The sequence below is a fragment of the Nuphar pumila genome, chromosome 7 (assembly GCF_984573655.1).
Source record: "Nuphar pumila chromosome 7, dmNupPumi1.hap1.1, whole genome shotgun sequence".
NCBI classification, from domain to species: Eukaryota; Viridiplantae; Streptophyta; class Magnoliopsida; order Nymphaeales; family Nymphaeaceae; genus Nuphar; species Nuphar pumila.
The window spans coordinates 120,397,187-120,469,275 of NC_143255.1; the positions used below are offsets into that span (position 1 = coordinate 120,397,187).

Below are 72,089 nucleotides of genomic sequence, written 5' to 3' on the forward strand. Positions count from 1 at the left end.
TACCCTTCACAAATATAGTACAACCTTCACACATATAGTACGACACTCGTGAACATACTCGCAAACCTCCTTTAAGTAAATACTCTTAAAGGAGGTTTACAAATGTATACCGACATTCATAGGTACAACATTGACACGCATACGCAACACAACAAGTCTGCAAATGTATAATGACATTCACAGTGACATGCCACTTAAGAGTGTTTTCAAGGGAGACACGAGTTTGCAACGTTCACACTATGATTAGACCTCCACAAATACTGTACAACATTCACAAATATGGTACAAACTTTGCAAAAATACCTTGCGAACCTTCTTTAAGTAAATGGTGTTAAGGAGGTCTACAAATTTGTGATGACATTCGCAGGTACAGGTTGTAAATGTTCTCAATGTTCACACTTTGATTCGACCTTTGCAAATATGGTATTACCTTCATGGAGAAATCTTGTGAAACTCCTTTAACTAAATACTCCTCAATATGTTCACAAATGTTTGCTTACATTCACAAATTTTGGTTACGAATGATTATATCATCACATACATGATGATTCATATATAAATATTTCTCACATTTTTTTGTTTGTTAATCGTTAGAACCCTAACCCTTTTCCCTCTAGAACCCTAATCCTTTTATCTCTCTCCTTTGCGGTGATTCGTGTGAAATCATCTTGCAGCATTTCAGCGATGTTGTGACATCCTTTTCATCTTCTAGTTAGGTCAAAAGTGAGTTATATATATACGAAAACTCATATCATCAAGCGGGTTTTTATTAAACTCGGGTTGGACAAGCATCCAAAAATACTTGAGTTTTTGACATTTATTTGCGGTCCAAGACCACGACTAAATGTGCCAAAAGTACACATACAACGTGCGCCGTTGATTGCACACACAATAAGTGACACATGCTGGTTCAACGTTACTTATTACTCTATATATATAGTTTGCAGCCTTGTAGTATTTGTGTTTGGTTGTTATCGTGAATAATTTACGTATGTTTGTGTTATATTTAATATTTGGCACTGATTTTTTTTATTTAAGGTTTTTTTATGAATATGTATATTTGTTGATGTTGTAGATGATTTATATTTGTTTTCATATTTTTTATTTAATATTTGATGATTTTGTCATGTAATGGATCAAGGTTGACTTTGCATATACATTCAATATGACTTAGGGATTTTAGGTAGTTGAAAAGTGGTTGTTGTAAATAGTTTTGTTAATTGAATGCATAATGACATGAATAACTTTTTTGTGACATTATATTTATTAGATGAATGATATGTTGTGTGATTAGTGTCGTCTAGGGAGACCAGTGCATCCCCACCCAACCTCAAGCTCGTCCCCACTGTGTTGCTAAGGCATGACAAGAGGGATCAATTTCCATCTCTTGCATCCGAGGACGCAGGCGCACACATCCTGGGATTCAAACGCACCATGAAGGAGCCTTGCATTGAGATGGAAACACATTTTCATGGGTTGCTAAAATATGATTTTGCCAAAACCGTGGAACTGCAAAAAAGCTCTTGTGAATGGTGCTAAAGTGCGGTGATGAGTGTTTTGGCAAAACCACTGATCCCGAGCAGATCCTAACATTCGCATTGCAGTGCTGTAGAGCATAAGTTCACCTTGCTGAAAAGACAGTCTAAAAAAAAAGAAAACAAAGAAACAAGGGATCAAATGGGATAGCTGGAGGCAGTAAGACCTCACCAAGTCTATCTTAAGAGTCTAAGACTGCACACCGAGCCAAGCAAGCTTGAGCTCAGTTCAAGACCAGCTTGTTTAAGCACGGCGCGAGCTTGTTTGACAATGTAAATATTGCATTTTCTCAATATTATCAGTCTGAAAATATTACCGACTCAAAATATTCGCAATATTTGAGACGTGTACATGCAAGTGTAATTTCTGAAGAATTGAACGTATCCTTCATATTCCATGATCAACACTCCTCCCTAACGAGTAGACTTAATGACACGGACCTCATCTCTCTGTGTGGTGTGCACATGCGGTGGCTTTTCAAATACAAGTATACAAGTTTGGTTAGAGTACGGAGAAGACAATCTCCAGGCAGACATTCGCTATCAGAAAATAATGGCTGTTATCTAAACCAATGATTGTTAGCAACTGGACAAGAAAGGATGTACAAGAAAATTTTCTCCTATCAAAAAGACCATAAACACAGCAAAAGGAGATTGAGACACGAACATACAAATGAAGATGTATGCGCAAATGTAACATGTCATGACTTGCACATACATGGGGTTAGAGGATTTTCATACAGATCGTAGTTCGGAAATGAAGGCTCAGGCAATCCTGTTTTAGTCTCGTGCGCAATGAGGACATCTTCAACAAAGTTGGCCCAACCAAGGTAAGGATCACCCAGTGATTTAGCCATGATATTCTTGTCAGGCTTAATGGATTTGAGCCTGTGTCCCATGTACCTTCGAGCGCCCATTATCAGCTTAGCAAAGTTTCCTCCATGGGTCATTACAAACACATCTGCTTTCAAGCAAACCAGGAAATCAAGTGCAGCCAGACTTGTTACGTGCTTCCTCAGCCCTTCCAATTCCTCCTTGCTTGTTAGCTCCTCTTTCGTTACCTGCAAGTACACGAGTCAACTAATATGCAACAGAAAATTCAACTTCATGTTGAATTAAGGTAAGACCAAATAGAATCCAACCATCTTATCTTAGAGGTCTTGGGTTTGAATCCCACCAGTGCTATACCCAGGTAAAAAAACATTTCACTTTATTTTTCTTATCTTTCCCCCTTTATTCCCTACTAAAATGTGTGAAAACTTTTGTCACAAACAAACTTTTACACACATTAAAAAAATGCACACAAGTTAGAATCAAGATCTTTCTTTTCCTTCTTTCTAAAAACATAAAATAGCACTTCGGTGATAATAAGTCAAAGCCAACTGGGGTTGAATGTGAATATTGAACTGATAACCTCTCTCTCTTTAAGTGAGAGAGGTCTTGCACTCAAATCCACCCTTAACTAGTTTAGCCGTTGAGTAGCTGAATCAAATGGTTTTGGGTGCCTGTACCTGGTCTGTGAAACACACACACACATACATGCAGAAAACCTTAGGCTTCTAAATGGGCTGGATCTGACTATTCCTAATGGCTTCAATATAATGGTTAGTCGACACAATGGATATTATATGGACAATGAACCAAGACAAATTTACCTAGCAGGTTTTTAGAGAGGTTTAAAATAAGGGTGTTTACCTGACCATTAGATCTGGACCCTGCAGTCAGTCCAGATATCAAACCTAGAGCTGACCACATAAAATACAACGAATTCCAGAAGAACCTGGTTAAGTTTCAGCAGAGGGTGGTCCTGGAACCAGAACCACCTAGCCTCTCACCCATTATAGCCCTCACAAGATTCAGCATTAAAAGACTCAAATGACTAGGTGAAGGCAGCTATCATTAACATCAAATTGGTAAGCTTCTTTCTTTATCAAGAATCAGAAAACAGAAAAGCACGGAAAACTCATATGGCCAACTTCAAGTATGCAAAACCTCCAATGTATCTCATCTATACTTTCTTCTATATGATTATATAATTTATATTCGTCTTCATTAAAAACTGGCGATCAGTATAGCAAAGTTAACCTAAAAAATCCTCCAACAATATGAGGTTCTGCGTTTATTTGATGTATCAGCAGAACCCTTACCAAATTTGGGAACATATTCCTGAGGGGAGCCATCCTGTTGTGCCCACCATAAACCTGCCCAGAAGCTACATAAATCTGAGTTTCTTTAGGGTATCCCATAGCCCGGAGGATCACAGCCACTTCACCAGGTTCAAGTGGACAACGACCTTCTTTTCTCTTCTCCAGAGCTGTCTGCCAAAGGTGGGATCCATCCTGTGCACAGATGAGCAACAACAAATTTAGTGCAGTGGAAATTCAATCGGTACAAAGTGACAGCAGTAACTGGAAGTTAAATGTCCTTTTACTTTGTAGCGGCGAGGCCATTCTTTCTTTCTGTATGCTGCCATCATGAGTTTCTCCTCTCTTGTCCCAACAAAATCACAAAAGGACAAACCCACCATACCCTTCTCAAACCTTAGATGCAGAGCCCTGCTAAAAGTGAAGAATCCCAATATGATGAATAGGAATAAAAAGGCCGCAAATTTTTTTTTCTACACGCAAGACTCATTCAGATGAACGGGAAATAGTAAACAGGTGTTACATGTAAGGACTAGGACTGCCAGTTCGATTCCTCATTCTTGTGGATAGCCGTTCAGCCATTTCCTCGATGTCTGGCAAAAACTTTAAAGCATGATAGTTCACCCTGCATCGTAAGCGGTTGATTTCTTGGGGAACACTTTCATACCTGAAACCACCAAGATTGATTAAGATTTCATGCACATTTGCCTCTATCATCCAAACTTGCACAGGTGATTGGATGACAAGAGGTAAATATGAACTAATGCGAGAGATCATGGACCTTTAGAGTAATGCACAATGTCATTTTCTGGAGAATTCAAGATCAGAGAACGTTGGGCATCCAAGGCATGACTAACACTTACCCCAATCTATCAACAAAAGGTTTTAGGGCCATAATTTTTTTCTCCTTGATGCGAGGAAGCACATTGTCAATATAAAACTGTGCTGATGCATATTTAGGAATATTTTTCACTGTACGCCTGTAAAATAATAAACACTGCGATAAGAATAAGTTCCACTTGGATAGAAGAAAAATTACATTAAGATGCCACTACAAGCAAAAGCTAGGCTGGGAAGAATGCATGCAGAGAAATATGTGCAATAGCAGTATTTATTTGGTATTTTTTATTTTCTGAAAGGATTTTGGTGTAAATAGACACATTGTGAATACCAGAACAAAAGATTTATTCAAGAATGAAAGATGTTCGATTACCAAAAGGAAAGAAAAAACAATAGTACCTTCCATTTCTAAGATGGTAAAAAACATGAATTTGACAAAAATCCCATATAATATAAGCAAGATGTAGCATGTATCTTGAAGTTGTTACTGTTAAGATGAAAAACAAAAGAACAACAACAACAACAACAACTACGCCTTCATCCCAAAACAATTGGGGTCAGCGATATGAACCAAAAAAGAAATTCACATGTATCTTGAAGTTGTTACTGTTAAGATGAAAAACAAAAGAAAACATGATAAAATGGCATCTTCAAAACACATTATAAGGATGGCCAAAAGAAACTACAGTTTAGCTTCCTATTAATCCTTGGATAAATTCATAGATGAAAATAAATAAGCATGTGCAGCTAGACAACCAGTAGCCAATCACCAATATCTGTCTTTGCAATATCTCAATGAGGCAATTTCCGAGGATATTTTTGATGTTTATATAGATCTAGAAGAAATTTCAGCATTTTTAAAAATAAAAAAAAGGAGAAAAAGATTTTGAATCTCTGTTGTGGCAATGTAAAGAAAGGTAGTAGAAAAGTTCTCGAAATGAAGAAAAACAAGGAAAACTATATGTATATGATAGAAACAAATAGGAAAAATATGAAAATGTTGACATAATCTTGTGATAATCATGATATTTAAAATTATCAATATTCTAAATATATTGCGGTATTTTCTCCTTTAAATTGTTTTCCCAAATTGTACTGCAATAATATCCAGAGGAAATATCAATACCACAATAGGTCAACCAAAATATCCAGAAAAAATATTGACGACAATCTGAGTTCTAAATAGTAGGAGCATCTGACTTTGTTAGTTTTTGAAAAGTGAAAAAAAAGAACCATTGCTGTCCTACAGCATCATCTGGTTTATCACCACATTTAACTGTTTCTTCAACATGGACCTTGTCATCCCCGAAATTCTACACATGTAATTCTTGTTATTGCTCATTGACATTTAACAAGATCAAGTTCAAAGATTACAAAGTACTCCTTTTACAATTCTATGTCACACCACACCACACAGTTACAAACATTTAAAAAGAGAATGCTAAAGTATTAGCAGTACTATCTGGAAAGTCCTCATTAATCTCTCAAATATATAATCAGCATAATAAAAAGTTATGAACAGCTGGATTGTAGCACAGTATAAGTGCAGTTTGCAAACTAGAAATCAACTTGCATCAATATACACTAGTATCTTCATAAATCCAGAGCCTATAAATAAAAACAACTATAAACAATCCAACTCAGACACCTATGGCATGAACAGACATCATTATGTTGAACATAATATATTGAATACTATTAGTAAGCAAGCCACATGAAATACAAAAGGTAAAAGAACCTTATGCTTGTAAATAGCTCTGATCTATCAGGAAACCAATCAGGGATATCACGTACAATTCGCACATCATCTTTCAAATAATTAATGAAATGATCAACATCAAATATGTCTTCAAATTTCCTGCACAAGCAAAGGCTCATTATGGACATCATGGAAGCAAAGTGAAATATGATAAAAGATCATTACCTCTAAAAGAAGTATCAGAATATATACTGATCTAGTGTTTGGTAAATACAAAATGCTAAACTCCATATAAGTTTGGGACCTCAAACACATCAGAGCATACACGACACTTCTAAAACAAATATGAACAGCAAGGAAGCTTAGCCACATGGAATCTCACGTTTGATCTTTCCAAATCTGGTCCTGCTTTAACAATGGCAAAATAAGGGTGGCATTCATTATTTTAGCGACAGCCACAGCATTACATATCTGCATAAGAAGAAATTGTCACCATATCAAAAATATTACAATTACTTTGGTCTAGAATGTCATTCAAAAGAATTTCACCAGCATGTAAAAAATCAGCAAGATATATTTATTATTTAAAATCCAAATGTCAAAGTTATCAGGTACGATAATACCTACAAAATTGCTTGCCCTAATTCAACTGAGAGAAATTCAAAATCCACCAACCAATTCAAGCTAAAGGAGAAGGCAAGACTCAGAAGACATTCAAAAACTACCAATTGTACTCGAAGCCATGATTACAAGAACATTATGTCACATGGGTGCGGGTACGGGGGTGCGGCAATATATATATATATATATATATATATATATATATATATATATATATATATATATATATAGTCCAAAAGTTGGACATAAATGACCCTGGGTGCGTTGAACGCACCCAGGGTCAGGTTGACCGCACCGGGTGCTGCACCCGCACGCGCACCTGCGTTGCATCGCGTCGACGCGGGTGCGGCACCCAGTTGGCCGAGTCCCTGTGACATAGACATAAAGTTTACCTAGAAAGATAGCCACAGGACTCTTCTTATACAACAATTGAGGAGAGGTAAGCAAGCTCAGTGACTCTTGATAGACAGTTGGAGAAGAGTTGAGACTATGTTACGCATAGAAATTATCCAGTGAAATAAAATGGCAACAGGTATACCTAAATGTATAATTTTTGCATCATGATACTATATTTTGACCCGTCTGCTTAATGAAATGCTTTTGATATTTCGGCATAGAAATAGAGTAGGCTGTGATGCCATATAGTAAAGTTCGAAAGGTTGTGAAGCATAGAACTGACTTGACTTCAACTTCACATATAAAAGATACTTTTCAGTTTGTGGATAAATATGTGCTACTGAATGATCTATTGCTTGACTTTGTGTTTAGCCTAAGCTCACGTACATCTATTTAGTACATAACATGCTTGTTGCACCTAAAATTCAACCAAAAGAGGCTCAGCAATAAGCAGCCAACATATTTTGAATACATCAGTTTGTCACATAGCCAACCACTAGTTTTTAAGGAGGTTCAAAATGCTAGGAACATGACAGCCAGCTATCATGCCCCCTCATAGTCTTGGGATGGCAGCGGACCGGGGGGAAATGGGGCCCCCCTTCCCCCGTTTGGACCGGGGATGGAGGACATGAAACAGGGAATGGACCGGGGATGAAGGTTAAAATCAAAACCCGTGCGGGTATGGAGGCGGGGATGGACTTACTCTTGCCCCCGCCTCGCCCCGTCCCCGATCCCCGTTAAAGAAATTACTATTATACCCTTATACATATTATAAAATCCTATATATATTTCTAACCCTAACATAAAACCCTTTCTCGAATCTCTCCTCTCCTTCCTCTAACGAGCCACGCGAGCTTCCATTTCTCTCCTCTCCTTACTCTCCTTACTCTAACGGGGTGGGAGTGGAGGTCCAAAGTCCCCCCGTCACGTGAATGGAGCAGGGATTAGGGATGGCAATGGACCGGGGGAAAACGGGGCCCCGCCTCGCCCCGTTTGGACTGGGGATGGAGGACGTGAAACGGGAAATGGACCGGAGATGGAGGTTAAAATCAAAATCCGTGTGGGGATGGAGGGCAAAATTTTGAGACGGGACGGGGTTGGAGACCTAGTCCCCCCCCCCCCCCTCGGTCCAATGCCATCCCTATCAGAGTCTGGTGTGGTCCCAGATGGCAATCATAGCCCATGTGACTCTTTAAAGACTTACTATTCAACCTGAGAACTTTCAAGTTTCTGTGCAACTCTCTCGGTTGAATGAATTTATACTTGAAACAATTTGAAATAAGATATCTATTGATTAGCTTCTATTAAGATGTAGTAAAAAGGATTTCTCAAAGTACAGAATAGTTTTCTAGATTGCCGTTGTGCACTTCTGGGTCCAATTGATCCATGAATTCAGATGCAACCCGTTCACAACATCAATATATGCCCCACTCAAGCCTTGTCAAGTGGAGTTGACTGATGGATTAACTACGCTAAGATGGCCCAGGCCCAGCTCAGGATAAACCCTATGCAGATTTCAAGTATATGAATTTCCCCAACAGAATTTCATACAAATCTATGTCCTGAACCATCTGTAAAAATTAAGAGAAAAAAGAAAAGAAAACAGTGTTTCAACCACATAGTAAGACTTGCAGAGTTGCTAATTTTTTGATAGATCTGTATGGTTTCCTCATTACATTACTGGCCTACAGTGATAGCATTTCATAAAGTTTTTCGCACTCTTCCAGGAATTTTATTTTCATATAAATCAAGGCAATAGAATTTTTTGTCAAATTGCACAACCTGTGCTTTTACTTATGCAAATATTTGTGCCTTGAAGAGCCCAGCAGAGCTGAGTCTTTTTCAAGCCCATCTAAGCTCAGACTAGGATAACAAAACAATAATCTAGTAAAAGGTATCGAAACCTACATGAGTTTGCTTATGAGTGAAAATACAATTTTGGACTACTGTAGTACCTCCAAAAACTTATGTTACAAGGAGAGAATGAGGATTCAAATAACTGGAAAAAAAGACTACTGAATTGAATAAGATCGCATAACCATTACTTCCAAAATAAAAACAAACATGTACATCCTTGTGACCACAGGAGAAAGGCAAATTTCATTATCAGCAAATAAGTTTATATACATACTTCCAGAATGGTAAAAGGAGCTTAAAAATGTAATCTATGGCATCGAAATTTTCCCAACTGTACTCATACTTATCCTGTATTAAAATAAAATGTCAATTTTTTTACTGTGAAAAGGCATGAAGTTGAAACTTGGTTTCGAAGAGTCTGTGACATGACGGTTTTAAGTGGCTGTTAATGGTGTTAAGATCACTTGCTGAGGATACACATGTAAGTAATTGTTGTACCATTAGATACCAGAGAGGTAGTTTGGCAATCAATAAGGCAAGAAAAATTGTACCAAGGGTAGCAATGCATCTGAGACTATGCTAACCAAAAGGAAAGCTGAAAAGATTAAAAACCAAAAAAAGCAATGCTTATAAATCATAAAAATAAAGAAAATACATTTTTGGAAAATGAAACAAGTGAAAATAGAAGAAATAGAAAATGTTCATACTGCTACTCTCTGCTGATTTAGTCCACCCTCAGCCTGGATGAGTATATAACCAGTGGTCTCATTTTCAGGTGGGAGATCTGCACCGTAATAAGAACCAAAATCATTGACATGGAAAATTGTAGGAGAAACTCTAATCAAGAAACATTGTGTCAAATGAGTCATACTAAACCATTACAGTGTGCATTGAAAATACATTGTTTCGACATTGGGAGCAATACAACATGGAAACTGAGCAGCCATACATGCTAACATGACCTTGTTTATGTGGGTTTACCTGCACTGGTTAGTAATCATGCTTGCTAACATAAATCATTTATGTGTTTCATAAGTTATGAGTGCTTCTTGGATTTAGATTACCATATCCAAGCAGAGAAGGTTACAAGAGAAACAGATCAAAAAAGAGGAACTTAGGGAGGTTCTTGTTACTTAAATGACAGTGCTCAATGATTCTAACCAAGAATGGGAGGATCACATAAGCAAGAATCAGCAAGAGGAATCTAAGGAAGTTCTGTACAAATTAATGATAATGAGGTTGGACATAAAAAGGCTTTGGTAAGGTAGCCCTTCTCTTCAAACTTATGGTTCTTTGGTCATAAAATGCTGTTTTTCTTTTAAAAAATTCTCTCATACATGATTGCAAATTCATTAATGATCTTGAGTCTTGTCTTGGCATCCTGTAAGATGTTGGGGTCTTAAAACTATATATATATATATATATATATATATATATATATATATATATATATATATATTAAACAGGTCCTTATATCCTGCTTTTTGCTGTTCCCATCACATGTCATGCCATAGCTTCTGTCCAAGTCCATGTCCATGTGAAATAGGGTTTCTCCTTTTTAAGTTTCACTAATAAAATGTACTGGATTTAGCTTTACTGATTGTACAAGCACAAACATATTAAGAATTCCATGTATAAGAGTCAAGACCACTTAGGACAGGGATAGAAAGTAAAACTTCTCAAAGTGTACAGACTTTTCATGTGTGAGATTGAAATTTTCAAAATTGAATAAGTTTAAGATGCCACAGCCTTTCTTGATTCACAAAATATTTGATCACAAATAATTAGACGAACAGTGAAAGGAAAGTAGAAAAAATGAGAGAGAAAGAAAGAGAGAAAGGAGGGAAGCACGCGAGCTTGAATAACTTTTGTCCAAAGTCGGCTCAAGTCAAACTCGAGCTTGGCTCGGCTGGGCTTGAGCTGAGCATTTTTTATTTAAAAAAATATGATGTGTAGGTGAAGACAGCGGGTTTCGAACTACCCACCTCCTCAGCAAGAGGTTAGCACCTTAGCACTTTTAAGCAAAGCCTTTTGATATGTTTATTTTGCAAAGATAAATTATTCATACACATACTGGGTGCATTATATAACTATACAAACCGAGCTTAATCGGGCTAATCGAGCTCAACCAAGCTTGATTGCCTGATCAAGATTGGCTGATTTATGTACACCGAGCTTGAGCCTGTGCTCAAGCTCGGCTCATTTGTCTACTTGAACGAGTTTGAGCCGAGCCCAAGCTAGCTCGTCTCGTTGTGCACCCTAAGCACAATCACCTCTATGCTCTTAGACATTATCAACATAAAAGACAGAGTGGTTATAGATGATGAACATGGTCGTCTACATCAACATGACCCCTCAAGTTGGGAAAAGTTTGTTTAACATTCCCACCTTGAGGGGATGTTAGACCATCACATAACACACACACATATATTGGTACTATACTCAGCCTCTTGCACCTCCTTCATCCTAGCTGTTCCCAAAAATACACAATACCCAGATCTCCCATCAATCAAGGATCCAGCCCAGCTGACACCCTTGTAGGCTTCCAGGGCTATAATATGAGCAAGAGCGTCCCTTTCAGCTTGTGTGGGGGAAAGGCGTACATGCATGTGCGATTCATTACCTACATATGCAACAGCTAGCCTAAGAAAAGGTAGATTGATGATCTCCCCATCTCTCATGCAATTCTAAAACATCATCTTTGGGATACTAAACCTTATATGAAAAAAGAAAGGACTTCCAAGACCTTAATACCAGGCCTCATTAGTAAGTAAGAAAGTTGCCGAAGACCTTAACATCAAATATATACTTTCCCAAACCTTCAAGTTTCAACCCCTTCCACAATGTCTCTAAAACTAATAACATCATATACATCATTGACTGAAATGTATATCCTTTTTCCCAATGCTTCACGTCATGATCTGATATACTTGTCTTGTACACAGTTAATTGAAGGGGTGAGGCAACTTTTTAGACCAAGCTTCAAGCAACTGCTTCAGCCCACAAATAGTATTCTCAAGCTTGCCAATATTGTCCTTGTTCCATTCATTGTCAAATGGCGGGAGTATCATATAAACTACTCAGAGGGACATCCATGGAGGAAAGAATTTCTAACATCAAAATGGTAAAATATTTAAGTAGCAACAGAATGCAAGACTGAATGAACTCCTTGGCCATGAAAGAGAACGGCTCTCTTGGTAATATGGATATTCCAACAGGTCTTGTTTATGCTCAATGGAAACCGATCTTGCTTTACCTTTAGGATTAAACCTTAAAATATAAACCTGTTTGCACCCACTCTAACTCATTTACAATCTCCTCTTTCCACTCTTACACAAATATAAATTACCAATTACCATGTCAAGACTCAAGCAATCATGGATTTGAGTAAAACGTGCTAATGGAAAATTATAAAGGAAAAACAACCAGTAACTCAGCAAGATAAAAGAGAATCACATCACTAATTGCTTGATAGAGCAAATGATCGGTGCATAAGATTGAAGCACAAATTTCTTAAAAATTATCCACAAAGACACCCTGAGTAATTTTTAGAAGTGAGGAACCATGTTTTGGCTTTCCGATAAAAAGCTATGAACTGGGTAAAGCAGTTCTGCAATTGTTGAAAGGACTATTTATTGTTTTCACAACTTGCTTAGATTCATACCACATGCAACAGACTCAAGATCAAGAAAATCTTACCAGATATTTCATCTTTTCGTCTCTCTGCACAGGGCTTCCATGATGTGGTAGCTGAGTGGGGGTTTTCCCAAAGTGAAGGTGGCTCTTTCACCTAGTATGAAGAAGCATATACAAAATGACTACTAAAATAAAGCAAACAATAAACATCGTAAATGACACCCCCCAAAGAAAAAAATGGAAATGAAGTAAAAGATAATCACAGGACAGATTGTTGATTATACAGATATAAGGAAGTTAGAGCAGCAAAAACTCACAGGTGGGCAACGAAGAACAATGTCTTCTCGTGTGCATAAGTATGGGGCATTCTACAAAAAAAAAATAAAACAAGTTAGAGGCAACTGGTGATGTTTTATTAGGTAAATTAATGCCTCAGACAGCGAAAGAATCATCATATGCCCCAGAAGATAGATTATTACGAGCCATAATTGGCATTCAGGTATCCACTGCAAAGGAAACTTGTCTAAAGTGGACTATAGGCTGAAGAGGTCGAGTTATTGACGTGAGATGGGGCTAGTAAAGAACACACATGAACCTTGACTAACAATTACAACAGAACCTACTGTTTAAAAGGAACGGTCATAGAAAAGGAAGATTAGCTTTCTGTCAAGAAAACATCACAATATGGATACTCCAATGAAGAAACACATGATGAAAAAAATACAATTAAACAATGATTAAGTAATACGCTTGTATACTAGCAATCAAAAAACAAAATGAGCGATTATGAATAACATAATCGCTGGAAGAACAAAGATTAAAGTCATCGAATAGCATCCACTTCAGCAGCAAGCCACCTACCAAACATCATACAAACAGTAAAAAAAAAGAAAAAGAAAAGAAAAGAAAAGAATCAAAACAGTGAATAATCACACGAGCATGCAAATATTCAAAAGAATAATGAAACTAATTTTTCTTTTCCCCAAGAATAAAGAGATAAGCATATACATCACCCAACAAGGCGGTGCCCATCATTCATCAATAACAAGAAACCGCTTAACAAGAAAGAAAAAAATCACTCAGATCTCTCACAATTCCGTCGAACAAAACCGCAATGCACCAAGAATCCGATCCCTAAACCTCGAAGACGATAAATCATTACAAGAAAACAACAGCGCCCCCCCCCCCCAAGAATTCACGCCGAAAGAGAGAAGAAACGATCGGATCTGGTCCGATTTTAGATTCCGTGAATCGTGAGAAGCGAGAAAGAAAGGGGGAACGAAGGCGCACGAAGCGGTTCCAGAGGATGAGGACGGAGACGAAAGCGGAGAAGACAACGACGGAGACGATGGGGAGCCACAGCTTGACGAAGAGCTCGGAGTAGTAGAATCGGGCGAGCTGGTCCCTTCCGTAGGGCAGCGAGGCGCGGAGCGAGGAGACAAAGGAGCGGGTCCGCTCCCGGAAGCGGTGTTGGTGGTATGGATCGGCCTCGGGCTTGTCCACCTCCTTGGCCTTGGCGTCGTCGTCGCGTTTCAGTGGGGGGGAATTGGAGGCGCGGACGCTGGAAGACTGGTGGCGGAGCTCCGCCATGGGAGGAGCCACACACACACACTGCTAACCTCTCCACTCTCCCTGTGGGAAGTGAAGTGGCCATGGTGAGGGGCTATATAGTAATGTAAGGGTGATTTATGGGGCGTTTGTTTCATGCCTTTTTCCTATGAAAGAGACTCACTCTTTCACAGGAAATAGAGTCTCTTTATTATAAAGAATCAAACAAGCTTGCCCATGAGAAATATGGTGTGGGACCCACATAATAAATCAAGACCCCTCCATGGGGAAAGACTTTCCTTCGTTTCATTCCCATGGATGGGAAGGGCTTTTCATTGGAAAAGGGTACATATTTCTGGAAAATCTTTAAAAAAAACATTAAAAATAAAAATATTACAATTTTTTATTAGGGGATTCCTTACCCATGAGTGTAGCCCATATTTATCCTAGAAATAAAGAGCTATAAATTTTTTAAAAAAGTTCAAAAAAGGGTTAAAGTTCTATTTTTTAATGAGAAAGCTGGGTACATTTAAAGGGTTAACTAGAGCTCAATAAAAGGAAAAAAAAAATACTTGGAGGGTCATATGGGCCATTTCTTAAAAAGGCAGTGTTTGTCTTAATTTTTTAAAAACTGAGTTGGCTAAATCTAAATTTGTCATGTGTTAAGCATGTATATATAAATTACAAAATATAAATTATATAAAAATATCACATAAACTGTTGATATCCATGAAAAGGTGATATGCTCAAAATAGTGAATATTGTGTTCATTAGTATTATATTGACCTTAAAAGATATCACAATAAAAATCATGATATTCTCAATATATTGGCAATATCTGTGACATAGTTTTCGACCCTCTTAAGTGGAGATTTTTTTCATATGTATGACTGGTAAAACTATGTAAATTTATAAATCTTATATGAAAGTGCACGGAAAGATTCTGCTCTCTTAGTATGAAAATGGGTCATTTTCTTGAGGTGGGTAAAAAAAATACCCCGAAGAAATGAAAAGGTTCCATATGGAGCTCAAGTTTTCTCCATCCTATAGGAAAAACATTTCATAGGAAAAACATTTCATAGGGCCCTAGTGAGGAAGCATTGCAGGAAAAGGTGCCATAAAACAAAGGAGCCCTAATGTATAGCGTGTCAATGTGCTCCCCAGCATCAGTACACCATAAGTTTAGTGAATTTTTATTAAAAAGTAAAAATGGTCTATTCATCTCGATTGAGTCACTAGAACATGAGAACTGAAATATGGGCATTTTTAATGTTTTTTATTTTTGCAAATCCAACCATGTAAATGTGTTCGACATGGTAAATTTGGTAAGAATCAATTATTGGATAGTGTATTTTAGAAGAAAAATGTGATTTTTGAATGCTTGAATATTTTCAAAGATTATGAGTAATTGATTTGAAAGCCTTAAAAAAAACTCATTTATGCATAATAATAGGATGATTCAAGAGCTGGTCCTTATAAAACCAAGCATGTAGATCACATCCATATAGTTATATTTAGGAGAAAAGAACAAATCTATGAAAATCTCCAGTTAACATGGTAGTTCTCATATTCATTCACTTCAGAATCCAAATTGGCTGATTCTCTAAATTGTTTTGAAAAATTATCCAAACCTGATACCATAGGGACAACATTTGGGTACACTCCCTGATAGATAAATGGGACTTCGAAAGTTTTACCGATCTGACCTGGTATTTGAATCCCGAATATGTTTGATTTGAAAATTTAAGGATTAAGGGCTTTGTTTGAATCATCTCCCAATTAAGAGCAAGTGAAGCCCCACAGAGTTTTATGCTGCCAGGACAGTGATTGTAAGTACAACCAGTGTGACAAATATCATGAGATTTTCATAAATCTCACAATAATATCACGAGAAATTGCCTGAAAGTTTAAAATGGTAATTTCTCGAGAGATTTTTAAAATATTACGAGATTTATGAAAAAACATAAATACCACGATTTAAACACGATATTTATGTTTTAAATGGCTATTTATCATGAAAAAATCTTATATTTATATTTTAAAATAATTTTTATTAATATTTTCTTATAAAAATAATTTTTATATTTTTAATTATTTTTTTATTGCTGAGATTTTGCCAAAAAATGCGAGATTTATGAAATGTTTTCAATTTCTCATGAGTTTTTTAAAAATGAGAAATTGCCGATAAAAACTTTTGTCACTATGAATATAACAAGTAGAGCCAACGCAGCTATATCTCTTATCCTGGGGTGGTTTTTGTTGGATGTAGGAAGAAAAGGTGAGATAATTCAAATGAAGAAAACGTGGAATGTTTTTCCTTTTGAAAAAAAAAAGGTTTGAACTTGATGATGTGAAATAGTCTCATATTTAAGAGGTTTGAGTTTGTTGTAGGCTTTATAACCTACATGTAAACTCTTACACTTGTTCCTAAGAACAAGAGGATGGGATGACTACCACACACGTGCGCACACGCGCACCCGTCGTGCCATGCCGAACCGGGCTCGGGTTCGGGTCTCGACTCCTCGGATTTCGTAACAGATCCCTTCCACGTTTTTGTAACCGTTCGTGGGTTATAAAAACGTGGTTAGGGCTGGGGTTACGCATATGATAGACGCATAAAATTCTAAGGAAGAAAGGCTCTGCGTTTTCTCTCTCCCTGCTGCTCTCACTCTCTCTCTTTGCATTTTTTCTGAAGGGGTTGTTTGCAACAGCGGTTCAGAGAGGTTGTCTTCGAACGACGATTTGTCGGAGTGCACCGATCCTGATCGTCGAGGTTATTGTATCTTGGGGGACGGACGTCGAACCCTGTTTGCACTGTATGTGAGAGCAAATCTTCTCTAAGAGAGTACTTTCGTACACCTTAGCCCGTTATACAATATTAACATGTTTTCATTGTTTTTATTGTGTTCTTTGCATCTGTTTGTTTATGTATTGTTGTCTGGATTTTGGTATTATGCGGAAATCAATATGCTTGCTTCCTGTTCTTGTTTCGATCGAGTGTTAATCATGATTTTCATGTTGCTGTATATACTGGTTTATGTCATGATGTTGATTGTGAAACTGCGTGATCTGAAATATGATCCAACAGTTTTTCTGTGTAAATATATAAAAAAAAGGAAGGCCCCATGAGCAACCCAAGGACACTCTTAGTCCGTAACTTTTTATAGATCAACAAAATTGGAGTGCACAAATGAGACATATGGATGGTTACATTGCACTATAACAAGAGAGGGGTCTTAAATTCAAAACCCACATGGATTTATCCCCCAACTTGCCTGTCAAAAAAACAAAAAAAAGAAAGAAAGAAAAAGAAAAAAACTTATTCTTCAGAGGGCATGTTAGTTTGTGTGTTATTGATTGACCCAAGGCCTATATTTCTGGGTCTTTTGGCTAGAAAGAGAAAAAAAAAGGTCTTACTGGATTTTAGAAAGCAAATCCATCATGATTCAGATTGAATGCTAATAGATAGTATTTCTATGAGCTAATTTATTTCGAATTATTGCACGGTACTTCATTGTATACTTGCCTTTGAGATTGGATAGATATGCTCATTGACTGCTGGATGCAGTCCTTGTTATGTTCTCCAACATCAATTATTAGCTACATTTTTTTTTTGAAGATTTTCAAAAACACACAAAGTTTTGGCATTGATTAAAAAACACACCTAGGTTTTGGATTTTTTTTAAAATAATATTTTGGTTAATTAAAAAGGCCCAGAGTTTGCTTCCATCAAGTTTGCCATTAAATGTAGACCTAAGGGGTTTGGCGTAGTGGGATGGGGCCTACACCATTTGACGGGCAGTCTAGGTTCAAATCCCATGGGTGTCACCACCCTGCGTAAGCAAAAGCTTTGTGGCTCCCTGGGGTCGAGAGGTAAGCCTTTGAAGTTTTACGCTGACATGGACAGAGACCGTAAGTACGGTAGGTTGAGCCAGCGTTGCTAGGTCTTTGCGCCTAGAGCGGTTTGTCCAAGTAAAAATAAAAAAAAGTTTGTCATTAAATGTGATGCAGAATTACCATTTTACTCTCACCATCATTTTAACTGATTTGGATATGCATTTCTTTCTGCCCATGTAGGTGCAAATATCTCACATTGGCTACAGGGGGGATTGGAATTTAGTCTTTCATGGCTATTTTGAGAGATATCTTGCACACTTGAAGAAAGGCTTGCCGGCCAAAAAAAAAACAAATTCTACTGGTTTGGTTAGTCAAAAGATCAAAGGAGCTTTCGCTTCTTTCCACAGGTGATGCAACATCTAGATGTCTATCCTTCTAGCGAAATTTAAATCTAGAAATTCAAACACACGTCACTGATGAATCAGAGCCTCCATTGGCATGTTTTAGTTCTATTACAAGCATTTTAGTGTTTAAAGCAACCTGATCGGCTAGATGTAGGGCTTCACAACGAGCCAAGCTAGCTCGAGCTCGGGTCAAGATCGACTTGTTTAAACCTGACTTTGACTCGTTCGAGTAAGTAAAGGACCCGAGCGAGCTTGAATAAGCTCGATTAATAGTCATATGGGTATGAATTTTGTGCTATGCATCAATTTTGTTGAGTACTGATTATAAAACCTGCCTTTAGCCAAAGTGGATAACGTATATGTGTGAGGTCTTGGGTTGAAATCCCTTCTTGAAACAATTAAATTTTATTTTTGAAAGGCAAGTTGGGGTTAGGCAGACCCCCACCAGTTATTATTCAATTGTTCCACTGAGGTTTTGAACCTGCAACGTCCGAGCTTTTTGAGCCTGAGCTCAGCTTGTGTGCACCCCTAGCTAGATCGATGAATTTGGTAGGAAGAGATTGACCCTTTTGAAAACATGATGGTAGTGTGCTTTCTTGGGGAGGGTGGTGTATGTTCGCCCCCGATGATTCACTGAATTCTACGTCTGTGTTCGGGGGGTCGAATGAGCGCCACATATTTACGCACATGGGGCTCGTATTCCCGTGTATGATGACATAACTTTGCATCGGACTCTGGTGTTGTTGCAAAGACTTAATCACCCTTACTTGCTTTTCTTGCCCTGAAATGACGGTTCGAGGAAATGACAAAAATATCCCGCATTCAAAAGTTGGGAAAATACGGTTCGAGCAAAGGACAAAAAACTCCTCCATCCAGAAAGTTTGATGTTAACTATTTAAAGTGGAGATGTTCCCTATTCATGAAACTCCTGCGGCATCTGCTGTAACAGTATCTCCCATTATCAACCCAAACTTTGCCTTCGTCTCCAGTCGAGGTTTCCGCCTTGTTTTTTATCCTCTTTTACAACACATTGTCGCCTTCTCGTGCCTGCCTTGTGTTACAAAACATTCTTGTGTTTTCTCTTCATTTTGTGCTGTCGTTGGGCATTATAGAAGAAAGCAATGATGCACAAACATTCCAGCCAGTGCCATTAAGGCGGCGTGAGTAGCTTTCCATCTCATCATGCTATCGATGAAGAAGGCATGTCGTCTTGTGTGCCATTAAGGCATTGTTTGGTTATTGCAGGTAGCTCTTGTTCTTACGATGGTTGGAAACTTATCGATATTTGTAAGACGCTGGGACCTGTTGACAAGAATGCTTGTTTACAAATGCTAGGAAGGGCCTCTACCCCATCAGGTATCCTATATTCACTCATTATATGCATTGTATCTCAAACCGCTGTAATAGTAACATACTCTCATTTTTGTGAGATATATCTTTGTTAGTTAATATCAATTTGTTTGCTATTTTGTTCGATTTCTTCCGTATTGATTTGTAATTTATTGTGCGATATATTTATCAACCTTTTAGATATTATGGTTTTGTATTGTCGAGTTGTAAGCTATTATGCTGAACTGCCGTATTGATTTTCAATATATTATTCGATATTCATATCACTTTGTAAGATATTATATGTTTTGTAAGATGTATTTCTAAGATATTTGTACATAGACTTTGAAAACGTGTGCGTGCAAAAACACATCGTTACACGATTGCGGGGGTAATTTTTGCATTCATACCGCTGCTCTGTCAGCGATTTCTATTGAACTCGCTTTACAACATCATGGATATAATGAGAGCGTTATCGTCAACACACATGTACGACATGTATCTTTTATTGACATGGTAAGTGACAACTCGATGGTCAGTATAAGCAAATATCAAACTGCACTTGCTTGGATATTGTCATTCATTAAGTCGTTGCTTTGACTTGCTTAACCTTATGGGTATCCGTTGTTATATGCATTCTGATTAAATCGCAATAAACGTATGCGCTTGCTAACGCAAATTGATATATTGCTTACAAAACATTACACTTTCTTCTCTTCTTTTTCGTTGTTGTTAGGCATTATGGAAGAAAGCAATGATGCAGAAACATTTCAACCAGTGCCATTAAGGCGGCGTGAGTAGCTTTCTGTCTCATAATGCTATCGATGAAGAAGGCATGTTGTCTTGTGTGCCATTAAGGCATTGTTTGGTTATTGCAGGTAGATCTTGTTCTTACGATGATTGGAAACTTATCGATATTTGTAAGACGCTGAGACCTGTTGACAAGAATGCTTGTTTACAAATGCTAGGAAGGACCTCTACCCCATCCGGTATCCTACATTCACTCATTATATGCATTGTATCTCAAACCGCTATATTAGTAACAGACTCCCGCTTTTTGTGAGATACATTTTTGTTAGTTAATATCGATTTGTTTGCTATTTTGTTGCAAACAACAATTGATATATTGCTTAAAACTTTGTTGAGCTTATCATCAGGTTGTAATAAAGATGATGTAGCTCAATCAATTAAATAATCTAGAGAATTGAACATCTGTACTAATGACGCAACTGAAGAATTGAACATCTGCGCTAATGATCCACATGAAAAGAAAGGTGCAGGCATTAGACCCACTCTTGACTTGAATGTTCCAGTAGAAGAAATGTAATTCAATAATGAGGTAGATTACCATGACAATACATATAATAAAAGAGTAGGCACCGAGAATTTGAATGGAAGCACACTAGACTTGAATGTTCCAGTAATGGAAATGCAATTAAATAATGAGGTAGATTTTGATGTCAGTACACATAATAAAAGTGTAGGAACTGGGAATGTAAATGGAACTACACTTGACTCTGTTCCTGTAGAAGGAATGCAGTTTAATAATGAGGAAGCTACATATAATTTTTATAATGATTATGCCTTAAAAGTTGGCTTCAGTGTGAGAAGGTTTTCTTGGTCAAAAAATGCACTGGGTGTCTTGGTTAGAAAGACGTATGTTTGTTCCAAGCAAGGTTGGAAGAAATCAATGGGAAATCCAACAAGGAGCATGTCAGAATCAAGATGTGGATGTCAAGCGAGAATGGTTTTGAGAAGACATCCGAATGGAAAATTTGTAGTTCGTACTTTAATCAGTGATCATAATCATGATTTATCTGCATCATTTATGACTTCTATGCTAAGGTCACATCGTAAAGTAACTGTAGTGCATGCTGCAATGGCTGAAATAGCCGATCGCGTCGGCATTGCACCAAGGAAGACATACAATTTGTTTGCCCACATCGACGGTGGTCACGATAATGTGTCATTCACACCTTTGGATCTAAGAAACCACTTGAGAAGGAAGATGACAGATAACATGAAGAAAGGAGAAATATGTTCTTTGGTTGATTACTTACAGAATAAATCAAGTAATGAACATGGTTTCTTTAGTGCAATGCAAGTGGACGAAGATGGATATGCTGTGAATATGTTTTGGGCAGATTCAAAGTCAAGAGTAGATTATGAATGCTTCAATGATGTGCTTGTATTTGATACTACAGTAAAGATTAATACTGAACAGTGGTCATTTGCGCAGTTTGTCGGAGTGAACCATCACGCACAGAGTTATATATTAGGCGGGGCGTTTTTGTATGACCAGACCAAAGAAAGCTTTGAGTGGTTGTTTAGAGTATTTACATAGACAATGAACGGAAAACAACCTGAAGCTGTACTTATAGATGGTGATCACGCAATTGCGGCTGCAGTGCTTCACATATGGCCAGATGCACATCATTGCCTATGTTTGTGGCATATCTTTCAAAATACAGCAAAGAACATAGGACACATATTTAATCAGAAGACAGGGTTTGACAAAAAGTTTACTAGGTGTGTGCTTGAGAGCGTAGACGAGATCACCTTTATGTCTGATTGGGAGAAAATGATTCAGACATACGATCTTCAAGATTGTCTGTGGTTACAAAATTTATATGCAGAAAAAGAGAAGTGGGCATTGGCATATGGAAGACAATACTTTTGTGCTGGTATGATAAGCACACAAAGAGCTGAATCTATGCATGCCACGCTGAAGAAAAACCTGTATTCATGTTTGACAATGTTTTGTTTCATGAAACAATATGAACTATTTGTAGACGGTCTAAGACAGAATGAGCTTGAATAGGACGTGAAATGCTTCAACACACAACCTCTAACTTTTGGCATGAAAATATTGATGTGATCTGCAACTCTGTATACACTAACTGTATTTGAATGGATCAAGAAAGAGGTGTTACATGTCATGAATCGCAAAATAGAAGGACTCGTGCAAACCAAGAATATGCACAAATACCATATTTTATGGCAGAGCGAAAAGCATCACGAAAGGCGAGAAGCACATGTCACGTACAATGTTGACAACGAAAGAGTTGAATGTTCGTGCAAAATGTATGAATTCAAAGGTATTTTATGCGGTCATGCATTAAAGACACTCAATCAAGAGAAGATACAAGAAATACCTGAGTCCTACGTAATCCGAAGATGGAAGAGACATGCAAAGATTGAAACCATTGTTATGGACAATGTGAGTAAATCTGGTGTTGACGAGAAGTGCCACATAGCCTCCCGTTACCAACAACTGTGTAGGTCATTTATGCATGTTGCTGATTTGGCATCGAGAAGTGAAGAAAGCTATTTATGCGTGAGAAAAACTTCAATGCAGTTACTTGAAAACTTAGAGTTAATTCACCTTAAGTCCGTTGCAGCCAATGAATACCAGTCGAAGATAATGAGATCGAACAACGTAGGTGAAAATCATGTTTCGCTCGACACTTTTGAGAAGTTGCGCCGAAGCGTAAACATTATCTTCAACAAGTCAGTAGTAAACGTTGTTGATTATGATGGACATATTTATGAAGCGAAGGGTATAAAAAGAAAATCGGTCTCTGATCACAGTCGTCGGAGGGCAAAGGGTGCACTAGAATTGGTTGGCAAGAAAAGGACTAAGAAACAACCAAGTTGTAATAGAAAACAACAAAACCCTTCGAATGAACAGGTATGTAAGACATTATATTGCTTTCCATTACGTGAAGTTTGTCAATATCTAACTCGTGTAATGTCCAACATGCAACAATACCCTATAGAAGTAGCACTAAACGTTGAAACCTTCATTCCTCCCGACCAGATTTTCGGCAATGATAGCTTCACTTTTACAAGTCTTTTGATGTGTAATCAATGTTGGGAGGAGGTTTGCATTTCGTGTGAAACTTAATGCAGTGTCTTATATTTTCTATTTCATGACAGGCTCTGATGCATTCGATAGATAGGTATGGGACACAAGAATCTCGTGTGGGCTATTAATTTAGCTGTCATGTCTCTTTGCATGACCCGATTTCTACATTGTCAGATTTGTTAAGAGTTTATAGTGATTTTTCAGTGAGGACTTGTGGTCCGTGGTTGAATTTGCTTAAACCGATAGATAGTGATTTGTGGCTTCTGCAGGAAGTTGATTCATGACATCACTGAATGGCGATTTGCGGCATCGCAGCATAGTGATTTGCGGGTATTGTTGGAGTGTCAATCCAAGCGGGTTGAGAAGGGTTGTTCCAGTAAGCCTTTTTGGGGCATTGATCATGGTTGCACTTAATTTTATGATATAAGAAAGCTTTCACCTACGTTTTTCAGCTAAATGGTTGCACAATGTTGGACTTGTGTAATGATAATAAAACGAAATCATTTTATGATCTGAGTTTTTGTGATTGATTTAAACAAGTCCTTTATTTATTGAATTGCGATTTACATCCAATAAATACAATGTGTCCCAACATAGCTGCCAATCTACCTGAATCCAAATCTGATTAGTTGGATTCTGTAGGCAAAATCGGATCTGGTCAACAATCAAATCTGGATTAGCTGTTAAGTATTGCATCTGAAACCGATTAAAATCCAAACTGACTAAAAACCGAATCCAAATGTGTAAATGTGGGATTTAAACTAGTTGGATCAGGATTTTATTTTAGCTGATCTCATTCAACTATGAATCTGATTAGGTCAGATCTGATTAGTGGATCTCTGTATGTGTAGATCTGACCTGAGTCTGACCCATTTACATCGTTATACTGTTCAAAATTGGCAAAACCAAATGTCTAAAGTTTTACTATGTTCAATTCACAGCCATGAAACTAGGCCTACCGTTTCTGCATCCATACCTGGATTCCATCGGACCAAATTTCCGGGAAGGAGCGAATTTTGCGACTGTTGGATCTACGATTCGTCGACAAAATACGAGTTTTAATCAAGGTGGAGCTAGCCCTTTCTCCCTAGACTTCCAGTTAAATCAATTCATCCAGTTCAAACAACGGTGCAATGAATCTTTTCATGATGGTACTTGAATCCTATATTGACATGGTTCCTCAAATGGGTCAGATCCACTATGATCTTTCTGACTTTATGTTGCATTTTAGGATTCTGGTACAAAGATCTACTTCCTCAAATGGACAATTTCACAGACGCTTTGTATATAATTGATATTGGACAGAATGATTTAGGTGCCGGATTCCGAATGATGTCCGCAATGCGATCCCTGAAATTCTTTCTGTATTTTCAAATACTATCCAGGTAGATGATTTTTTTTTCCGGTTTTTTGTTTCGCCTTTAACTAGTCATGCTTGTTCTTGCCACAAGGCTGAAGCTGAGTGTATTCCCTGATGAGGGAGGGGGACCTGGGGTTCACACTAAGGCCTTGTTTGGAATCTAGCAGTCCATGGTAGCTGGGAAAGGAAGTATGAAATCCACAAATTTTGTGGATTTGGTACTTCCCATATATGCAGAAACCATACCCAAGTCCTATAAGGATAACATAAACTAGACAGGGTCTAGATCTATTAAATACTAATTTTATGGCTTTTACATTAAAAAGATTGCATATCTTAATCAGAACTTGTGTCACACCTGGGTCTGAAATGAAATTTCATAAACCATACTCAGCTTCACATGTGAATTGATCCCTATGAGTCTGACCCGAATATTTATTGGGAACTCTTTCTTTGTTACCAACCAAGGATCCTATCGGATCTGATATGTGACATGATCGGGTAAGGTATGACCCATTAACAGGCCTAGTTTGGACGGTCTCTCAATAAGCCATGATCCAGTCAAACTCTTTTCGTCAAAAGGATGGCCCAGCTTGGTTTTAAGTCCGTTCTGGGTCAAGCTGGAGGTAAAACCCTGACCCTGACTGATGCAAATCCGCGACCAGATTTGCGAGAAAATTACCCAAACTATGAATTTATCTAAAAAATATCTAGAACTATCTAATATATATTACCTAGGGAACTCTCTCTCTCTCTCTCTCTATCTATCTATATATATATATATATGATGGCCAATGCCCGAGAACCGCCGCTAAAGGCATTTTCTTGTTAAATCAGCGTATGCCGCTCATCGCACGCACGATGAGTGGCGGGCGGGCATCCATTTATGCCCTATATATATATATATATATATATATATATAGGAAAATGGGTCCGTGCTAAACAAATTTGGTACTAAACCGTGTGTTAAATGGGGTTTTCGTGCTTCTCCGGTGCTTTTTATGAGGTTCCTGCCCCATAAATGTGTTGGGCATGGTCGATTTACTAAGAATCCACACCTCGATCATGTGTTTTAGATGGAAAAAATGATGTTTGAACTTTATAAAAACCCACCAATGTGTTGGAATCAAACGCTTAAGAAGCTGATTCCTCTAAAATATCACATATGAACGGTCAGAATTTAAAAATAAAATGAAAAAGGCCTGAAAAACCCATTTAGTACGAAGTTACGAACCCATTACTCTCTATATATAATGTATCCTAATTCTAAATGAACCTGACTTCTTATTCGGATAACCTTCCGGCCACTAGATTAAACCTGTCTTAAAGGTATGGATCAGACACAATAATCCAATATTCAAATACAAAAGAAAACCCCAAATAATAGATCCAAATAGACCCTTATAGACCTCGATTGTGTCCCGCTCGCACTTTGCATCACAGACCCAGCTTTGACGGACTGGGCCATGGGCTCTCCCCATTGATTTTTTAAGGAGGGCCGGGCCTGGGCTGGTCTTGTAAGGTATCGATGGTGGAAATATTTGACCCGTTTGGTTGTTATGCAGACCTTGTATTGGTACGGGGCGAGGCCATTTTGGATCCACAATACAGGTCCCATTGGGTGCCTGCCTTACTCAGTTATATTTGACCCTTCTAAGGCTGAAGATCTGGATGGGGTTGGGTGCATAAAGTCTCAAAATGAAATTGCTGAGGACTTCAATCAGCAGCTCAAGAAAATGGTCTCACAACTGAGGAACCAGCTCCAACATGCTGCACTCACTTATGTGGATACCTACTCTGCAAAATATGCATTGATCAGCCAAGCCATCAATCTAGGTAATTAGTTTTCTTTTTTCCTATTGATTTTGAGGTTATGTGGGTCAGAATCTTGAATACTTAGCTCCATCAACCCCATAAAAATAGAAATCAGACTAGTCTTGTAGGGCTCAAGGGGGTTGGCCTAGTGGGGTGGGGCCTTGGCTGCTAGAAGAGCAGTAAAGGTTCGATTCTCATGGGTGTCGCCCTCTGCACACGCCCATGCCTAGCATAGATCCATCTAAATTAATTTTATATTTATTGAACTGATAGGGTTCAGCCTAACCCTAGCTTACCTTTTCCAAAAAACAAAAGTCTCTGATTAAGGCCTCGCTCAAATATTTAATGCTCGGAGGTGACCAAATATTTAAGGATTGAACCACTGGATTTGACAACTACATTCTCTCCAAGATGTAGTTGGATTTGGGAGATGAGAGAACCAACTTCCATTTCATCTTTTGGATTTTTCAAATACTAGGCACCCAAACAACCAATATCAATTTCGTTACTATCATCAATATCGATATCATCAATAACATAACCTTTATTTATTGTCATCCAGGAACTTGTACTATAATGAAAGTATCATAGGGGCCTGTTTTGGGATCGGCAGCTGGGATGGGTGTTCATGAAGTTTATGCATTTGATCGAAGTGGCAGCTGCTTTGCCAGCGCCTCTAAGAGGTGGTAGCTGCCAAATCCATCCTTTAGTGTAAATACAAAGGAGAAAGGGCCTCACTTCCTATCTCAATCCATAAACGCCATCCTTAGTGCCGAGATTCCAAACGAGACCACCGTGAGCGTTTGACCAAGATTTTGCCTCGGGAACACCAAATGCATAAATGCCCATCCAAAGCCGAGATTCCAAACAGGCACTATGTGTTTGTCACTTGGCATTTGACAAAATATGTTCGCCCAGTTCCTATAAAACTTGTCACTAAAATACCCCTAGAAGACCATCTACTGGTTTTGGGAATAGAGGTAGGGGTGGCAATTGTGTCGGGTTGGCGGGTCAACCCGACAGGTTGGCGGGTCAGCATACCTCAACCTGAACCCGACCCGTTTATTAAATGGGTCGGCTGTGGCAAACACAAACCCGGCCCGTTTAATAAACGGGTAACCCGACACGACCCGCCAACCCATTTAATAAATGGGTTGGGTCGGGTATACGGGTTCTCAGGTTTGCGGGTCAGGTTGGCGGGTTGGCATACCCCTAACACGAACCCGACCCGTTTATTAAACGAGTTCATTTTTTCCAAACCCGAACCCGCCTAAAAGGCGGGTTGACGGGTTGGGTTGGCGAGTCGTGTCAGGTTTTGCCACCCCTAAATAGAGGCTTAATGATAAAATAGATCATCTTCTAATTTAACCACATTAATACATGGAGCCATCAATGATGAAATAACTTAAGGGACAAATAGTTCAGCAAGTGGAATTGGGGTTTAACCCACTAGTGAGTACCAAAATTGGTACTAACGCATTTTACATGATTTATATGTGACAATGAGGGTGTGGACAACTTCGAGCATGCACACACATATATACTAAGGGCATGTTTGGTTCGATCACATGAAATTCACTTTCTCATTTGGATGAGAAAGTGAATCTCATTTGTATAAACAACCAAACATAAAAGCAGTGAGAAAGTGATCATGTTATCATGACAAGTAAATAGGCTTTCCAAGGGCTTCAAAAATCAGTTGGCTCACAATGTATGAAAACTTTATGGCTAAATATTTCATGTTTTTATGCCTAAAAAAAAGGCTGATCCTTAGCTAACGAACCATGCTACCTACATTATTAGATTGAGTCGGTACATCATGCACTTTTGATTTCTAATACTATGGGTTTGTACTTTCATTAGTACCAAACATTTACCTTCATACGTGCACACACACACAATGCACTATTTTTCTTTAAAATACCTTTAGTTGCATCAATATGAGATACAAAAATGGTATTTACATAAATTATTTGATCTAGTTTCATTTATAAAAAGCAAGCACTCTTTTTGTTTAGGATTTACAACCCGAAGAAACTACACCCGGCATGAAGACCTGGTTGCTCTGGCTCAGCCTGCCATACCAATGGCGTAGTGCGGGCAGCGTAAAACTCCATGGCTAGGAATCCTATCATAGGGCCTATGCTACTTATCGGGTTGCACAAAAGGGTGACAGTCATGAGAATCGAACCTTGATTGCTCGTCTAACAGCCAAGGCTCTACCCCACCACATCGATCCCCTTGGGGCAAGCAAATGACAAGCTTGATATAATCAATAAGAAAACCTTTATTGTTATTCAGGAACTTGTTCAAAAATACACTACAAGAAAATTGTTAATTAGCGACGGAAATTTGCGACGGATTTTTTCCGTCACTAATTAGCGACAGATTAGCTAGAGAAACAATCTGTCGCTAATTCGCGACGGATTAGCGAGGAAACAACTTTTATCGCTAATCCGTCGCTACTTAGCGACGGATTAGCAACTGCAACTTTTTGTCGCTAATTCTTATTACGAGAACACCATTTTAGCGATGGATTTAGAGAGGGAACTCTGTCGTCGCTAATTCATCGCTAATTAGCGACGGCTTAGCGACAGAATATATTCCGTCGCTTTTTTGGTATTTTGATTTACGGCGGCTTAGCGACGAAATTATTCCGTCGCTAAATGTCGCATAAATCCCTAATCCCATCCCTCTTTCTCTTTTTCCTATTTCGCTGTCTTGCTCTCGCCCGCCGCCCTCTCCCACCCGCCGCCCGTCGGCTCTCGCCACCGCTCGCCAGCCGTCCACCGCTCGCCAGCCGCCGCTGCTCCCGGTCAGCCTCTCGCCACCGCCCGGCGACACGCAGGTAATCATTTCCGGTATGGTAAGTCATCTTCATTCTTCTTATTCTTCTTCTTCTTCCTCCGATTCCTCATCTGCATTTTCCTCTTCTTCCATTAATTCTGTATAAAATAGAATAAATAAAAAACAAAAACAAGAGAAATAAAAAAAAAAAGAAAAAAACAATAGATCGAATTAGCATTTGTTTCTCTGTTTCCCGTCTTAAGCATCTACAAATTTTTTTAATCGGTTCATAGATCTGAGTTTTTATTTTCATTGTTTGTCGATTGTTGTTGTTCATTGTTAATTTTTCTTGTTTTACAGTCGTCAATTTCATGTTTTTTTTTTATTTCTTGTGTTTTTTTTCTGCATTACACTTTCAGTTTACATTCAATTGTCTCTATTTGTTTTTAATTCAGTGTTTCTGCATTATGATTCAGTCATCGTAATAAATTTGTGTTTCCTAATTCTCGAACTATTCCAATTCCTGTTTTCATCTTTAGCATAAATCTGATTTTCATTTTATGTCTTGTTTGATGTCAATTTTTTATTTTTCTGTTTTCATTGTTGAATTTCCTGCTTTTCAATTGAGTTGGTTCCTGTTTGCTTTCTTTTTCAGCATTGCATTACCTGTTTTTCTTTCCTGAATTTTCAGTAATTTTCTGTTTGCTTTACTGTTTACATTAGGTATAGTTTTTAGTTTTTTTTTCTGTTGCTAATTGTTCCTGTTTTTAATTTCTGGTTCTAATTTCCTGTTTTTAATTTTTACCTGTTTTCTTATCTTTCATTCAAAATTCTGTTTGTCCAGTTTTATGTTTCATGCTTTTATCTGATTTTTTTATGTTTATTTCATTCAAATTTTATTTTCCTGATTTTTTTTACAAGTTCATTTTTCTGTTTTCCTGTATTTCAATTTCCAATTGTGTTTTTCTCATTATTTTCTTGTTTCATTTTTCTGTGTTTGCTTTTGATCATTGCATTTCATGTTTAGATAATTCCTTGTCTGCATTTCTTGTTCTGCTAATTTTTGTTAATCTTTTAGTTTTTCATTCTTGTAAAAGTTCTGTTTAGTCTTTTTGCTTCCTTTGCATAAGTGTTTGTGTTTCCCTAATTAACTTCAATATTCATTGCAATACATTACTTTCACACTTTATTTCATCGCATTTCATTATTAGATATATCATCATCAGTTTAGTTGTTTTTTGCATTGCATAAGTGTTTGTGTTTCCCTAATTAGCTTCAATATTTATTTTAACACAGTGTTTTTTGCAGATTTCTCAACGGAACTCGGTTGTGCCCCGCCACCCGTGGTAAGTAAGTGACAAAAATAATGCAAATCGGGTAAATACCCGTGGTGAGTAAGTGATGCAAGCGCATCACATGTTATTTAATTTATTGAATGTAACACTTTATTGTTCACACACTCACTTAATTGTTGATATCTAAGACTGCTTTGTTGGAGTTCGGAGATCATACTGAGCATGATTTTAATGTATGAATATTGAAGTGTTCTTATTTTTGGAGTACGGAGTCCATGCTAGGCATGGTAGTAGTTAGTGGGATATTGAAGTGTGTTTGCTGCAGATACATGTTTGATATTTGTTTGATATGAATTATTTCGATGTATTATAATGTTTGATGTGATTGTATCCATGCTTGCATGTAGTTACTTTCAATTTGATTATGTCTTTCATGTGAAATTGTATACTGAAAGCATGCTTCAAATGAATGTATCGTGTCATGAATAGTTTGCACATGAAAATATTAAGTTATCAATGCATGCATCATAATTCTTGTGATTGTATGACATCATATATTGCATGATAAATTTGATATTTTCTTCATCATAGCATTATGATGGTTCTCTTTTAACTGGTTAGGATACTATTCGTAACATCATACGACAAAATGACTGCAAACCGTGAATGAATGTACCGTAGGATAGTGGACAATGAGTTATTGCATGAATATATGGATGGTGTTGACAGTTTTATTGAATTTGCAACGGCAAGTGTCAGTACAGTAGATCCCACAGGTCAGATTAGGTGTCCCTGCAAGATTTGTAAGAATAATCGATTTGTAGAACCTCATGGCGTTAGACATGACCTATACAGGAAGAGTTTTGTGAGTGATTATCAGAACTGGACGTTTCATGGAGAAGAATTTAGAAACGATTTTGATGCATGGGTGAATGTGGTGCACGATAATCCATATACGAATTTGATATTTGATGCCGCAGGAACAGAACTGGGTTCTGCTATGAGTTCTAGTGATGTAAGAACTGTCGTAGATAAAGAATCACCAAACGATGCAACTAGTAGATTTTATGATTTACTTAGAGATGCTGATGAGCCACTTTGGAACGGTTGTGAGAGTCACACTTTCTTGTCTGCAGTTCTTCAACTAATGAATTTGAAGTCCGAGTATAATTTGAGTCAATCATGTTTTGACCATTTATGCATGATTGTGAAGAGTATGTTGCCCAAAGATGAGAAATTGCCACAAAATTTCTATCGTGCGAAAGTTATGGTCAACACTCTAAGTATGGGTTACAAAAAGATTGATGCTTGTCTAAATCACTGCATGTTGTATTTCAAGGAGCAGGAAAACAACATATCATGCCGTCATGTAGGCATCCTCGGTTCAAGCCACAGACAAGAGGCAATGGTAGCATGAGATCAAAGGAAGTTTCATACAAGTCGCTCCGCTACTTTCCTATCACTCCTAGATTGCAGCGATTGTATATGTCTTCAAGGACAGCTAAACACATGAGATGGCATGTAAATAAAGTTCGATACGATGAAAACAAGATCACACATCCTGTTGATGCTGAAGCTTGGAAGCACTTTGATTGTACTCATCAGAACTTCGCAATGGAAGTGCGAAATGTTAGACCCGGTCTATGTACAGATGGATTTAATCCATTTGGGGGTAGATCAACTCCATACTCATGTTGGTTAGTATTTGTAACTCCATACAACCTTCCACCAAGCTTGTGTATGAAACGTCCAAATCTTTTCTTGTCTCTGTTGATCCCTGGTCCGACCTCAGGCTGGCACAAGAAGACTCATTCGAATAGTGTATATCGATAATCGACCGTAAGTATTTTGTTTTCAATTATTGCATATCTTATAAATATTTTATATTGATATTTACTGTGTAACAATTCATGTGCAGCACGAGGTTTGAGCCACAAGAAGTAGTACGGGAGATTAGGAATTCACTTCTTCAACATCTACCAGGACCGGTTGCTCAATGGAAAGAGTACCCAAAGGAGGTGTTAGACAGATTGTGGTCCTCATTCATGGTATATAGTTGTTCCTCATAGTTAATGTGTTTCATATTTAATTTATTTAAGTAATGTCTACTAACTTTCTGAAAATATTTGTAGGTTTTGAATCGCTTCGCAACTACGGTGGAAGAAAATGATGCAAGAAAGGTGTGGCAGAAGGTGGCTGTCAATCGATTTGCAGACATGTTGCACACTATGAAGACTGCAGCAAAAAAAGCATCTGGCGTAGTAGATGATCCATTACTGTGGAAGGGCCATGGTCCTATTACTATCAGGAGAGATTACTGGGATGAAATGTGCGATAAGTGAGCGGGAGATGCATGTAGAAATCGCTCTGCGAAGGTCAAAATCGATCAAAGATGCCCGAAGCCCATCTACACACAGGTGGATCTAAGACATTTGGGAGCTACCTGAAGAAAATGGTAACTCATTAATATATAATATTAATTTTATAAGTATTGTTGCAAACTTGTGTACTAAATCTTTTGTCATTTAACTTCGCAGGAAGCAGAAAAATGAGGCAGTGTACCATATAAGGATGTGTTTGTTGAAACACATAAACGGAAGACCACGGGAGTCTTCGTATCAGAAAAGGCAAGAATGATAACGGTATGTATTAATTCTATTAATAATCATTGCAATATATATGCAAGTTATCATAATGTTATCATTAATTATTAATGAATACTTTAAACATTATTTTGTAGGAGGCATATGAGCAACAGATGGTAGAGCGATATGGAGATGACGCTACTCAACATCCATCATTTGATCCTATGACATGGGTGACTGCAGCAGGTGAACCCAAAAAAGGTCGTGTGTTTGGGTTTGGGAGTAATATGAACACTTCACCAGTTATTGCTTCTTCCAGTTACGGCTCACCGACTTCTTGCGCCGACATAAGTTCCAAGCAGCAGACTATTCTTTCCGGTGATGATGTACGCCAGATCGTTACAGAATCACTGAATAACTACTTCCATGACACCGTCGCCCCCTTTCTCCGAAATGAGATCAACAATCTTGTTCTGAACAGGGGATCTTCGATTCCAGGTCCCTCTCAGGTATAATCACATATTCAGTTTTTTGTCTGCCTTAGAATACATATGAGCATAATCAAATCACATATATAACTTTTTGCCTGCCTTAGAGCACATATGAGCATGATAGAATCAAATATACAGTTTTTTGCCTGTCTTAGAGCACATATGAGCATGCTATAATAACATATAGAGTTTTTTTATTGCCTTAGAGCACATATGAGCATGCTATAATCACATATAATTTTTTTTGCCTGCCTTAGAGCACATATGAACATGCTATAATCACATATTCAGTTTTTTGACTGCCTAAGAACACATATGAGCATGATAGAATCACATATAAAGTTTTTTTTACTGCTTTAGAACACATATGAGCATGCTATAATCACATATTCAGTTTTTTGACTGCCTAAGAACACATATGAGCATGTTATAATCACATATTTAGTTTTTTGACTGCCTTAGCACACATATGAGCATGATAGAATCACATATAGAGTTTTTTTATTGCCTTAGAGCACATATGAGCATGCTATAATCACATATAAAGTTTTTTTGCCTGCCTTAGAGCACATATGAGCATGTTATAATCACATATTCAGTTTTTTGACTGTCTAAGAACACATATGAGCATGTTATAATCACAAATTCAGTTTTTTGACTACCTTAAAACACATATGAGCATGCACAAATCACATATAGAGTTTTTTTACTGCCTTAGAACATATATCATTTATGATAGAATCACATATAGATTTTTTTGCTTTGCCTGCCTTAGAGCACATATGAGCATGCTATAATCACATATTCAATTTTTTGACTGCCTTAGCACACATACGAGCATGATCGAATCACATATATAGTTTTTTGCCTGCCTTAAAGCACATCTGAGCATGGTAGAATCACATATAGAGTTTTTCTAGCTGCCTTAGAACACATATGAACATGCTATAATTACATATTCAATTTTTTGACTGCCTTAGCACATATATGAGCATGATAGAATCACATATATATATCACTTTTTGTCTGCCTTAGAGCACATATGAGCATGATATAATCACATATAGAGTTTTTTTATTGCCTTAGATCACACATGAGCACATGATAAAATCACATATAGTTTGTAATTTATTTCATTATATTTTGTTTATCAATACTGACTGTTCTTTTCTAGTGTAGGCTGCTAGCGATAATCAGCGTAGTGGAGCTGAAGGGACAGATAAAGACAATGAACAAGAAGACGCACAAAATCTTGGCGATGATTAGAGAACTGTGTTGAAGAAGTTCTATTTTTTTATGTTTCCTAATTGTAATTGTTGAATTGTAAATAATTAAACTTGTTAATTTTAAGGTGGAACGATTAATTGTTGTAGATTCTTGTTATATGAAATTTTTTGTGTGGTTTGTTTTTTATTTACAGGAAATATAAATTGTACAGGAAATATAAATTGTACCGTTCTCGGTATTTAATTTTCAAATAATTTTTTTTTGATTTTTTTTCGTGTTTGCGACGGAACCATCCGTCGCTATTCATATAAATCTAGCGACGGAAGTAAATCCGTCGCCAAGCCGTGGTCGCCGTTTAGTACCGGCGGATTGGCGACGGAATATAGCGCTCATTAGTTCGTCGCAATTAGCGACAGACCTGACGATGAAATAAATCCATCGCCAGTTAGCGTCGAAATATTCGCGACCTAAGCATACCGTCGCCTCGTTGTCGCTAATCTGTCGCTAACAGGCGTAGCGACAGAATGTGGTCGTCGCTAATCTACTGCTTTGTTGTAGTGATACCGTAATAAAAAAAACAAAAGAGTTTGACATTCATTATTTGAAAAAATATGATAATCCAGTTTCTATAACAGGTAGGGCTAAGCGGAGCGAAAAGAGTTTTTCATGAGATGGAAAATGAGAACTATTGGCCCCGGGGCGGGTTTGTTCTCACCCTAACACACACACAAGGTTCATATTGGGTACTAATAAGGGTACCACACCATCTAGTGATCCCACTGATTTGCTAACAATTTACAAATCCACTCATGTATTAGACCCCACATATGTGATACCTATAATTTATTTAATAAAAAAATATGTTCTACATATAATTTAAAATTAATGGCCCACAATGCACCAAATAAGGTTTTTTGTGACAAAGCAAATCGATACAGCATGTTTCCTATGAGAATATACATGACAAAAACATCTTTGGGGTTCTATTATGTAGATAACGCTTGCAATTAGCTATGGCAAACTTTCTAATGGACGGTGCATGTGTTTATATACTGGGCCTAATATGATTTAACATATGATAACCCTAGGTCTAAGGCTTGGCATCTCTCTAAATCAACAAAATTGAAATAATAACCTACTTTTGGGGAATGGTTAAGTGCTAACCATTTAATTTCAGTTGGCAATATTATAAAGCACCAAAACATCGTTAGTCTAAGTCACAAGGATACGCCATGATACGCGGTGAAAAGGATCCATATATATCCTCGTGTCCTAGCTTTAAAAAAAAATGCATACTCATATGGATTCCTTATATATGTGCCTGTATCCGTGTGACATAGTCTTTAGTAGGGGTGGGCATCGGCCAGGCCCATTTAGAGCTCGACCCATCGGGTTTTAAGTGTGGCCAGGCCCATTAATAATTTATTCAATGAGCCAGGTTTTGGCTTGGTTCTTATATAATGGGCTCGGGTTTGAAGAGCAGCCCATGATTCAGCTCATTGGCCCAATAGGCCAATGTTCAACGGGTCAGTTCAGCCCGGCTAAAACCTATTTGTAGGTTATTTTTTAATGAAGCTCATAAATCAATTTCTATAATACCAAACACAATGAATTAAATAAAAAATTAATGCAGGTAGTTAATTATCTTTTTATTTATCATAAAACTAATACAATTAAATTAGATAAATAGTAATAGTTTAACAACTTCTCATGTACCCAACTAATTATCTTTCTAGTTTCTATAAAATTAATACAACTGAATAGGTAAATAATTGTTACCAAGTTACTATACATCCAACTACTAAGAAATTAATTAGGTAGCTCAGGGTAGCCTGTGGGCCGACCCGAGCACGGCCCATGTATATCACGGACCGTGTTTTAGCCCGGTAACTAATGGGTCAGAGCCTAAAACGCCTTGACCCAGACCAGACCATGTCCGCCGAACCCATTGCCCACTCCTAACCTTTAGTCGGTTGTATATCTATTCAAAACATGAAAATTTAGCATTCCCTTCTCCATCTTACCATCTATCATGCAAATTTAATTTGAATTGTCGATTCCTTACAATGGCTTAAGGACAAAAGATCATAATTTTAGCAAATCATGAAAACTTGTACATCATGTGTATACTTATGTGTATCACTTAACACTAAGCCAAAACCATATATGTCTTTTCTCTAAGACAGTAGCAAAGAAGAGTTCAACTATCTCCAATTCTTAATCAAGCTAAGCTTCATTCTCACGTTATGTCACTTGCCAATTTTCTCTAGTGTTCAAGAAAACTGTGGACCCAACACCTCTGTGGCAAATATAGCGAGATTTATAAAAATCTCGCCGATATAGCATGAGAAATTGCCTGAAAGTTTAAAATGGCAATTTCTTAGGAGATTTTCAAACCATAGCAAATATCACAATATTTATATTTTTAAAATATATTTATCATGAAAACCCCCATGATTTTTATTTTTAAATATGTTTTATTTATATTTTCTTATTTTTATAATTTAAATTTATTTCTATTCCTGAGATTTTGCAGAAAAAATGCGAGATTTATGAAAATTTTCAAAATCTCCCGAGTTTTTTTCCTGCCGAGAATTTTGCCGTTTTTAACTTTTGTCACTATGCCCAACAGCTCAAAAAGATACATCTCAACAATAACCCTAGGAGTTGCCAAAACTCACAAACTCACTACTGGATGCCCAAATGATTTCCAATAACAATAACTTTGCCTATGTGGATTTAGGGCTTTCAATGGGTCGGATTTATACTAGACCCACATGTGTTTAGACCTGGATCTGATACTAAGGTGCTAGTCTGAGATATGGGTCTGGTTTTGACTAACCTAGCTTAGGCACAGCCAGATCTTGGTCCGATTGTAGATGGCACAAATCAAACCAGATGAGATCTTTCCTTTTTCTTTTTATTTCTTTTTAGTTTTTGCATTGAAAAATAGTGGCCTTAATTAAATCTTAATCGAGACTCAGGTCAGGCCCGTGTATGGTGTGAAGATTTCTAATCCAGACCCAAGTTCGTATCTTACTTGGTTCCCACAGTTCACATGATTAATTACTAATCAGAACTATATCACTAAGTTTGAACTTGGATCTAATGTTCTAGGTTGGAATTGGGTCATGCCCAGCCCTACCTAGCTATGATTATGGCTGCACCTGTTTGGATTAATTTAAATGTTTATGTAAGGAATTCTCATTAATTTTGATACATTTATGTAAACTGAAAGACTTGCTACAATCATTTATATATATGAATGACTTGGCAAACCTTTATTTTTTTATTTTTTGTTTATTTTAGTAAAACTGATCTTGTAGATATGATCTCCAAAACCGATGGCCACAAATGCTTCAAAAATTTTCAACTCATAGATCCATGAGTCGATCCCTAACAAACCTACCATGCATGTCGAATGCATCTACAGTGTCAGATTGAGTCAAAACCACTTGCATCATGAGATCCCAACTAGATTACGCAGACAAACTGTTGTAGCAAATGTATTCCCTCATGTAAAACAACAAATAATCATACACCAAAAAATGATGTGTTTTTTCGAAATGCCCTACAATTTTCGATAGCCAACTTCATTAGGACTTTTTTACCCTTCTCACCTACGAAACTCACGAAGTTCGTGATATATCGCTATGCTCATCGGGTATCGCAAACTTTTACTTAAAAAGAAGTCTGCACATTTTTTTTTTTGCAGACATCACCAAGTTAGCATGATAAAAAAACATGTAAAATTGTAAAATCATTTTTTGATTTTTGGTAAGTCCCGGGCCCTAAAGGATCAAATCCACCACCCATAAAATAAGTAAAGTGTTTCCCTTAGTAAGCCAACATAAAATGGATGTACTATTGCATCTTTGTAAATATACTAAAAGGTTAACCTAAGGTAACATCTTCTTCAAGGTGGGGCCCCCTTGGGAGATGGATGCAGGAATATTGACCTATATATGGTGCATAATAAGAATCCTTGAACACTCACTTCCAAACTAAGAGAGAGAGAGAGAGAGAGAGAGAGAGAGAGAGAGAGAGAGAGAGATGGGTGTTGTGGGGAAAATGTATGTGATTTCTCTGCTCTTGTTGTTCCTAATTAGATGTGAAGGGCAGCATAAGAGGTTGAAGAGCTCTAGCTGTGGTTTTAAGGCCATCTTCAACTTTGGGGATTCCAACTCAGACACAGGAGCCCTATCTGCATGTTTCTATAGGACTGCCCCTCCAAATGGAATCACCTATTTCCACAAACCAAACGGGCGTACTTGTGATGGCCTTCTCATCGTTGATTTCTATGGTAACCATATGCCTTCTTCTTCTTCTTCTCCTTTATCTTTTCTTCCATTTCTTCCAAGCTAATATTTTTCACTTAGCTAGTAATGCTTTGTATTAGCCTTTTAAGTTGGGTAATTATAAACGAGAAATAGAATCACACGACACAAGATTTTAACGTGGTTCTGTATAAATAGTACCTACTCGCGCAAAGGGTAACTCCACTCAATGGGAAACGTTGGGTGGAGCCTTCCATTATTTATAGATCTTACAAGTGTTTAATTAGGAGTTTTACATCAACATAGTTACAAACTCCTAAACATGAGTCCCAATACAAAAGGACTCCTCCGGGATGCTCTTGGATGTAGAACTCTTCTTGGATGTAGGACTCCATCATCGTGGACGTCCTTTTGATTATTATCAAATTGTTCTTTAAGAAATGGTGATACGGAGACCCAAGGGGTTTGGCATAGTGGGATGAGGCTTAGACCATTTGACAGCCAGTCTAGGAACAAATCCCATTGGACATCACCCCGGTGCATATGCCAAAGCTTGGTGACTCCCTAGGGTCAAGGTGTAAGCTCTCAAGAGTTTTTGGTTTCTGTTTCTGCTAAGAAATGAATCTTGGAAGGTTAAAGATGCAGTATATATTGTACTAAAGCTCCTTGGGAGCATGATAATTATCACATGAAACTTCACAACTTCAGTCTTTTAGCTCTTAAAAAGCTGAATAACAATTTTTTTTTGAATAAAAAAACTGTATAACATGAATTCTTCAAGAAAAAAAAAACTGTATAACATGAACTAATTAGTTGTTTCATGTGAACTCAAAAGTGTTCTAGGGTAGGTCTAGAGTCTTTAAATCGTACGTAGTGAACTTTTGTCAACAAATAGACAGATAAATGCCATTTTTTTATAACCTGACAAGATTTTGGGAGTAATAAAATAAAAAAAAAGAGTAATTCACAAAGAACAACCTAATTTATCACTTATATACAAAAGACCACCCAACCACTTGATTTATTAATTCAAATACGTGCCTGAGGTATAAAATGACTTTTTCGGCTGGTTCGGGGAGAACAACTCATCTTATGACATCTAGGGGTGGCAAAACCTGACACAACCCGCCAACCCGACTCGCCAACCTGCCTCTTAGGCGGGTTCGGGTTTGGAAAAAACCAACCCGTTTAATAAACGGGTCGACCCACCTAACCTGTTTATTAAACGGGTCGGGTTCGTGTTAGGGGTATGCCAACCCGGCTGACCCGTTTAATAAACGGGTTAGGCGGGTGGGTCAACCCGCCAACCCGACACAATTGCCACCCCTAATGACATCCCATGGTCTTTTGTAAAACAAATCAACAGATGAGGGCATTTTGGTCATTTTCTTACTAAACCAAGCTCAATTGTTTTAAGACCAAGTATGTTTTTGAAGCTTAAATTACAAAAGGAGGAGGTTAAATGTAGTTATCATATCTTAGGTGGTTTTTTGCGAATAGCTAATAAGATAAGCATCTTTTTGTAAATTACCCAAAAAGGAAAAACATGAAAGAAGCCATAGTGTCATAATTATTTGGCTCTTGATTTTTAAGAAATTACTAGTATTAGTCTACTAGACTGGCCCATGCCATGCACGATGGGCCTATAAATAAGTGGGGCCCTACTATGGGTCACCCAAATTGGATTGCCCCATTTCTTGAAGCCAATGGAACGAGTCTAAATGAAAAAGTATCTCTGCATAAGAATTCAGCCAATTTTGCCTTCATTGGAAACGACGTACAAGTTCAAATAATTTAAACCGTGGCCCTTCAAATTTCTCAAGCTTTACCATGGTAAAAGCTAGCCATGGAAAACTGAAAATTTGTCCCTCAATTTTGGACATGGCTCACCAAATTCGCATTTTTTTTTATATTTATGCGGAGAAACCACCCCCATGTTCAGAGACCTAGCCGTACTGGCTTTTCCTGCGGTACTTACGGTTGCTGTCCTGACAGCGTAAAACTCTGTGGGCTTGCCCCCTTACCCCCAAGAGAGTCGCCATGAGCAAAACCCTGTTTAAAAACACATCCTTCGCAATAAATCTATGAAAACCGCAAAAAGAAAATTGACAACACTGTTTTTATAAAAACAGGACAAGAACATCAAAAAAACATGTGTTTATCCACAAGATGAACGGCCTCCAAAACACAGTGGTTGTGTTCCTTTTGTTTGAGATGGGTACGTACCACACATTTTTTTCAAGCCATTGATGCTCTAGATAAAGGGCATCTAGAGCACACAAAATGAACAGCTAAAAAACATTCTCAAAACTATCTCACAAGGACAAGGACATGGGTAAAAGGACACGAGACAAGTCATTTTTGTATAATTTTCTATTAAAAACAGTATACAAAGAAACACGACACGAGCAAGTTGAAGAATCCCTGTGACATAGTATCAAAACCTTGTGTTCTGTAGGCCGTTTGGATAACACGACACGAGCAAGTTGAAGAATCCGTGTGACATAGTATCAAAACCTTGTGTTCTGTAGGCCGTTTGGATGAACAGGATCAGAGGCAGCTCTGATACGTACTCTCTTTGAAAAATATGAGTGCATATCAAGTGAGATCTACCTTTGTAGCTAACCTGTTAGAGGTTGACCTGAACTGAAAACACAGTTCAGTCATGGTGTTTTGGATGCCATTCATCGCATGGATGAACGGCATAATAGGAACCTGTGACGGGTTATCATCAGAGGTAGCTCTAACCTGATACACACTTGAAAAAAAAAAACTCTTATATATAGTTGCTTACATGTTAGGTGTTAAATGAGCATGCTAAATGTGTTTTTCAGTCTTTTTTCATTTTGTTTATAAATTTTGACCATACAAATGTGTTCTATATATGTACTTGATTTTATAGGGATCAACTCTTGAAGCGTTCGATTCAGACACATAGGTGGGTTTTTATAAGGTTTAAAAAATCAACGGTCTAAAATCTTTGTAAATTTTTGAGGCTTCAAATATCATTTTTTCATTAAAAACACATGATCCAGGTCCGGATTCCTCGTAAATCGACCATGCCCCAACACATTTATGGGGTCGAAACTGCAAAAAAAAAACCAAAAAAACAGAAAAATCCATTTAATATATATCATTTAGCACCTAACTTGTTACTTGTTAGCAGCTACCAATTTCTCTCTCTCTCTCTCTCTCTCTATATATATATATATATATATATATATATATATATATATATATATATATATATATAGTCACTAGGATATGAAAACTAATGTGAATCATGATTTTCATGGATTTTTGTTATTTTCTGTATGGATGTGATCTGCATGTCTGGTTTTATAATTAAGAACCCGCTCTTGAATCATTTCATTTGGATGCATAAATGAGATTTTTTTAAGGCTTTAAAATCAATAGCTCATAATCTTCATAAATATTTAAGAATTCAAAAAGCATATTTTTTTACCGAAAATACATGATCCAATGGTTGATTCCTGTCAAATTCACCATGCCAAGTACATGGTTGAATTGGCTTCTAGTTCTCATATATATATATATATATATATATATATATATATATATATATATATATATATATATATATATATATATATATATATATCGTTTCTTTGACATCATTTTACTAAGTTAAGAACAATTGTGTACTATTTGCTGTTTTTTTAACTCATCTTCTATGCCGTTTTTTATCTGTTTCTTAATTTGAAAGCAAAACCTTTTGTAATCTAGTATTCAATATTTAATTATTTTTGTCATTTCACGTGTTAAATAACTCATCAAGTAGACTACAAAAAATTTTCTTCATTTTTTTTCTTCATAACGTAGGGATATGATATGTTCTAAGGTTCGTCGGACTTGGTGACTTGGTATTTATTGGATAAATTTAGAGGGCATTCGGCAAGTTGTTAACAGGGGTGTCAACGGGTCCGGTCTACTCGGACCAAACCCTATAGGGTCCGGGTATAGTGACAAATAAGAAGATCCGATTAAGACCCGGGTCAAGACCTGAAGCTCCAATTAATATATGGACCTGTGTATAGTTTGTGATATTTTATACTAGACCCGGGTCCAACCTGAGTTTCGATTAATACCTGTAATTTTTCAATGTAAAAATGCTAAAAAATATTATTTTACGGGGTATGGTCCAGGTCTGGTTCATGTAGTTTTTATGGGGTCCAGGTATTGCTTCTCTTATAGTAGACCCAATTAGACCAGGGTCCGAACCCGATACCATATCAAAAAATCTGGTCCAAGTTTGGTTCCTCCTGGGTCCGAACCAAACCCGACCCCTTGATACCCTAATGACATGTCTTCCAGCGATTTCCTTATTGAAAAAAAAAAGGTTATGACATGTCTTTGATAATGAAGTGCCCAAAAAGGCTCCCCACATCTGGCTAGGTGGGTCGACTTAAGGCTTTGAAGTTGGAGTTTAGGAGAGTTCGATACCTGAGGTGGGGATCCTTTGCCGCAAGGTCTAAGCCAAATGAGAATCTATCCTCAAAGGGCAAAGGGGGAGTACTTGTGGAGTTTTACACTGCAAGCACTACCACTAGCGCTGCCGCTGTAGGTTACCTACAGCAGCTTCTGCCCTAATTTCCATTGTTTGATCAACAGCGGCAATTTTTCAAATTGCCCGCTGTACAAACTGCCGCTGTTTCTTCCTTTTTGTTGTAGTGAGCCCACCGTCAACGTGATACCTCTTGGCATAGCGACAAAAGTAAAAAAAAAACGGCAAAATATCACCGACCAAAAACTCGTGAGAATTTGATTTTTTTTTTTTAAATTCCCACAATGAAAAATCTGATTTTTTTATCAAGAAATATAAATAAAAGATATTTAAAAATAAAAACCACATGATTTTTCATGATAGATAGCCGATAAAAACATAAATATCACATTTAAAACATGATATTTATGTTTTTCACGGAAAACTCGAGAGAAATTACCGTTTCTAACTTTCGGGTAATTTCTCGTGATATTTTCGTCAGATTTTCATAAATGTAGCGAGATTTGTCAGTATGCCTGTTGGCCCGTATATATAAGCTGTCCAAACCATAACAGTGGTTTTTGCATATTACATAATAAAAACAACACATGTGGGTGTAAGATTATTAGTTTCAAGTACATCATGGTTTACAGTGTTCTGTTTGGAGTCATGGGTATATACTGTTCAAAATTGGAAAAACCAAATGCCTAAAGTTCTAAGATGTTCAATTCACAGCTATGGAACTGGGCTTACCATTTCTGCATGCGTACCTGGACTCTGTCGGACCGAATTTCCGGAAAGGAGCAAATTTCGCGACCGGTGGATCGACGATTCGCCGACAAAATACGAGTTTTAATCAAGGTGGTGCTAGCCCTTTCTCGTTAGACTTCCAGTTAGGTCAGTTCATTGATCTGAAAGCAAGGTCCAATGAATCTTTCCATGAAGGTAATAAACATGTATGATGTTGAAATAGTTGTTTCAGTAGATTACCCACTTCAGAGGGGAACTTGGTCATAAAAATAAAAATTTATTCAGTAATTGATATATACTTGAATCCTATATACATGGTTACTCAAAATTTTACTGCTGCAATTCAGGACTCTGGTACAAGGGCCTACTTCCTCCAATGGCCACTTTCAAGGATGCCTTGTATACATTTGATATTGGACAGAACGATTTAGTTGCCGGATTCAGATCGATGTCGATGGATCAACTCCGGTATAGCATCCCTGACATTCTTGCTGAACTATCAAATACCATACAGGTAATAAATGAGGTTTTTTCCCCATTTTTACCCCTTCTTTTTATATATTTACACCGAGAAACCACCCCAACATCATAGACCTAGCTGCACTGGCTTTGCCTGACTTAGCTGTCTTGGAAGTAAAACTCCATGGGCTTACCTACTTTTTTTCTATTCCCTTTCAGATTTAAATTCACTTTTACTGACATTTTAGTGGCAGATATTAATGCCACTAAAGCCTGTGGTTTTTGTAGCTTATGGTAAGCTATGGGGTTGGTGGACTACTCGGGTTTTACTTATAGTGATCCTTGTCCCTAGGATCGTTATTAAAAGAGAGAGAGAGAGAGAGAGAGAGAGAGAGAGAGAGAGAGAGAGAGAGAGAGAGAGAGAGAGAGAGAGAGAGATTTAAGCATCATATTAGCAGCGGCGGAGCTATATTGTGGGTAGGGACCCAAAAAAAATGCTCAAACAGTAATGGGTCAGGGTGAGGGTGGCCACCACTTGAGCGCTTGACCCAAATGGGTCAAGGCCAAAGGCGTAGCTAGGGGGGGGGGGGGGGGGGGGGGGGCAGTTTTTTTTTTTTTTAAAGCCCAGTCCTAGCCCAGCCCTGATTCCATATGAAATAGATTTTTATTCATTTTTGAGCCCAGCCCTGACTGCAGCAATAGTTTGATTTGTCCATATGAAATAGATTTTTATTAATAATTGTAGCCATTTTTTTTTATCTCAAAAAATTTTTTTGGGGGGCCACTACAAGAAAAATGCTAATTAGCGACGAAAATTTGCGACAGATTTTTTCCGGCGTAAATTTGCGACAGATCAGCGAGCGAAAACTATTTGTCGCGAACATTTGAAATATTTGCAAAATTAGCGACAGAAATATATTCATCGCTAATTAGCGACGGATTAGCGATAATGTTTTTTTGTGGCCAAAACACTACAAAAAATGATAATTAGCGACGGAATTAGCGAGAGAATTTTTCCGCCCCTAATCCGTCGCTAATTAGCGACGGATTAGGGACAGAAAAATTCTCTCGCTAATTTTCGATTTAAAACCGTCTCGCCTGAGGTGCGAAATTTCCCCTCCCCCCGTTCGAAAATTTTCTTCCCTTTGTTTTTCCCTCATCCCGTTCGATTTAAACCATCCCCACCTTCCTCTGACGATGCGTAACGACCTCTCGCACCATGGAGGTCGACCTTCTCAGGCACATCTCGCACCATGCGCAACTTCTGCAGCCGCTCTGCAGCGATCCCTTCGTCCCCGTCTCATCGTCCAGCCCGATGGCACCTCTCGCACCATGCGCAACTTCTGCAGCGATCCCTCCATCTCCGTCTCGTATTCCAGCCCGATGACACCTCCATTCTCAGGCACCTCTCGGTGGAGATTGCTCGGGCACCAATGGCACCTCCATCCTCCGCGTTGTTGTCCAGCCCGACGCCTCCTGCAAGTTCTCTCCCGTGAACCCTGGCTACGCCGCCTGCCTTGACCGCTCCTCCCGGCGGTGCCCCTCGGCAGTCTCCACCGCCTGTCCCGCCTCTCCCTCGCCGGATCCCGTCTCCACTACGACCCTCGCCGGATCCCGTCTCTCTCGTCGGATCCCGTCTCCAGTCGTGACTGGCTCGCTGCGGAAGAGCGTCCCGACGCCGGTTCTGTACAAAAAAATTGCTCCCTGCCGGAGAACGCGCCGGCAGCGAGCAATTTTTATTTTTTATTTTTAAATTTAACGACGGATATTATCCATCGCTAATTTAAAATAGCGAAGGACTCGCGATGGATCATATCCGTCGCCAATTAACGACGGAATTAGCGGCAGATAAGTTGTGGCACTACTTAGCGTCGAAAAATTCGCGATGAAAGTTATCCGTCGCTAATCCGACGCTAATCCGTCGCTAAACAGTTTAGCGACGGATTAGGGACGGATTAGCGACGGATTTAGGTTGTCGATAATCCACAGGTTTCTTGTAGTGGGTGCTGCCCCCGAACCCCCGACTATCAAACAATTTTTTTCTACACCCCTATTTGCCCCCCCCCCCTCGCATGAATCCTAGCTACGCCCTAGTTAAGGCATAGGTGAAAAAACTCGTCCGAGTCAAAACATTGACTCGGTCAGAGCAAACACCCAAGTCAGTTTCTCATCTGAAGTAAAACCGAAAGTTGCCAAAAATCAGTAAAAATTTGGAATAAACTACTGAAACTCGTCTGAGTGGTGAGTTTTGGAAGAATCGTCTTAGTTTTTGATCGAATATTTGTATGTACTTTTTATTATTTAGAAAATTTATTTATAAAATATAAAAAAAATTAGTCATCCATGTTGACTGGCTGAGTCACAAGTGGGACCCAAAACAATTTTTTGGCCGAGTCACCCGGTGGGCCAACTATAGGTCATGGTGAGCTCGAGCCAAGTGTGGTGAGTACATACCCACCCCGCTCTCTCTCTATCTATCTATATATATAAATACATATATTTATTTCAGAGATTAAGGTATTGGTTAGCATTTTTTTAAATGATGCAAATGTTTACTTACAATTTTTGGGCGTTTGTGTTTTTTTTATACATCATTAAGCAAGATTCCATTAATGAATGCTTGATTTTGGTTATTATTTATTAAACTCTTAAATCTTTGATTTTTTTATAAAATTTAAAATTTTTATTTGGTTTCTTAAATGCTATAAATATTTAATTGAGCATTTTTATCTTTTTTATTTCAATCAACGATAAACATGATTCCTTGAATAGATTTGATTTTGGTTAGAATTTTAGGGTTTTATGTTTCTTTTCAATTAACATATCATGTTGTTAAAGTTTGGGGTTTTGATTTGTTTTTTTTACTGTGCATTTGTGCCAACCCTAGTTTAGATTCCTGCCCGGCATACTAGTACACTAGCAAATTAAGGCAAACTTATCCCACTAAATTTGGATGGTGCAACAAATTTCATCATAGTTGATAGGGTTAGGGTGGGCCAGTTTTTGGTATGGGAAAAATTAATGTCATCTCAGTGAAGCCCAACCTGGCTCAACCAATTCACATATAGTCGGGTTTAAAGAGATCAACCCGACCCACTTGGAATCCAAGGCAATAAGACCCGAGCCCAGCCCGATCCCAAGAAGGCCTAGGTCAGGCTTTCGACAGGCCTAGGTCTAGGTCTATTGATGGCAGAAATACTTGACCTGTTTGGTTTTCATGCAGACCTTGTACTGGCAAGGGGCAAGGTGGTTTTGGATCCACAACACAGGTCCAATTGGGTGCGTGCCTTATTCGGTCATATTTAACCCTTCTAAGGCTGGAGATGTGGATGAGGTTGGATGCATACAATCTCATAATGAAATTGCTCAGGAGTTCAATAGGCAGCTCAAGGAAATGGTCTCACAACTGAGGAATGAGCTCACACTTGCTGCACTCACTTATGTGGATATCTACTCTGCAAAATATGCATTGATCAGCCAAGCCACCAATCTAGGTAATTAATTTTTTTTTCTTTTTCTTTTTTTGCTATTGGTTTTTTAACAGGGGTGTCAACCGCTCCGGTTTTCCCGGACCTGACCCAAACCAAACCCTATAGGGTACGGGTATGGCGATAAATAAGAAGACCCGATTAAGACCCTGGTCCAGACCCAAAGATCCGATTAATACATAGACCCCAGTATAGTTTGTGAAATTTTATACCAGACCCGGACCTGACCTGAGTTCCTATTAAGACCCACAAATTTTCAATGTAAAAATGATAAAAATATGGTTTTAACAAATATGGTCTGGGCTCTGGTTCATGTAGCTTTTATCGGATCCGGGTATGCTTTTCCTTATAGTGGATCCAGTTATAATCGGGTCTGGACATGATACCGTACCCAAAAATCAGGTCCAAGTCAGGTTCCACCTAGGTCTAAACCAAACCCGGCCCGTTGACACCCTTAGTTTTGAAGTTATATGGGTCAGAATATTGGATACTTAAGAGTTTGATCAACCCCATAAAATAGAAATGTGACAAGTCTAGTGGGTCCAATAAGTTAATCAGGTTGGATCAGACCCGAGTTGGATCCACTGGACCCGAATGAGCCAACGAAGATCAGAAACCCTACAAGAGGAACCAATTACTGTGATATGTTAAATGGCAGAGGTAGCACCAAAAAGTGTCATTTTGAAAATATAGCATTTCATCATGACATTAACATGACAAAGCCCTTCTTCAGTATTTTTTATATTATTTATTGTTGTATGTACATTTTTATATATTTTTATTTTTATGTATGCCCATATTTTCCTGAAAAAAAAAGCAGATTTTTTAAAAATTAGTAGATTTTTCTTTACTGAGTTTTTTCTGAGGACTAGAATTGTGACATCACGATCAAGCAGGGCGCTTTTAAGGGTTTGCTTACCATACACTTAAAGGGCCTTTGCTTGTATACAAAGCTTTAGGTCTGACCAATCTAGGTCAGTTTTAGTTGGGATATGGTCCCACAAGGCACAAGCCAGGTCTGGTCTGATTTTCGAACCCACTCACTAAAAAGAAAGCCCAGATTTGAGAAGTTCAGTCTTGTTTCAATTGCTATTTTCTATATGTTTTTTTTTTAATAGGCAAGTTGGGCTTAGGTAGGGTTGTCAACAGGTCTGGTTTACCGCGACCAAACCTTATAGGGTCGGGGTATGGTGATAAATAAGAAGACCTGATTAAGCTTTGGGTCGGGTCCGGACCCAAAGGTTCGATTAATACAAGGATTCAGGTATAGTTTTTGAAATTTTATACCAAACCTGGGCCCAACCCGAGTTCCGATAAAGACCCACAGTTTTTCAATGTAAAAGTGATAAAAAATATTATTTTATCGAGTGTGATTTGGGTCTGGTTCATGTAGTTCTTATTGGGTCTGGGTATGATTTTTCTTGTAGTGGACCCGATTAGACTCGGGTCTGGATCCGATACAATACCCAAAAATCAAGTCCAAGTCTTAATCGGGTCCGAACCAAACCTGACCCATTGACACCCCTAGGGTTGGGCAGACCCCATCAGTTATAGAACATACTATTGGGTTTTGAGCTTGCAATGTCCCAACACATTGTGACTTGCACTAACAGCTCCTACCAAACAAGCGGTGCTATTTTGTTAATGTTAGTGAACCATTCACTCACAACTAGGGATGGCAGTGAACCATTAAATCGTGGTATTTATGTTTTTTTCATAAATCTCACGATATTTTGAAAATCTCGCGAGAAATTGCCATTTTAAACTTTCAGGCAATTTCTCACGATATTATCGCTAGATTTTAGTAAATCTCGTGATATTTGTCACACTGATTCCAAGTTCATGTCTGAAGGGGCAGTGCTGGACATTCAATTCAGGACTGGTATTTGATGGACACTATGGGTGCATTTGAATGCCCTGGATCTGAGATCTGAGGGTTGGATCTAACATGGGGCCCACGCTAGATCCTCCAGTCCTGCAAACAGAAGTTCTTATATATAGTGAGAAGTTATTGTCATATTGTATATGACGTTATATTTATGAAGGTGTATGTGGGCCCCCACATTTTACTTGTTCACTAGCCATATCAATCAAAAACCCCGAAAACACATGGTTTTCTGACCTGAATTTTCTTTTTCTTTTTTTTTTTGTGGGGGGGGGGGGGGGGGGGGGGGGGGGGGGGTGGGGCAGCGTTAGATCTTCAATTTTGAGATGCCATCAAATCTTATGGGGTTAGGGTTTGGTGATAAATAAGATGGCCCGACTTGAATCCGGGTCAGAAACAAAGGGTCCGATTAATTCATGGATCCAGGTATGGTTTGCAAAATTTCGTACCAGACCCAGCCCTGACCCAAGTTTCGAATGAGATCTGCAAATTTTCAATCTAAAAAGGATAAAAATATTATTTTATCAGGTATGATTTGGGTTTGGTTCATATAATCTTTATAAGATCTGGGTATGGTTTCTCTTATGGTGAATTCAATTGAACTCAAGTCCAGACCCGGTACCATCATGACAAAATTAGGTCTGGGTCTGATTCCACCTGGGTCCGAACCAAACCAAACCCAACCGACACTCCTAATGAGGACTCATTCTCCCTCAGGTCCAAAGTTCTTTTGTGGGTCGGACCTGAGTCAATTCCCTCTTTTCCCAGCCTTGCCTAATGTCCATCCCCATCTATTGAAATGTAACCAAGATTGCTATTTCAAAAGGAAAATTCATACTTTGTAAATAGTTAACTGGTAGAAAATGACCTACATATATACTGGGCTAAGTTGCAGGTTTTGTTGACCCCTTCAAGATCTGTTGTGGACATGCTGGTCAGGATTACATTGTCAACTGTGGGAATACACTGACTATGAATGGCACTAAAGTTCATGGATCTTCATGCAGTGATCCATTAACCTATATCAGTTGGGATGGGGTCCATTACACGCACGCCGCGAATCAATTGATCACGAAGCAAATAATTAATGGCTCGCTCTCGGACCCTCCGGTCCCACTTGCTGCAGCATGTCATCGGGTCGACTAGGAACCGTTCTCGCTGCAATGTGGAGTCCAAGATCATGAACAGGTCCTTACTAGTAGTGTGTATGAATAGTGTTAGCATGGAAGTAGTACTGATAGAATGATCAGCTACTTATAGTTAACACGGTTTTACTCAGTTGTGTAGCCATGTTCTTTGGTCGGGCTATGAAACATGCTATCTTTGTCACAGGGATACTCCAATCGGCTTGTGTGGTGTCCTCTTATGTACGATTCTTAATGAAAAATCATGCAAGAATGGCGTGTCCTTTTGGCCGTGCCCTTGTGACGTGGTATGGTATTTGAACATTATCTGGGTCAAGCAGAAGATTAAAACTAGTTCTGCATCACTTTTAATCATGGTCACAATTACTGCAGTTTTTTTTATAGGCAAGGCGTGGTTAGGCACAATTACTGCAGGTTTCAACAAAAAAAAATGCGATTTTATTGTGAGATTTTCAAAAACCAATACAATCCTGAAGAAAACACTGTATTTTTAAAATATCACCTATTTTAAAATGTCATATTTTATCGCAAAACTAATGCAATATTTATATATTTATATATATTTTTTATATTTCTAATGTTCTTTCTTATATCTTTTTGTATATTGTTATGTTTATTTAGATTTTAAATATATTAATATTTTCTCGAGATTTTTCAAAGAGACAATTTTCTTGAGATCTTTTGCCGAGAACATCCTCGTAATGGGCTTTTGTGACTATGCTTTTAGTATTATATGTGGTAGAGGTGTCAACCGAACTGGTTTACCCGGACCCGAGACCCAAACCAAACCTTATACCATACTCGATGATAAAGAAGAAGACCCGATTAAGAACTGGGTTCAGACCCGAAGGTCTGATTAATACATGAACCCGGGTGGTATAGTTTGTGAAATTTTGTACCAGATCCGACCCGAGTTTCTATTAAGACCCACAAATTTTCAATGTAAAAATGATAAAAAAAATATGGTTTTACCAGGTATGGTCTGGGTCTGTAATTATAATTTGCAATCATAGACACTTGACAAAATTAATTTTTCACATGGCATTGAAAACGTGCCTCACTTTTTTTTGTCAAAGACCTGTTAACTTATCTATGGTTGACTCAAATGGCACATTAGCTGCTTTACCTTTCCCCCCTCCAAAAAAAATGGCACATTGGCTGGCCTTGGTTTTGTAAAACCCTTGAGGCCTCTTTTGCCCAGAAAGGAATACACCCAGCTTTGACCATGCGGCCAGAGACGATACCTGTGAGTTTTGAATTTGTGACATCCTGTCAACTTGGTGACATTCACAAGACACCCCTACCAAGTGAGCTCACATGGAGGTTTTATTCTCTTCTTGGCTGCAATAGTGTGCTCAGAAATCTTGAGGCATATCACCAAGCGGAGGATCAAATGGATCAGGTGTGGGTCACATGCATCAAGGTTGAGTGAATTTTAAGCTGTAAATCTGATTATGAAGCTTGTAAGGCCCAAACAGTACAATGAATTAGATCTGAATCTAGTTTGAAATTCTATGTAGTGTTGTTAGTGTTTCGGACCGCCCAGCTTTTTACCTTGTTTGCTTGATGTATACCTCTTTGTTCTCTCTATGTATTGTAATGTGCTTTGCCCTAAGACCCTCATGTACTAAGTGATAAGGAACCACCTTTCTTTCTGCTATAAGTTCTTACATTCTTGCTCTTTTACTGCCTTGTTTCTTTTTATGTGATTGTATGTGTTTTTGTGTTAAGACATATGCATGCCCTTTGAGTAGGGATGGCAGTGGGGCGGGGCGGGGGACAAGGTCTCCACCCCCGCCCCACCTCAAGATTTTATCCTCCACCCCCACCTCCATCCCTGGCGGGGAATGGATTTTATCCCCCATCCCCGCCTTCATCCCCGTTTCATGTCCTCCATCCCCGGTTCAAACGAGGATGAGGCGGAGCGGGGCGGGGATATTGCGGGGAAAAGTGGTCGGGGCGGGGATGAGGCAGGGATCGTGGCGGGGACGGGGCGGGGAAAAGTGCACGTCCATCCCCGCCTCCATCCCCATTTCATACCCTTCATCCCCGGTCCAAACGGGGAGAGGCGGGGCCCCGCTTTCCCTCGGTCCACTGCCATCCCTACCTTTGAGCGATTGCTTGCGCGCATTCACGATGTATTGGAGGTGGCGAATTAGGATGAGTCAGGAGGGCCTTGGCTTTTAAGACGAGATAGTTAGGTCCACTGAAAATATGTTAAAAGACATTTTTACCAAGGAGGGCTCCACTTGTCTGGTATGAGCAGTTAGTGCATGTCACCTGTGATGGCACGTTGTGAGTTTGGACCCATTGGTATAGGTGATTGAATACCTGATGTAAAAGGTAAGGGCATTAATTTCCGGAGCTGTGTTAAGGAGAAAAAAAAAGCCAAAAGACATGTAAAAGACACAAATTTGATTTTATATAAACATTGAATATTGATTCAAATTCATGCCCAAATTTAGGTCAATTGGAATCTACTTTAAGGGCACTTTTGGAAGAGAGAAAAACTCTCATAGAAAAAAAAAAGTTTGGCGAGAGTTTTTGGTATGAGAAGTTTTTAAAAAAATAATTTTCCCTTGTTTGTATAGCATGAGAAAAACGAAGTGAAAAAAATGTGAAAAATGAGAGAGAGGAGGAGGGTTGTGGGTTTTGGTGATGGTGGGTGGTAGCGGTGAGATGGGTGGTGGGGAATGTAAAAATAAATTTTCTCTTGGTAGAAAATATTTTTTCACCACCCTCTATGAAGGAATGTTTTCTATCAAAAAGTGTACTTTATAGAAAAACTCTCTCAGCTAAAAAGTCACTATCGAAGGGTCGAAAAATTTGTACAATTTTTTTAATTTTGCATCACTTTTCTTACATTTTTTCTTGCACGTTTGGAAGAGAGAAAAACTCTCATAAGAAAAAACATTTTGCCTATGAAAGTTTATGATACGAGAAGTTTTTCAAAAAAAAAAAACTCGCTTGTTTGTGTAGCATAAAAAAAATAGTGGAAAATATGAAAAAAATCAGAGCGAAGAGGTGGAGGGTGGTGTACCGTGTAAAAATAAGGAAACATTCTTTCACCCCCTATAGAGGAATATTTCTATAAAAAAATATACTTTATATAAAAACTCTCTTAGCAAAAAAGTCTCTCGTTTGGAAGGGTAGAAAAATTTGTATGAACTTTTTTATTTTGCATAACTTTTCCTACAACTTTCTCGCTTCCAAACATGCCCTAAATTACAATGGGTTGTAAAAAAAAGAAATACCACAAGGTGCATAACTATGTTGGTTCAGGTTAGATTTGGCAAGACCATTTTTCAAACAGGTTAGACCCAAACCCAACTAAATTTGATTCAGGTTCAAGCATCGATCCACACTTCACTTAAAGCTTAGATCTATATGAATTAATGAGTTTAGGTATAGAATGAACAGACTTTATGCAAATGCAATTTTTAAATGAGTTAGAAATTAGACCCAAACCTAACCCAATTTGATTTGGATTCGACCACAACAATCATAGTGTATTTAAGAGTTTGGGTGTACAAGGTGGGGTACATTTTGAATGCTCATTTTTAATCAAGTCAGAAATTATCCTTTAACAATTATATATTAGTAAACTCTACTAAAGCTCAAAGATATGCAATCTATACTTGATTCAGGCAAGGAAAAAGTGACCCCAAAAGAAGAGGAGCTGAGAGGTTCTTTGTAAAAGTTGTGGAGGGATGAGGTAATGTGTTGGTTTCAAAAATCAAGAGTTTGAAGCCAAAAATTTAAACTAGGGTGGGCACAAAAGCACGGTAAAAAAATAAAAAATTCTTATGACAATAAACTATAGTAACAAGGGCAAAGAAATATAAGCTTTTGTTATAATAAGATTTAAATAAGTGAGAATTTGCACAACTTCAAGAAGTATGTCATAGTTGTTTGCAGTGTCAAGTGACCGACAGGTGAAGTGTAGGGGTAGAGATGTGCTGGATCAAAAGAGAGAAAGAGAGTAGGGTTGAGAAGAAAGATGGTCAGAGAGAGAGTGAGGCTTGGTGAGTTGGGTTGTCGCCTATCAAGGAGGAGCACAACAACTGTACCCACCCTGACCCAGCTGCTTGTTGGTCATTCATGACCCTAGTGGCCATGTTTCATGGAGGATTTCATGCATTGTGGAAAGAGGTATGCCCACTCTTTCTAGAATGCGTGAAACTGCCTGAAAGAGGGTCTTATCCAAATGAAACATGTTTTATTTGGATAAGCTTAATAGTGAAACTGTTTACCGATTTTTTCTCTTCAGAGAGAAAATCGGTAAGTCTTACAAGAGCAGGGTAATGGCTACCCATAAGGGTGAAATCGTCAACCCTTATCTTTCCATTAAATAAGGGAGAGGGCTTACTTAGGGTGAGACACTAATCTAAGAAGCACATCCCTTTCTGAAGAAGGTTGGTTACGACCTTACCTTCACCTTTGTTCTTCTATTCGTCTATATGCATCAAGTACTCTGATCCTTCAATGGTATCAGAGCACAGGTTCTTGCAGCGTGCAAAGACTCATCCACAACCCTCTATTGCAACTCAAGCTCGTCAGTCATTGCTTGAAGCCATCGTTCGTCATTCAAGCAAACACCGAAAATCAAAACATGAATAAAAAAAGAGGTTAGTGTGTAAGGCCCTCAAATTTTCGGAGAAAATTCAATACATGATAAGAATTTTTAGAAATATTTTTGTAAACCTACGTGAATCTTGGCACGCGCGCGCGCGCACACACACACACACACACACACACACACACACACACACACACACACACACACACACACACACACACATATATATATATATGCATATCGTGATACATTTTTTATCGAAACCCTAAATTTCATTCAAATGGCATAAAATTAATCGAATTTTAAATAAAAAAGTTTAAATGATTTAAAACCCTTACATTGTACATAATTTGGCAATGAATGTATTTCTAAAAGATTTATGGGTTTTATCGGAATTGAAGTTGAGCATTTCAAAAATATATATATATATACAATAATTTTTAAAGTGTAATTTTTTAACAAAGCCAGAATCAAATTTGTGGGATGTTTGGGCTCGACTTAGAGAGCTCAAACATAGACCCAGCTAGGTGGTGGCCTAGTTATAAATAACTCAAAGATTTTTAAAAGGAGCAAGTGCTCATTGGCCATAGGGGCGGCAGCCCCATGGCACTTTTGAAAGGTTTTCAAAACAAAAAGTAGGTTGAATGCCTATTGGTCCCTAGAGGTGGCAGCCCTGAGACATCTTTTGAAAGTTTTAAAACTTAAAGGGGCACAAAAAACCTTAGGCAATGTCGTTTTTGAAAAGATTTTAAAAGAATTTGAATAGAGGAATCTCATAGGGGGCGTGAGAGGCATACTTGAAATATTTCAAGTTTGCCATGGTCTGGATGGGTGTGCAACTTATCCCAACCATCTATTTTTTAAGATTTAATCTCAGGCACACAACCTAAAACCCTACCCTACTTAAACTTAAAGAAGAGAGAGAGGGTTCATTCTCTCTTCTCTCTTCTCTCCCCTAAGGGCGCCAACCATGCCCTTCTCCTCACCTCCTCTTCTTCTTCTCTCTCTCCCAACCGAATTCGTGAGCCCTTGTGTGAGGACCGAAACTCTCTCTTCGTTGCTTTTGTGTAGGGGAAGGTGCTGACGTTGGAACTTTTCCCTACACTCTAAGCCAAGAAGAATACCATCTCCTCCACTCTTTCGAAACCGTGCGGTACAAGGTGAGAATATATCGATATTTTCATTTCTTTATCGTTTTGAAACAATGTATGTTTCATTTCTTTTTATCAAACATGAAATTGAATCCTACAATGCATTTTTGAGTTGCATGGTGGATTCAGTGGATTAGAACTGTGCAAGATGCTGTTTGTTTTCATTTTTGTTTCATCCATATATTATGCATTACATGAGCACACACGCACGCGGTTTCCTTCATACATTCCAGTTCTTGTTTGTAAGAAATTTATGGTTTTGTGTGTGTTTGTAATCCTACAATATAATCCTACAATGCATTTTTTGTTTCATCCATATACTTTGATGGTTTTGTGTGTGTTTGTAATTCACATGATGCATACTTGACACTTGGTTCGTCCCGAATGACAAGAGGACATGAACATCACAGTAGGGTTATGACACTTGTTTTGCACATCTGGGTGCACTTTGAAACTCCATGACAAGTTATATTGGACGATGTGCCCAATTCGTGAGAAGAACACACTTATACTTGTTGTGTCATCAATCCTTAAATAATGAACGTGTGATGGTCGCCTTCACATACGAAGTGCTCTTTGTGACCGTGTGAGGCTTGAGCATGTGAATGGGTGGGCTAGACCTTTGTGTGTTGTTTGTGTTGCTCTGCGGGGGACACAAGGCCATATGAGCTTAAGTACCTCAAAATGAGAGAATGTTTACTAACTAAAGCCCTAAAAAGATAAACCATTCGGTCGCCCATTCACAAAATGATTCACCTTAGAGAGGGTGGATGGTACAACCTTGAGTGATCGGTCAATTTTACGACACATTTTCAGGAGCAAAGGCATTCTTTGACCTCTAGTCACTCAGAGTTAGGGAGGTCGATGTGACCTATTGAGGTGCTGTTACCTATGCAAGGTTTCTCTCAGCTACAAGTCGCCAACATGAGGTTTACTTGGTCTATAGGTACCCCGGTTATCACATAACATAGAATAATAAACGTCGGTGGTATTTTTCATAGAATGCGAGGTTCCTTTGCATACCCGAAGGAGTAATCATAATAGAATAATTAAACTAACTTGCTAACTACTGACTTATGAATTAATGCTTGTGTCGTAGTTTAATTCTTAGTTGTTTAACTGCTTAGTTGTTTAGATGCTTAATTTCATTGTCTCAGCATGGTAATTACTTGATGTTATTGCCTATTACTCTTGTTGCTTACTGTCCTTTACTTTTTACCGTTGCACTTGTTTAATTATTGCAAATGTTTCTTACTATTTCATCATGCTAAAGTTACTTATGTTGTTTTAGTACTTAGCCCTGTTGATATTTGCATTCATGCTATTACTATTTGTGTTTTCATAAATGGATAGTTGTAGATATTATCTCACCAACTCTCAAGAGTACTGACCCTATTTCACAGGGATACAGGTGATGACTGCTAGAGGTGCGATCGCAATGGCTGTGTGGCAGAGGCTTTGGACCCACACTTTGGACATACGTGGTCTTGGCACATGATTTGAAAAAAATCTTCTATTTTTATTTTCAAGAGACCATTTTGTAAATGAATTAATGCACATCTTTATTCGGTCTCATTTTATAAACCGATAGTAGAAGAAAGTTTCTTTTTGTTGATCTCTCTATAGCACGCTCAAAATTTCCAACTATTTTTTCCCTTATAGTTTTCCCGCTTGCACAATTTAAAAAAAAAATCTAAGGATTTTATAAGTTGGAATTTTGGGGCGTTACATAGAGTCTCTGTATTTACAAAACAAAAACAAAAAATCGAGTTTGCCTATGGCAATAAAAAAAAACAACAGAATTTTTTTCCCTTTGTTTTTTTTATTTTTATTTTGGGGAAAACCCCTAAAGGGAAAAACCTCTCATTCATTTTTTCTAGGATTTTTTTATATATAAATTATAAAAAACAGAACCCGAATTGCAGTGGCGATTCTCTAGAAGGTAGAGAGTGAAACAAATAAAAAAAGAAGGAACAACACCCAAAAAAGAGGTTTTTCTTTTCCATCTCGATTAACAGGAAAATTTATGTTTTATATATAGAGGGTCGTCGGTATCTGGCGACCTCTCTTCTCTGAAAAAAAATGAAAAGAATATTTTTTTCTTCTCGACTCAAACAAGGAAATCATTTTTTTCAGAGGGTCGCCAGTAACTTGTGACCTCACTTCACCAAAAATCTTTTTTAAGAAGAGGAGAAAGAAAAACACGGGCCCAAATCAGGGCTTGCGTCAGATACCATTGGATCACAAAAAAAAAAGGAAAAAGAAAGTTTTTTTTAAGGGGTCACCTGTAACCAGCGACCTCCCTTCATTGGAAAATTTTTTCAGAAGGTCTCCAGCATCCGGCAACCTCTCTATAAAAATAAAAATCAGAACAAAAAAAAAGGAAAGGAGAAACCTTTTTTTTCTCTTCGTCACTGAATTATCAACTATTGCTAACATACCTATTTTATGGTGACCCATTCGACAAGGCAATTGAACCGACTGATCGAATTCTCCTTCGTCGACTGAACTGTATTTTTTCAACCACCAAACCAGAAGCTTCCGCTCGAAGCTTCTGGTTTTTCTCAAAAGTGTGTGCCTTTTATATGGTTTAACCGATTAAAATACATTCTTGACCCTGGTCTTTTTTGGTAATTTTGGTCAAATCCCTATTAGATTATATTACTCATTTACCCCCAGTCTTTTTCGGTATTACAAGTCAAGCTCCTGCACAGTTAACTTACATTTTTGTCCCTACTCTTTAATGTTAATGCATGTTCTATCCTGCTATAATTAAATTATTGTTTTGTCCCTATTCTTTATTATTTTTTATGTTTGTATCCCTCAATTATAGAACAAGTCCTTAACTTTTTGGTAATTTTCAGAAAGAGGCTTGAAATATGAAATATATCCAAAATAGGCTTAAATTTTTTATTTTTTGTAGAAAACCCGTTGATTTTTTTTAAGTTCTGCTTTTGGTGGATCAATTTTTTTTTGCAGTACTCTCCTCTAACTTTTGTAAAATTATAGAAAAGTGCTCAGAGATTGCAGATTGACTCATTTTTAGTTGAAAAAATAAAAACTTGATTATTGTATTTTTTTTTAGTATTTTCATGACACAATATATTTGATATCATGAATTTGTTGATTATGAATATGATATTCTATGAGTTCATAGTTAATATTCTCTTATTTATCTATTTGTTGAATGTTGGACTTATACTTATCATGCTTTGCCATCATAAAATACTTAAATTCAGAAAAATGATAAGTAGGGTTTGTGTAATGGAATTGGCCAAAACTGATAAACTTAATGGAATCAATTTTCATATTTATAAGAGGACAATTCCTCTTATTTTGACCTTAGAGGGCATAAAAATGCCCTCATTAATGAAATGAGAGACCCTGGTAACGAAGCTATCAAAAAAGACAAAATGACTTTTCTCAAATATAAAAGAGATAACATATTCGCTAAAACCATTATGGTCACCTACACGGATGATGATCTAATTAGGGTGTTCGAAGATTACCCTACAACAAAGTCTATGTTTAATGTTATTTCAATAAAGTATGATACTACCTCTTAAACACACATTCAATTGATTTTAGAGCAATATAATTTACGTAGGATGCAAGAAAATAATAATATAGTAGATCACGTGAACAAAATGCTAGTAATGACAAAGGACTTGGTGATAGTTGGGAATATAATTCCTGATCGTATACAGATATCCACAATTCTGCATAGTCTCTCATCTTCATAGAAGATGGTGCAAACTGCTCTTAGACTAAACTTGAAAAATCTAACTCTAAAAGTGCTTCTTGCTCAACTTAAAATTGAGCAACAATATGTGCAACAAGATAAGAAAAATGAATTACACTTCGTAAAAGATGCTCCTAACCGCAGTCATAGCCCTTTTAGACACCTACATTTTAAGATTTTTTTTTTAAAGGTAATGACAAATTTGATAAAAGAAAATATCCAACATTACGCAAGCCATAAACAACTGTCTCCCAAGCAAAGTGCTTTAAGTGTAGAAAATCTGGTCACTTCAAGAAAGATTGCCGAAGTCAGATGAACAACAACAATAGCAGGAACAAAAAAACTGATCAGTAAAAAGAGATGCGTGATATAATTTGTATGATATCGGAATGCTCTTATGCGGACCAGGCTCTTTCTGGATAGTGGGTGAACTCTGGGGCGACACATCATATAACAATGAGCAAAGAAAAAATGGTAGACATGATCAAGTATAAACCTGGTGAACATCGAGTGTACATGGGCAACAACACCTACTATGATGTTATGTGTGTTAAGACTTTTTGCATTGAAACTTCTAAAACTAATGTACTGTTGTCAAATATCATGTTTGTATCGTTCACGAGATGTAATCTAGTATCTGTTCTAACCTTGGTTGTCAAGGGTTTTGAAGTTAAATTTTAACTAGGAAAGGTTACTATAGGAAAACACGATCGTGTCGTGTTTGATGGGGTCTTTGATAAACATCATGGATTGTTCAAAATTTATGATTTTGATATGAATAAAATTCCTTTGATTTCTACTTATATTGATATTGTATTTAATGTGGATGTAAATGTAAATGTTTGGCACCAAATACTTGGATATATTAATTTAAAGAAAATGAAGAAACTTGTTGAATTAAATCTAATACTTGACTTTAATGAATCTTTGTTTTATAGACATGAACCTTGTATTTATGAAAAAATGACAAGAAAATCTTTCTCACATAATATAATTAGAGTATCTGAATTATTGAAAATCATACACATTGACATTTGTGGTCCCTTCAAGACTCAAACTCATAAAGGAATGCAATATTTTATATCTTTTATTGATATCTTTTCTAATTATAGTCATGCCTACCCTATAACTTATATGTACGAAGCATTAGACAAATTTAAAGAATATCATAAAAAAGTCGAAAACCAACTTGGTAGAAATATTAAAGTTTTACAGTTTGATCGAGGAGGAGAATATACCTCAAATAAATTTTTTGAATATTATAAGGCTAATGGGATTAGACCTCAAACTACAACTCCTGGTACTCCTCAACAAAATGGTGTGGTTGAAAGATTCAATAGGACCCTTCTCGAGATGGTTAAATGCATGTTATCTAATGCTTTATTATCCAAAGAATTCTTGGATGAAGCAATACATACAACAACATATTTTTAAATACGGTTACTTGTAAAGTTATTGTCTCTACACCTTATGAATTATGAATAAGAAAAAAACCTAAGTCACATTCGTAAATAAGGTTGAGTAACTCATATGAAGGTTATAGAGTGATCTAAAGATAAACTCGATATCGGATCTATAAGGTGTATCTTTATTGGATAACCCGAAGCATCCAAAGGTTATAAATTTTACCACCCAGATAAATGTTTAATCAAAAGTAAAGATATTATCTTTTTAAAAGATCAAAACATGAAAGAAATTATTCTTGAAATAAATGGAGACGATCATTTTGATTTGTATTATGATTTTGATGACTCGCAAGAACATTTAAGTAATGACGAACCCTCTACAAATTCTTCATCTTCTTTTCATAAGTCTCAGGTTGAGCACAAAAGGTCTAGATCACATTTGTCTTACTTAAATGACTATTATGTCTACCTGTCGGAGAAACTGCGTTATGCTTTAGACAAGAATGATATGGAAGATAACTTGTCATATGATGAGACAATAAAATCACGTGAGTCAACAGACTGGGTAAAAGCCATGGATGAAAAAATTGAGTTCATTGAGAAAAACTAGGTCTAAGAATTGACTAATTTACCTGAGGAAAAGAAAATCATTAAATGTAAATGGATTTTAAAAAAGAAATTCAAGTCTGATGGTAGTATTGATAAATTTAAAATGAGGTTAGAAGATAAGGGATTTTCTTAGAAAGAATGATTAGATTATGTTGGCACATATTTATTTGTTGCAAAATTGTTTTTGATGAGGATAATTCTTGCTATTATAGCTCACTACGACTTAGATTTACATCAAATAGATGTTAAAATCACTTTTTTTAATGGTGAGCTTAAGAAAATCATTTTAATGGAACAACCTGAAGGCTATATAATAAAAAGTAAAGAAGATAAAGTATATAGGTTCAAAAAATCTCTTTACGGACTCAAGCAATCACCACGTTAATAGTACTTAAAGTTTCATAAGGCAATTACGTTATTAAGGTTTGTAGCAAATAAATTTGACCATTGTGTTTATGCCTGAAAATGTAGTAGTAAATTTACTATTCTCTCACAATATGTGGATGGCATTCTTTTAACTTAAAACGACAACGATATGATTGTCAAAACCAAGTCATAGTTAAATTCTCAGTTCAAGATAAAATACTTGAGAGAAGCATCATATGTTCTTGAAATTAAAATCACTCGAGATAAAAACTCTAAACTTTTAAGCCTAAGACAAGAAAGGTATATAAATCGTATACTCAAAAAATTTTAAATGAGTGATTGCAAGCTTGTTAGAACACCTGTAGTAAAAGGTGTCAAATTGAGTAAGAATGATAGTCTTGGTGATGGATAAGAAAGATTGAATATCTTTTATGCACAAACTGTTGAAAGTTTGATGTATGTTATGCTATGCACAAGGCCTGATATCAGCTTTGTTGTTGGCCTCGTTAGCCGCTACCAAAGAAATCCTAGTTAGTCTCACTGGCAAGCAGTAAAAAGAATATTTTAATATTTAAAAATGACTATAAACTTGAAATTATGTTTTCAAGCTGATACTTTAGAATTAACTGGGTATTCTAATGCTAATTTTGCATGCAGCAGAGATGATAGTAAATCCACTTCTAAATATGTTTTTCTCCTTGGAGGAGGAGCAATTTTATGGTCTTGTAAGAAACAATGTTGCGTAGCTTAGCATACTCAATAAGCAGAATATATTGTATGCAATGCAACTATCACATTTGTCTTTTGAATAAGCCGTTTCATTAATGATTTGAAGCAAATATAACCAACAGGTCAGTCCAAATTTATTGTGATAACCAAGCTGCCATCTCTCTTATGAAAAGTGAAACAGACAATTGTAAAAGTAAATATATAATGGTAAAGTACCATTATATTCATGATATGATTTAAAGGAATGAAATTAAAGTTAACTACCTACCTACATCTGATATGATTGTTGATCCTTTAACAAAGAGCATATCAGAGAAAATGTTCTCGAAGCATGTATCTTGTATGAGATTAAGATATGTTTGATAAAACATATGGTTGGATGACTAAATAAAGAATATAACTCATTCCAAGAATATTGATGCAAGTGAAATACTTCAATAGTGGAAGGTAAAATCATGCATAGTGATTAGTTTCACAGGGTCAAGTGGGAGATGTTGGTCATACATGATCCTAGTTGCCATGTTTCACGAAAGATTTCATGCATTGAGGAGAGAGGTGGGCCCACTTTCTCTCCAATGCGTGAAACCACCCAGAAGATGGCCTGTTTCATTTGGATAAGCACAACAGTGAAACTGTTTATCGATTCTCTTTGAAGAGAGAAAATTGGTAAGTCCCACGTGAGCTAGGTAACAACTACCTAGGAAAGTGAAACCGCCAGCTCATTAAATATGGGAGATGGCTTACTCAGAGAAGGACGCTAATCTGATAAGCACACCCTCTCCTGAAGAAGGCTAGTTACAACCTTACCTTCACCTATGTTCTTCTCTTCCTCTGCACGCATTAGGTACTCTAATCCTCAGTGGCGTAGCTAGAATTCATGTGAGGGGGGGGGGGGCAAACAGGGGTGCAGGAAAAAAAAAACTGGTTTGATAGTTGGGGGTTTGAGGGCAGCGCCCCCGATTTTTTTTTTGAGATAAAATAAAAAATGGCTACAATTATTAATAAAAATCTAATTCATATGGACAAATCAAACTATTTGCTGCAGTAAGGGCTGGGCTAGGACTGGGCTTTTACAAAAAAAAAAATGTAACTGTTTCGGGAGGCAGGACTGGGCTACAGCCCAGTCCTGCCCCCCCTAGCTCCACCTATGGGTATGACTGCCTGTTCCCCGATATCCACAAGGCAAACTCTTTCCCAGTACTGATAAATGTTCTCGATTGTTGCTTCATGAGGATAGAGAAAAAGGAAATCCCTCCATTCTTCAAAAGTAAGTATGCCATTATTATCCTTATCTACATGCTCCACAAATCGGGCTATTTCCTGGTCATCAATTTCAATTCCTGCAAAATGGAAACTGGGATAGCTTATAATGAATGAAGTCAAAACTTTGGATGCACCAAATGGAAGGGTTCATAAATTATTACATAAACATGCACCGAAAGTTAAGACTCAAAAAGGGTGATTGGTTGGAGAATTCAGGTTCAGATATTGGCCATGAACAATATTTTCTAAAAAAAGTTGCAAACAAATGAACTGTCCCCCAGCTATAAATTGTTCCTTTGAAGTATGTTGAGTACAGAAATAACACAAAAAAAGAATGCAATAATTGCAATTAGTTTAGATACTTAAATCTTAGAATTCCTAAAGAATGGCATTATCTGAAATTTACAAGTAAATGAAAACATGAAGAACATTGCCATAGTAATAAATTAGTGCAAACTAAAAAATAAGGCCTTCTCATAACTGATAACCCCCTTTCTGAAATCCCACATTCCTTGTTTTTGTTATTTTAGATCAATCTCATAGGAATTTGTATCTCCAGCACATTATATGATGATGCTTAGACCATGATTTCCAAAGTGCTAGGCCAACTCTCCTTTTGTAGTTTTTCTGTAATCCAAGGCTAATCAAGGATGTCATGCTTCCTTTGAGGAGGCCTGACTGACCACCAATTGGACTGTTAATCTTAGAACATATACAACCCTCAAACAAAGAATAAACAAGATGTATCTGAACATCCTTTATGCAATTCAAAAATGGCAAAATGGTAAAAGTCATAGATGAAAATGATATATAATTAGCAAAGAATGTCTACATCTACACACTTTCAAACCACACAATCTTTGAGATGCCCAAAGAGATTCTTTTTTACTTTTCAAAAACAGATGTGGCACTGCAGGACCCACGTGTACAATGTTTTATCATCTAACTTGCTCAAGATCAAAGTGCTTTAAAATAATGAAAAAATCAAACTCTGCCCCTATTTTTGGTAGAGGTGGGGAAGATGTGCCATGGTATGGTGTAGGAGGTGATAATGATGATAGAGGGGGGTGGGGTGGAGGCAATGACAGTGGCAGTGGTGGTTGTGGAGAAGGGTATCCACTGAGAACCTGCTGAAATAAATAAAACTAGAAAAAGAACAGGTCTCCCTTATTTACGTTTCTAAATAATTATGAAATATAAATAAAAAGAGCACACCCGAACGACAGTTTAAATATTGTAAAATAAACATAAACAAAAGTAGCTTATTTATAAATGCAACCAAATGCTGCATTCATTCTAACTTAAGGATAACATTCTTCTGCTATACACACAGCTATTGCTCATGATGACAAAGTACTGAGTATTTTAATGAGCTTCTCTCTAAGGATCCAATGGGGGTGATGCATGGGTTTTCAAGGAGATGGTGAGAAGGCGCCAGCATGTTCTATTGGGATATTATTGGAGTGAATATTGTTAGGGCAGTGAGGGACTTCTCTCGAAATGGTAGGATTTTTAGAAGAATTAACTCAACCCATATTGTTCTTATCCCCAAAGGTCATGGTGAGCCAAATGAGGAGGGTTTTAGAGAAAGTGATTTCTTTCGATCAAAGTGCATTTCTTCACGGTTGTAGCATCCAAGAAAGCATTGTTTTGGCCCATAAGATTTTTTGTTTTTTTTTTCTTTTGAAAGGCAAGCTGGGTTAAGCAGACCCCTACCAGAACAACAGCCACCCATGTGGCAGAGAGATTCGATCCTGGGCCTTCAGCTTGACACAGGACCCCGCTTACCACATGGGATAACACCTCGATGGTATTTTTTATTCTTTGGTGCACCATAACCCTTTCATTTGATATTTTAAAAGCTTATGACAGAGTGGATTGGGATTTCTTACGATTGGCCACACAAGTTTTGGGCTTTCATGAAGAGTGGTTAAGGTTGGTCATGCATTGTGTTCTACTTCCTTTGCCATGCTTACTAATGAATCACAAGGGGATTGATTTTATAGTACTCAAGGCTTTTAATCAAAACTTCATGTCTCTCTTTGATTGTCTCTATGAAAAGTTGGGTCTTTTAAGTGTCTTTTCTGAAACATGAGACTCTTTTTGGAATATCAAGTAACATATAGGCCCTTAAATGGAAATGTTCCTAACATTTAACACTGAGAGAACATTTATTGAAAATCCAGTTTCTATCTTGAAAATCTCAACAGAAAAGGGAAATGAATAATCCATTTCCTAAAAGAGATAAAACTCTAATTTCTCTCTCTCTTGAACATTTAAAATGTGTCTTTCTCAATTGCTGCCCACTTCTCATCACTTGAACATTTAAGATAAGTCTCAAAAGAGTGTCCATTGGTGATGTCAATAAACCGGATTTTAACTGATATTTTTTTGCTACCAAATCCAAGAAATATCCAAATTTATCATATATCTGAATATGTTTACTTGTAAAAAAGTGGATCTGGTAGGAGCTTGTCACAATCTGAATCTGAATCCAAACACGAATCCATTTAACCAACATCTAATTGGTAAAATATGGTATTGGCGACATTCGATCTGAATCCGAACCCTTTCATCCCTACTGTCCATCCCCTAAACATGAGCATTTCACTTGTCTGCGTAATTAAACATACCCTACTTTTCAAGATTTCAAAAGTGTGGGCAAGAGGAGCCTGGAGATTTTTACACCAATGAGCGTCCGAGTGAGTGAGGTGGTTTACATTGGTTGTCCCCCCCCAAAAAATAGCCAAATAGGAATGTACATTCATTGACCAATCCATTCTATGTAATAGAAAACTTATATCCATTTTATGCAAATACAAGTCGTGAAAAGTAAAATGCAATATGTGATTTGCCAATAATTTGACTTTCTTTTTCTGCATTTCCTTCCGTATCAAGCTTGGCCTACTCGTGCTGTGAGTAGGGGTGTCAACGGGTCGGGTTTGGTTCAGACTCAGGTGAAACCAGACCCAAACTTGATTTGAGATGAGTCTAATTGGACCCACCATAAGAAAAACCATTCCCGGATCCTATAAGGATTACATGAATCAAACACCCACCATACCCAGTAAAATAATATTTTTATCATTTTTACATTGAAAATTTGCAAATCTTAATTGGAACTCAGGTCGGGCTCGGGTCTGGTATGAAATTTCACAAACCATACCCGGCTTCATATATTAATTAGACCCTTCTGGTCTGACCCGGATTCAAATCGGACCTTCTTATTTATCACCAAACCCTGATCCTATAGGGTTTGGTATGGGTCGGGTCCAGGTCAAATGCGACCTATTGACACCCCTACTACTCCTAATAGGCAAGAGGGACATGCATTTTTTTTTTAAAGAAAAACTGAGGTTAGGCAGATCCCTACCGGTTATACAACGATACCATTGGGATTTGAACTTGCAACATTCCAACACAAGGTGACGTGCATTAGCTGCTCCTACTAGACAAGCGGAGCCCCCTTTTGTGGGACATGGGGTTTTACACCAATCATATCGCAACAAAGTAAGAGAATTATCCCTGATTATCCCAAAAAGAAAAAAGAAAGCTGGAGAACAGCTCCCACCGAGATTAAAAACTTGGTCCTCTTTTAAATTAATAGGGTGTGACTCTGTCCATCCAGCTAAGTCACTTGGGCTCAATAATTGACTTGACCCCACTTCACGTTTCATGGAAAGAGGTACATGCTTAACTGGCCCTACTCATGAATTGAATAGCCTTGGCCCATAATGGTTGACAATTGTATGCGACCTTGAACTCTTGGCACGTATTAGGTGTAGCTGAATTATATGAACTTGAACTCTCTGCAGTCTGCATTTTATTATGTGCTGAACTTGACTTTTAATTCATTAGCATTTTGGGGTTGGTTCAAGTCTCAAGTCTGCATCAAGCTAGGGCTGTCAGAAGCTATCCTTTGAGTCAAGCATCTCTGCCCTCCTGCTGAAGCCCCTACCAAGCCTAATAAAAGCCATGTTAGCCACACAAAACCAAGTCAAACTAGTAGAGATCTATATGAAATAGGTCCAGGTCATTTAATACAGCCAAGTATGTGCATATCATAGACTGCCAATTTGCACTGGAGCAGCCTGCATGTGGGTCCCACAGTGGACCAACTCTTCCAAGCCCTCTGTCACATAACCACACAGTACCTTTACATCCTCCACACACAGCACTGAATCCTAAGAAACTTTTATCAACACTCATCTGTATCAGTGGCTGGAATCTGACCACTAGAAAGGTTTACACTGTTCAGATAAAACTGACAAAAGAGAAGAAGATAAAAAAGAGTGTTTATAGCCATCAAATGTCAGCACCAATCATCTTCATTTATTTAAAAAACAGCTGTAAAACTAACTTCCAAACTCCATTGATCACACATCCATCCCCACCATGTGATGCCCACCTTCCCTGTTCCATCCCCTGCATCAGCCTCTCTTCCACCACCAACCTCCATTTTTGGCTATTCATTCCAACTTCCAGGCATAAATGTACAAACAGAAGTCAGATGACAGCGATGACGACGACGATGATAATGACAAGGACGACGACGACGATGAAGATGATGATAATGATCTTTGTAATGATGAACAAGGCTTGAAAATGAACAAGGCATGTCTAAGTCCAGGGCTAAACAACCAGTCATGGACATCCCAGAACACCTCAATTGGGATCTTATCAATGGAAATATTCTCGTTACCTCTAAAATTCCACTGTAGGTGGTTCACTTGCATAACTAAGTGCCCATCAACTCTGATCACCATTTCTGGGTCGTTAAGCTCGGAAAATACTCCATTAGTGGTGGTATACTCTATAGAAATCTCACGAACTGTGCCTTTGTTATCAAATTTCGCCTTAGTGGTGAATCTTTTCTTGCCGAAAACATGTTCTTTTCGCGAAACCAACATCGCGTCGATCAATGAAGGCCTGGAGCCAGTTCTTCTGTAGGCCTCCTTCTTCATGTTACCCAGATGCAGTATCACCTCCTCCTCACTTACAATCACAACATAGTAATCGCCTTGAGGCTCAGGCTCGCTTGAGAATTTAGCTAGTTTGAGATCCCAGAATATGTCTACGGGCTTACCGTCAATCTGAAAACACTTAGAACCTTGCTTTCTCCAGAAGTACCAAGGCTTGAGCTCAACCTTGCAACTATGTTCATCTGCACCAGATGCTGAACCCTCAATTGAGATGGAGAGACCGTGAGCCAATAGGTTCTTGCACCATGTCACTGTGATCAATCTGCAGTGGCCCGCGATCTTCGTTCGATATGTCGACATAACAACACTTTGACCGGATTTTTTTGCAATGCATTGGTCCTCTGTAAGCTTCTCACCAGCATAACATGAAGGAACAAAGGCTTTATTATCCTCCATACTGTACCACAACAGCTGCAAACTAGTAACTTTGCTGTTGCTACAAAAGCAGTGCAAGAAGGATAAGAGAAGGGTTGAATTTGCAGTTGGAGATGTTAGATGAGCCGCCACATTTTAAACAGATGATCTTGGGGAAATCAAATCCCAAGGCTTTGCTTATAAGTGACAAGGAGAGGGAGAGGGAGAAAGGGAAAAGGTCTATTCAGATTGAGATGGGAGACAATGTAAGGATGGTGAATGTGGAAACAACACATCTCCACGTAGCTTTAGTGAACAATGTGTTTGATTGGAGCTTTTTCATTGCAATAATAGAGAAATTTCCATGTGGGCTGCCCACTTTTATGGTTTTACTATGATAGTTTCTTTTCTTTTGTTTTTTTCTTGTGAAATCCAAGTTTGGTGTTTCCTCCATTTATTACTACGGTAGATTTAAAGAGAGACCTGTCTAGAGTAGAAAGATAAGGATCTTTTTATTATGACTTGCAGTTAGGAATTCAAAGCATGCACCACTTGATGTAATGAGTACTTGTGTAAAAGGGGAGGCCGGTCAGAGATAAAAAAATTTGAAAAAGTGTGGGATTCCAATGTGGGGCTTTAATTTTGATAAGAGTACACAGAAAAGTAGAAGGGAATCAGGTGGTAGTCACAAAAAAATATGAGGAATCTGGGGTTTAGCAGTGTTGGTTGGAAAATGAAACATACACAGTCCTGGTTTGGTGAAATTTATAGTTCAACAAAAAATTCAAAGTGGTATCTCTCTTCCATTTTTCTTTCTTTCTTCTTATGTTAGTTAGAAACTTTTGACTTTGATTATTCCATGAATTGCAAGCTCAGCTTTTGGATTGAGAATATGCTTGAATTTCTACTAATGATAGAAAATTTTCACTTCTAGTTTGCATCAATTGCAGGCAGAGAGATGTTGGTAGTCATGATTCATGTGATCCAAGAGAAAAAATATTGTTTTTGGAGAAAGATAAACGTATTTTCTGATTCATATAAAAAGATCGAGCCAGTTATAGAATAATAAGGCTTGTAAAGCAGTCCCATGTTCAAGGTTACTGCATACAGTTCACCTATAATTCTG

At 37.7% G+C, this 72,089-nt stretch overlaps 4 protein-coding genes across 4 annotated transcripts in view; 2 read left to right on the forward strand and 2 right to left on the reverse strand.

Moving 5' to 3' along the window:
- Positions 1 to 2,070: 2,070 nt before the first annotated feature.
- On the reverse strand, positions 2,071 to 14,391 carry LOC149833215 (protein PECTIC ARABINOGALACTAN SYNTHESIS-RELATED-like). Its single transcript, XM_090014995.1, has 11 exons — positions 14,019 to 14,391; positions 13,046 to 13,096; positions 12,792 to 12,882; positions 9,800 to 9,876; positions 6,601 to 6,689; positions 6,258 to 6,377; positions 4,543 to 4,659; positions 4,203 to 4,346; positions 3,967 to 4,090; positions 3,683 to 3,874; positions 2,071 to 2,596 (listed from the first exon to the last, which is right to left on the reverse strand). Exons 1-11 carry the CDS (start codon positions 14,316 to 14,318, stop codon positions 2,237 to 2,239), a joined length of 1,665 nt encoding a protein of 554 aa, XP_089871121.1. The 5' UTR covers positions 14,319 to 14,391; the 3' UTR covers positions 2,071 to 2,236.
- A 10,266-nt stretch (positions 14,392 to 24,657) lies between these two features.
- On the forward strand, positions 24,658 to 26,918 carry LOC149833216 (GDSL esterase/lipase At5g14450-like). The gene is made up of 4 exons (XM_090013386.1): positions 24,658 to 24,781; positions 24,946 to 25,048; positions 25,166 to 25,208; positions 26,640 to 26,918. Exons 1-4 carry the CDS (start codon positions 24,658 to 24,660, stop codon positions 26,916 to 26,918), a joined length of 549 nt encoding a protein of 182 aa, XP_089869512.1.
- Positions 26,919 to 44,792: 17,874 nt separating this feature from the next.
- On the forward strand, positions 44,793 to 51,783 carry LOC149833217 (GDSL esterase/lipase At5g14450-like). The gene is made up of 5 exons (XM_090013387.1): positions 44,793 to 45,000; positions 45,153 to 45,319; positions 45,553 to 45,558; positions 48,488 to 48,758; positions 51,533 to 51,783. Exons 1-5 carry the CDS (start codon positions 44,793 to 44,795, stop codon positions 51,781 to 51,783), a joined length of 903 nt encoding a protein of 300 aa, XP_089869513.1.
- An 18,313-nt stretch (positions 51,784 to 70,096) lies between these two features.
- The window catches only part of LOC149833218 (uncharacterized), a 7,448-nt gene continuing 5,455 nt past the window's right edge, over positions 70,097 to 72,089 (reverse strand). Inside the window, exon 6 of the mRNA XM_090013388.1 lies at positions 70,097 to 70,989. Within this exon, the coding sequence (XP_089869514.1) occupies positions 70,097 to 70,989 (893 nt within the window). The remainder of the gene's footprint in view (positions 70,990 to 72,089) is intronic.

What these genes read in the sequence shown, in the direction of transcription:
- LOC149833215 (XM_090014995.1), bottom strand. Translation starts at nt 14,318, where the DNA reads ATGGCGGAGCTCCGCCACCAGTCTTCCAGCGTCCGCGCCTCCAATTCC. An exon ending in ACGAAAAGATGAAATATCTG is followed by an intron (nt 9,877 to 12,791) that starts GTAAGATTTTCT and finishes ATTACGGTGCAG; the next exon opens with ATCTCCCACCTGAAAATGAG. An exon ending in GGCAGTCCTAGTCCTTACAT is followed by an intron (nt 4,091 to 4,202) that starts GTAACACCTGTT and finishes CACTTTTAGCAG; the next exon opens with GGCTCTGCATCTAAGGTTTG.
- LOC149833216 (XM_090013386.1), top strand. Translation starts at nt 24,658, where the DNA reads ATGAAACTAGGCCTACCGTTTCTGCATCCATACCTGGATTCCATCGGA. An exon ending in AAATACGAGTTTTAATCAAG is followed by an intron (nt 24,782 to 24,945) that starts GTGGAGCTAGCC and finishes GTTGCATTTTAG; the next exon opens with GATTCTGGTACAAAGATCTA. An exon ending in GGTGCCGGATTCCGAATGAT is followed by an intron (nt 25,049 to 25,165) that starts GTCCGCAATGCG and finishes TCTTGCCACAAG; the next exon opens with GCTGAAGCTGAGTGTATTCC.
- LOC149833217 (XM_090013387.1), top strand. Translation starts at nt 44,793, where the DNA reads ATGGAACTGGGCTTACCATTTCTGCATGCGTACCTGGACTCTGTCGGA. An exon ending in CAATGAATCTTTCCATGAAG is followed by an intron (nt 45,001 to 45,152) that starts GTAATAAACATG and finishes GCTGCAATTCAG; the next exon opens with GACTCTGGTACAAGGGCCTA. An exon ending in CAGCCAAGCCACCAATCTAG is followed by an intron (nt 48,759 to 51,532) that starts GTAATTAATTTT and finishes GCTAAGTTGCAG; the next exon opens with GTTTTGTTGACCCCTTCAAG.